Source organism: Dipteris shenzhenensis, chromosome 10 (genome assembly GCF_047967505.1).
Source record: "Dipteris shenzhenensis isolate YYH24624 ecotype China chromosome 10, Dip_SZ_1.0, whole genome shotgun sequence".
NCBI classification, from domain to species: domain Eukaryota; kingdom Viridiplantae; phylum Streptophyta; class Polypodiopsida; order Gleicheniales; family Dipteridaceae; genus Dipteris; species Dipteris shenzhenensis.
Window position 1 is genome coordinate 21207721 of NC_141605.1, and position 72089 is coordinate 21279809.

Genomic DNA, 72089 nt, shown 5'->3' on the forward strand with positions numbered 1-72089 from the left:
CCAGATTAGTCTGTCAGGGTTACCCCCTAGCCCCCTTTTTATTCCTTTTTGTGGCTGAGGCTATGAGCTATTACATTAGAGCTCAAGCTAGAATTGTAGGGCTCAGGATTCCTTTGAGGCAGGAGGATGAGCTCTTAGACAGTGAGTTGGCAAATGACACAGCTGTATTTTTGGATGCCACTCCACAAACACTGAATTCATTCAGGACAGCATTGGATTTGTTTTGCATTGCGGCAAGTGCACACATTAATTGGAACAAATCCAATGTTGTTTGGATCAGTGATGAGGACACTGATGAGGACACTATAGCCTGGGGGATTGACATATGTTCACTTAGATTCAGAGGGGAGTCTCCATCAGATATCTGGGATGCTGGGTTGGGTTGGGCATCTCTCCGGCATAGTAGTTCGCTCCCTTGTTGGAGAGTATCAGGAGGAAACTCATCTTTTGGAGTTCATCTAGACTTGACCTTGCATCCAAAGTTGTGGTTGTAAACCAGGTATTATTGGCCACTGCTTGGTTTGTTTGCTCATGTTGGTGCAGATCTCTAGAGATTGTGTCGCTCAGCTCATGAGACCTATCAAGAACTTCCTATGGAGTGGTTTGGATGGCACCTCAGATGTTGTATCCACGGTGGCTTGGGAGACCCTCATTCTCCCCACAGGAGAAGGGGGTCTCAATATTATTGACCCGAGCTTGTAGTGTATGGCCTTGCTCTGCAAGTTTGTAGTACGTGGATTGATGCCTGGATTGGAGCCCTGGATGGATGTTTTCTCACGCAGCATTCAATCTTGCACCCCTCCTCATGGGGGAGATTGGTTGGATAGCAACAGATGGATCTTTACTTCAGCCCATCTCAAATCCCCACCTTCCCCTCTCATGGTTGCTATTATGAAAGCTTGGGACTGCTTCAAAAACACTCTTCGCAAAGTTCCACCCAGTTCTCATGAAGAGATTCAAAAGCAGCCAGTCATGTGGAATGACTCGATTTTGGATCATCATGGCAAGCCACTAGGAGTGTCACATTATATGTAGTGGTCTAGATGGGAGAGGGGACCTGCCTCCACTATAGGCTCTTGGCAGGTCTTTATGAGACTTCCAGAGGATCAGAGACTTTTAGCAGTTGGCCACCTTAGAGGGAGTGCTTTCAGGATACAACAGATACAGGTAGCCATTCCACCAAAGTGGATTGACACAAATGACATGCCGCTTACAGAGTCCACTTGGTGAGGAGCATTCTTAGGGACGGGCATTCCGTTATAGGCCATTGCATTGCAGGATGCACATGAGGATACCCTTGTCTTTGATGTTTAGTCAGGAGGCAGACTTATCAGATCTTCTAATGTTTTTCTTTTGGAGGTTGCATTTCAGCCTGTTAGGATTGCAGGATTCATGGAGTGGGGCCTTGAACCTGATCCTATTCTCCTTGCATTGGGGTCTTGGAGACTCTGGCTGTATGGTGGTTCCCCTATTAGGTTCTTGCAGTGGGACCCAGGGGAGTGGGAATGGATTGATGAGGGGCACCAAGAGAAGAGATTTCCCTTATTTCACGATATAGTTAGAAATGCATGGAGATTTTGCTCAGTAGTAGAGGTTGGAGGCCCCTAGAGTGCCACACTGGGATAGTTTTAGATTTTTGCAGTTGTGCAAAGAACTATTGGCATAGCCTATGGAAATCCCTCAAAAATAGAAAGGTCACTCTTTTTTTTGGCTTTCTATTCATGGAGTAGCCTCTGCCTTGGTTTTTTACTAGCTCACCTTGAGCTGTTTTTTCCTAATGCAGCATTGCATGATGTACTCCCACATTTGAGCTTGCTCTAGCGGTTTTCATTCATAATTAATGAAGTAATTTTCTTGAAAAAAAAAAAGAAATTGCTTTCTATTGCATTTTAAAGGATTCTATTTGTGTGCATTGTGATATCATACAAATGATAACCCACTTCAAAAACAATTCAATTAGAGGACAAAATTTGCATGGCTTTGATCTCATGCAAATCGATCATGTCCTTGGCCTACTAGCAGGGGAACTAGGGCAGGTCTGATAAGGTGGTGGGAGGGGGGGCAAGGCTGAAGAAGCTACTATGGAGGGGAAGGCCAGGGTAGAGGGAGGGGGGAGGGGGGCAAGTCGTGAGGATGTTAATAGCAAGAGTGGCGAGGGGGGGAGGAGGGGGTAGGGGGAGCTCAGAAGGAGGGGAGGGCGTGGAGAGGAGAGGGGTCCGAAGGGGGAGGGGGGAGGGAGGAATAGGGTAGTCATAGGCCCGCCCTGCTTATTAGCCATGCCTGGGCTCTGAATCCCCTTCTCCTGGACCACTACCAGGCTAACCCTCCATAGCTTCAACCATCGCAACGTCAGGAGCTCTTAAGGCACACTCTTAATGCAAGAGTGACCATGGTCATTGTACCTCCACTAATGGAGGATCACCTAGCTGAACAATGGCCCTTGATGCTGGGGGGGAAGGGTCTCCAACCAAGAGCTCGTGCGGTGGCTACTCCTCCGCGGGTATCTCTCGACCTACTCTCTCTCTCTCTCTCTCTCTCTCTCTCTCTCTCTCCCTCCCTCCCTCCCTCCCTCCCTCCCTCCCTCCCTCCCCCCTGCTCTCTCTCTCTCTCTCTCTCTCTCTCTCTCTCTCTCTCTCTCTCCCCCCCCTCCCTCCCTCCCTCCCTCCCTCCCTCCCTCCCCCCTGCTCTCTCTCTCTCTCTCTCTCTCTCTCTCTCTCTCTCTCTCTCTCTCTCTCTCTCTCTCTCTCTCTCTCTCTCTCTCCCTCCCTCTCTCTCTCTCCCCCTGCGTCTAGCCCATATACCCACTCAAAATAATACAATTAGAGGGGCTAATAAAGAACATGTCATTATCATATTTGATAATGAGAATGACTTTAATCATCAATGCAATTCAATAATTGTGCATAAAAATTTGTACCCCTAGATTGCAAGGATAAAATCTGTAGATATGCCCATAAGAGGATTGTACAATAACACATTTTTTATGAAGGTACTTTCCATTGGGATTGGGGAGAATTCCAGTGAGAACATTGGGGAGAATTCCAATGGGATTGGGGAGAATTCTAGTGAGAAAATTGGTGTTTTAGAATACTATACTTTACTATTCATTTTTCCCTGTACTACACTCATGGTAAGGCATTTGTGATGCCTTTTCAATACATAAATCTTAAAGTGTAAAGTATTGCTACGTGTCCCAATTCATAGGAACTAACCGCTTGGTAGTGATGATCTCATCTTGTTCATGGATAAACATATATGGTTATACTTCATAGAGTTGAAATCTCATTGCATAACAATATTTTGCTACATTTACTCATTTGATAATTGAAAAAAATGAAGTTTCAAAATGTGTTTTTTGGGGGGTTATGCTATTTGATGGACTAAGGCAATGCTATGTACATGGGATCATTATGCTTAATAAACAAATATACTCATCCTATAAAGCAACAATAGATGGCCACAAATTATTATAGAACAAATATTGATGGATCCCTCTAAAAATTATAGTAATTATGTACCTATCTTGATGAAGGCCCATGATCATAGCAAATAATGTACATGGAATATGGGTAATTAATAGCAATGATTTCTAACATGTGGAGCTTGTTGCATAGTTTTCAAGATAACAATTCCACATATCCTCAAAGGGACTAGAATGGTGTCCTTGAAGTAAATGCTCCTTAGTTGTGTGTGAGCATATAGAATTTAAAGCACTAATCAAAAGAATCTTCATGGCAAGATTACAACCACAAATTTCACCATTCATTGTCTAGAAGTTCCATTGCTCTTGGCTACACATTAAAAGAACTCAGGCTCCCTTGCATATTTGTATTTTGCACATTTATTTCTAAATTTTCTGAAGTATGTTTGGTTTGGATATAATCCTTGAAATACATGATCAAAATTACTTCAAGGAGTGACTCCAACTGCATACTCCATCATTAAGAACATGACCTAGGTTTTGGTATGCATGCACATAAAAGAGCATAAATGGGTGTTCTTGCATGTGTATGTGTGTGTGCTCACACTCTCTCACACACACACACACACACACACGCATGCACACATGCATGCATGTGTGAATGCACTCAATGTGTATGCATGCGCATGCACGTGCACATGCACACACACACATATACACTTACACAAGAACTTTTTAAATTAATTTCTTCTTTAATTAATTTACTCCGTCTGTAAATGCAACTTTAGTCTATTGGTACATTTCCTTTCAAATGAGGTAATGCATTATTTTTTAGTGCTTTTCTTTGTGAAATCATTATACTTTTATACACTAGAATCTATAGGGATGTTCTTGTTCCTAGGTAGAGCAATAACAAGCCAAGAGAAACATGCATTACCTATCTACCCAAATTAAGCTAGACTGTTCTAACATATGGTTTATTTGGATGATGGTAGGTAAATGGACCCGGACCTTGGAGCTTGTACTACTTGATGGATTCAACACTTATTTACTCATTTTTTGAAACCCTACTAGGGTTTGGTTGTAATAATAAAATTGAAATTAAAGTTAATTTGAGTTCCTCGAGTATTTATTCTCCATCACAATTATTTCTAGTTAATGTTGTTAAGATATTCTATGATTGAATCGATTATATGGTCCTTTTTATTGATGGGGTTATTAAATCTAAACACACACATTGATCTCCCAACTAGCCCAATATACAATGTGCAAATCATACCCACTTCAAAACAATTCAATTAGAGGACAACATTTGCATGGCTTTGATCTAATGCAAATCATACCCACTCAAAATAATACAATTAGCGGGGCCAATAAAGAACATGACATTATCATATTTGATAATAATCATATTTGATAATGAGAATGACTTTAATTATCAATGAAATTCAATAATTGTGCATAAAACTTTGTATATCCAGATTGCAAGGATAAAATTTTTAGATATTTCCATAAGGTGGTGGTACAATAACACATTTTTTATGAAGGTAATTTCCATTGGGATTGGGGAGAATCCTAGTGAGAACATTGGGGTTTTAGAATGCTATACTTTACTTTACTTTTTTCCCTATATTGCACTAGTGGTAAGGCATTTGTGATGCCTTTTTACTACACAAATTTTAAAGTGTGAAATATTGTTGTGTGTCCCAATTTGTAGGAACTAATTTGTAGGAATCACTTTGTAGTGATGATCTCATCTTGTTCATGATATTTTATATAAAATAAAGACATTCAATGCTCAATTTTACTAAGTTGACACCTACAGATTAAAACCACAAGTAAAAGAATGACATTATTCCTCTATATTTCTCTATATAAGTCTAGCATCACTTTTGTGATTATAAACTTTAACAATAAGTTCTATTTGTAAATATATTGGAAAAAATATCAAAGTGAATACTATTTCATTCCTATCCTACATCACATTTAGCTTTATTTAGATCTTTAAGTGGATACATGGGTCACATTTTGTGAAACTTGTATGTAAATTTATATCTTAGGATTTTCCCTCTTGTTGTTATGCTTAAACTTTAGAGCACAAACATATTTGGTTATACTTCATAGAGTTGAAATGTCATTGCATAACAATATTTTGCTACATTTCCTCATTTGATAATTGAAAAAAGTGAAGTTTGAAAATGTGTTTTTTTGGGGGCTATGCTATTTGATGGACTAAGGCAATGTTATGTACATTTTTTTTGCACTATATGGGATCATTATGCTTAATAAACAAATATAGTCATCCTATAAAGCAACAATAGATGGCCACCAATTATTATAGAACAAATATTGATGGATCCCTCTAGAAATCATAGTATCTTATGTACCTACCTTGATGAAGGCTATGTTAGGTGAAAGCAGATTGTTTATTTGAAGCATAAATGGATATTGACATAAACATACGTATTTAGGATATTATCTTTCTGCAGAGTGTGAGCTAATCAAATCAATGTTTGTCTTTACATGGCTCCTATATCTAAAATGTGGAGTTTATTCCTATGGAAGTGTGTGAAATAAAATACTATGATATGGACAATTTTTGCTCAAAATATGGGATTGTTGATTGCCATAAGATTAGAATGTGATTGATAGTTTTACAAATCGTTGGTGTATCAATTTCATTTGCATAGAAAAGTAATATATTTTACATATCAGGCACTAATATTTCCCTATGATTGTAGCAAATAATGTACATGGAATATGGGTAATTAATAGCAATGATTTCTAGCATGTGGAGCTTGTTGCATAGTTTTCAAGATAATGATTCCACATATGCTCAAAGGGACTAGAATGGTGTCCTTGAAGCAAATGCTCCTTAGTTGTGTGTGAGCATATATTTAAAGAACTAATCAAAAGAATTGATTGTATGGTCCTTTTTATTGATGGGGTTATTAGATCTAAACACACACACTGATCTCCCAACTAGCCCAATATACGATATGCAAATCATACCCACTTCAAAACAATTCAATTAGAGGACAACATTTGCATGGCTTTGATCTCATGCAAATCATACGCACTCAAAATAATACAATTAGAGGGGCTAATACAGAACATGACATTATCATATTTGATAATAAGAATGACTTTAATCATCAATGAAATTCAATAATTGTGCATAAAAATTTGTATATCCATATTGCAAGGATAAATTTTGTAGATATTTCCATAAGGGGGTTGTACAATAACACAATTTTTATGAAGGTACTTTCCATTGGGATTGGGGAGAATTCTAGTGAGAACATTGGGGTTTTAGAATACTATACTTTAATTTACCTTTTTCCCCGTATTGCGCTCGTGATAAGGCATTTGTGATGCCTTCTTACTAAACATTTCTTAAAGTGTGAAGTATTGCTATGTGTCCCAATTCGTAGAAACTAATTTATAGGAATCACTTTGTAGTGATGATCTCATCTTGTTCATGATATTTTATATAAAATAAAGACATTCGATGCTCTATTTTACTAAGTTGATGCCTACAGATTAAAACCACGAGTAAAACAATGACATTATTCCTAGGTATTTCTCTATATAAGTCAAGCGTCACTTTTGTGACTATAAACTTCAACAATAAGTTCTATTTGTAAATATATTGGCAAAAATATCAGAGTGAATACAATTTTATTCCTTTGATGCATCAATTTAGCTTTATTGAGCTTTAAGTGGATACATGGGTCACAATTTGTGAAACTTGTATATAAATTTATGTCTTAGGATTTTCCCTCTTGTTGTTATGCTTAAACTTTAGAGCATAAACATATTTGATTATACTTCATAGAGTTGAAATCTCATTGCATAACAATATTTTGCTACATTTCCTCATTTGATAATTGAAAAAGTTGAAGTTTGAAAATGTGTTTTTTTGGGGGCTATGCTATTTGATGGACTAAGGCAATGCTATGTACATTTTTTTTGCACTATATGGGATCATTATGCTTAATAAACAAATATAGTCACCCTATAAAGCAACAATAGATGGCCACCAATTATTATAGAACAAATATTGATGGATCCCTCTAAAAATCATAGTATCTTATGTACCTACCTTGATGAAGGCTATTTTAGGTGAAAGCATATTGTTTATTTAAAGCATAAATGGATATTGACATAAACATACGTATTTGGGATATTGTCTTGCTCCAGAGTGCGAGCTAATCAAATCAATGTTTGTTTTTACATGGCTCCTATATCTAAAATGTGGAGTTTATTCCTATGGGAGTGTGTGAAATAAAATACTATGATATGGACAATTTTTGTTCAAAATATGGGATTGTTGATTGCCATAAGATTAGAATGTGATTGATAGTTTTACAGATCGGTGGTATATCGATTTCATTTGCATAGAAAAGTAAGATTTTTACATATCAGGCACTAATATTTCCCTATGATTGTAGCAAATAATGTACATGGAATATGGGTAATTAATCGTAATGATTTCTTGCATGTGGAGCTTGTTGCATAGTTTTCAAGATAACGATTCCACATATGCTCAAAGGGACTAGAATGGTGTCCTTGAAGCAAATGCTCCTTAGTTGTGTGTGAGCATATAGAATTTAAAGAACTAATCAAAAGAATTGATTGTATGGTCCTTTTTATTGATGGGGTTATTAGATCTAAACACACACACTGATCTCCCAACTAGCCCAATATACGATATGCAAATCATACCCACTTCAAAACAATTCAATTAGAGGACAACATTTGCATGGCTTTGATCTCATGCAAATCATACGCACTCAAAATAATACAATTAGAGGGGCTAATAAAGAACATGACATTATCATATATGATAATAAGAATGACTTTAATCATCAATGAAATTCAATAATTGTGCATAAAAATTTGTATATCCATATTGCAAGGATGAAATTTGTAGATATTTCCATAAGGGGGTTGTACAATAACACAATTTTTGTGAAGATACTTTCCATTGGGATTGGGACCTTTTTCCCCGTATTGCGCTCATGATAAGGCATTTGTGATGCCTTCTTACTAAACAAATCTTAAAGTGTGAAGTATTGCTGCGTGTCTCAATTCGTAGGAACTACTTTATAGGAATCACTTTGTAGTGATGATCTCATCTTGTTCATGATATTTTATATAAAATAAAGACATTTGATGCTCTATTTTACTAAGTTGATGCCTACAGATTAAATCCACGAGTAAAACATTGACATTATTCCTAGGTATTTCTCTATATAAGTCAAGCATCACTTTTGTGACTATAAACTTCAACAATAAGTTCTATTTGTAAATATATTGGCAAAAATATCAAAGTGAATACAATTTCATTCCTTTGATGCATCACATTTAGCTTTATTTAGAGCTTTAAGTGGATACATGGGTCACAATTTGTGAAACTTGTATGTAAATTTATGTCTTAGGATTTTCCCTATTGTTGTTATGCTTAAACTTTAGAGCATAAACATATTTCATTATACTTCATAGAGTTGAAATCTCATTGCATAACAATATTTTGCTACATTTCCTCATTTGATAATTGAAAAAAGTGAAGTTTGAAAATGTGTTTTTTTGGGGGTTATGCTATTTGATGGACTAAGGCAATGCTATGTACATTTTTTTTGCACTATATGGGATCATTATCTTAATAAACAAATATAGTCATCCTATAAAGCAACAATAGATGGCCACCAATTATTATAGAACAAATATTGATGGATCCCTCTAAAAATCATAGTATCTATGTACCTACCTTGATGAAGGCTATGATAGGTGAAAAAATACTATTTATTTAAAGCATAAATGGATATTGGCATAAACATAAGTATTTGGGATATTGTCTTGCCCCAAAGTGTGAGCTAATCAAATCAATGTTTGTCTTTCCATGGCTCCTATATCTAAAATGTGAAGTTTATTCCTATGGGAGTGTGTGAAATAAAATACTCTGATATGGACAATTTTTGTTCAAAATATGGGATTGTTGATTGCCATAAGATTAGAATGTGATTGACAGTTTTACAGATAGGTGGTATATCAAGTTCATTTGCATAGAAAAGTAAGATTTCTTACCTATTAGACACTAATATTTCCCCCATCATCATAGCAAATAATGTACATGGAATATGGGTAATTAATAGCAATGATTTCTAACATGTGGAGCTGGTTGCATAGTTTCAAGATAACGATTCCACATATGCTCAAAGGGACTAGAATGGTGTCCTTGAAGCAAATGTTCCTTAGTTATGTGTGAGCATATAGAATTTAAAGCACTAATCAAAAGAATCTTTATGGTAAGATTCCACCCACACATTTCACCATTCATTGTCTAGAATTTCGATTGCTAATGGCTACACATTAAGACAACTTAGCTTGCCTTGCATGTTTGTCTTTTGCAAGTTTATTTGTTAAAGTATGCTTGGTTTGGATATAATCCTTAAAATACATGATTAGAATTATTTCAAAGAGTGACTCCAACTGCATATTCCATTTCATTAAGAACATGACCTAGGTTTTGGTATGCATGCACATACAAGAGCACAAATGGGTGTTTTTGCATGTGTATGTGTGTGTGTGCACGTGTGCACACACACACATGCACGCATGCGTGGATGCACTCAATGTGTACGCATGCGCATGTGCACGCTTGTGCACACACACACGTTCACGCGCATATACACACACACGCTTACACAAAAAATTTACTCCTTCTGTAAATGCAACTTTAGTCTATAGATACATTTCCTTTCAAACTGAGTTAATGCATTATCTATTAGTGCTTTCCTTTGTGAAATCATTATACTTTTATACACTAGAATCTATAGGGATGTTCTTGTTCCTAGGTAAAGTGATAACAAGCCATTCTCTACTTGTGACAGCAAGTCCCATCCAACCATCGCAGAGAAGGGAGAATATGGACGTGAATCCATATAGGAAAGTGGATTGGTGTAGGTCACATTGTTTCCACTTGTTGATGGAAATGGCACGTTCTCTCCAATCATACAAGCATATGCATGTTGTTGGTCGCGCTGCAACTCACCTTTTATCTTGTAATCAAGACAAGAAGGAACAACCTTGATAACATCCACCTCGAATACTTCAAAATAAATTCTAACGACTTGTACAACTGATTGATCTACATGTCGATGGTGTCCTGAGTGTGAAAGAGCAGCCTCATGGCGTTCAAGTCACAGCCTTCGATCAAGGATACGATTCGGTAAAAATGCATTACCTATCTACCCAAATTAAGCTATACTATTCTAACATATGGCTTAGTTGGATGGTGGTAGGTAAATGGACCCCGACCTTGAAGCTTGGACTACCTGACAGATTCAACAATTATTTTCTCATTTTTTGTAACCCTACCAGGGTTTGGTTGTAATAATACATTTAAAATTAAACTTAATTTGAGTTCTTCAAGTATTTATTCTCCAGCTGAATTATTTCTAGTTAATGTTGTTAAGCTATTCTATGACTGAATTGATTGTATGGTCCGTTTATTGATGGGGTTCTTAGATCTAACCACACACATTGATCTCCCAACTAGCGCTTGGTCGAGCTAGTACCATACAATCGGTTTTTAGTTTAGTAATGGCTACTCTTTCCTTGATGTCTAACTATTAGTTTCTTATGCAAAAACACTGGATCCAACCTCTTGCGAATTTGGAGCATTCTATTAGGTGGCGAGTAAGTTCCACATGGTGGGCTTACTCCCCACCATGTGGTCTTAACCTTTGGGTTGGGGGTGGGCCACACACACACACACATACACAAAAACTTTGCAAGTTTATTTCTAAATTTGTTAAAGTATGCTTGGTTTGGTATATAATCCATGAAATACATGATTAAAATTATTTCAAGGAGTGACTCCAACTATATATTCCATCATTAAGAATATGACCTGGGGTTGTGGTATGCATGCACATAAAAGAGCATAAATGGGTGTGCTTGCATGTGTATATGTGTACGCACACATGCGCATGCACATAATCACACACATACACACATGTACGCGCACACGCGTGTGCACACAATCACACACACACACACATGCAAGTGTGGGCACGCGCACACACATACACTCATGCATGCATGCATGGACTCAAGCGTGTACACACATGCACGTGCATGCACACACACACGCATGTCCACACATACACATGCATCCTTGTATGCACACATGAACACATGTGCACATACATGAGCATATGCATGCACACACATGCATGCCTATAAATACATACATGCATGCACGCATATACACATGCACACATACATGCACTTGTGCATGTGCACGACACACGAGCGCATGCTTTCATGCATACACACCCAAAGGGCGCATGCACATGTGCATATCATGTATCCATGCATTCATGCGTGCACACACACACACACACACACACAGAGCATTGTTTCTTATAGTAAGCTCTCACAATCAATGATACTCATTAAGAGTATAAGTTTAAATAAATCTTTTATAAATAGGTGTGACAAGGCACCTTTAACAAATTAGGGATATTGAGCGCAATGATATATTTTATAGAAACTCACAATAGACAAGTAAATGTGAGAAAGATATCTAAATTCTCTATGCTACATATGTCCGAATTTCATATGCTTTATAGATTTTAATGAGCTAAAAAGACATGTTAAGAGTAAAAGTGCTCATAATGAAAGTGATGTCATTTCCATCTTAAAGCTTCCTTTCAAAATATTATGAGATTGACTAAAAAATTCATACATCTACAAATGTGCATACCACAATTATTGCCCAAAATCTTAAAGCAATGGTTGGATTTGGACCTAATCATTATCAATAAGGCAAATAACACCGTGTGATGCATAAAGTAAGTCAACCTTATAGTACCAAAGTGATACAAAAATAGTGGATCTTTGTGCACAACCTATATGTAAAATCTAGAGGTTCTTGTGGATTAAATTGAAATTTACCTCAAGTGTAGTTGGTCATCGAAAGCCTATCTACTCATGTTGCAGAGAGTATTATGTATTTCTTATTGACATTTTCTATTTCTTACATAATAAATGGCACACGTAGACTTGCTATACACAACTTTACGTGTTTTTATGTTACATAGACCCCGTCACTATACTTCAAATCATAGATCCAATTATGCTAGACGATTTCACATAGAGCTCTTCATGCTACTTCAAGACAACATATCTCTCTCTCTCTCTCTCACACACACACACACACACACACACACACACACATAGAGGGGGAAGAGGAGAGAGAGAGAGAGAGAGAGAGAGAGAGAGAGAGAGAGAGAGAGAGAGAGAGAGAGAGAGAATTTCATCAGTTCTAAGTAAAGAGAATAGGAACAAAAGCATGGAAAGGTAAATCATGAATGGATCAAAGGTTTTTTAAAGAGTAAGAGACATAATCAATCCATTCTAATATGACCATGCACTAGGATCAATATGCGCCTTCACGTGAAGCAACAAATTCATGTCTTTAATATAAATAAATGCTGGAATAGTTATAGCCTTGCTAGGTGTCATTAATAACAATAGAAATACAGAGGTGAAGATGTAGGGCCCACAATGGAAAAGGGTCTAAGGCGAAATAACTATTGTATGTAGTGCAAGTGTTATTCTTCAAAAGTCACGCTTGATGAACTAAAAAAATTCAGCCCAAGTCCCAAATTTGATAAGTTGCATAGTAGGGCCATAAACAGACTTGATACTATGTAGTATATTATAATTTATGATGGCTGTCATTAATATATCCACATGGGCCATCATTAAAGTTCGATGGGTAACTTTAGCACTAGAAATACAATAAACAAAAGTTACTGTACAAAATGATACGTGTTAGTTGAGGAGCACCCAAAATGCAAATACATTCTTATGTTTAGCTCCTTTACTTTCATGGCACAAGGTTTGAAAATGCATTCAATGGGTGCACATTCACATTTGTCATTATGTAAGTGGTAGAAAGCCATCATTGGGTTTTAAAATGCCATCATTGGGTCGACATTTGTGAGTGTGTAAGTAGTAGAAAGCTATTTTACTTTTAGAACTATGAAATTTATTTTACATGTCATTATGTAGTTATGTAGGTGGGTACACATTCACACTTGTCAGGTTCACTCCTAGAACTATTCCATGGTTATACTAGAATAAAACAATGACATATAATATATGTGAAGAGATCCTTGTGTTGTTGATTATACAAGAATTTGTTTTTTTCTTTTTGTGAACAGGGAAAAAAAGTTTTATTTAGAGAAAGAAAAATAATATAGCTCAAGAGATCTATAGCCGTCTATTCGGCGTGGCGTAATACCACTGTTGCAATTCTTTGTGAAAAAAAAAAACCACTGTTGCAACAGAGTATGCAGAGTCTCGATTGGCAAATCAGTCACGCACATCGAGAATTCCATCCTCACAAAAGTAGGAGCCAGTGCAAGCGGCGCAGCATGACAAGATACAATTAGATTGCGCATAGCCCACATATGGTGAAGAATTTGGTTTTAAAAGGTGGATTTGTTGAGAAAGGATGTTGAATAATGTGTGTTGTTCTTTGCTTCTTTGAGAGTCTGGTGTAATTGATATTTTTTGGAGTTTTGATGTGTTATGTGCTTGATTTCCTCATTCTGTTCATTTCTTGATCATTTGCAAAGTTAATTTATATGTGATTTCCTGATTCTGTTCATTTCTGATCACTTGCAAGCTAATTTGGGAGTTTTGATGTGTTGTGTGCTTGATTTCCTCATTCTGTTTTTGCTCATTTCTGATAATTTGCAAGAGTTTTGATGTTTTGTATGCTTGATTTCCTCATTGTATTCATTCTGATCATTTGCAATCTGCTTTGGAGTGTTGATTTTTTGTTGGAGTGTTGATGTTTTGTGCGCTTGATTTCCTCATTCTGTTCATTTCTGATCATTTGCAAGCTAAGTTAATGTCCGCTGTTGTCTGAGAATCACACTAGGTTGCTGTCTGCTTCTGCATCCTTTTGGTTTGGAGACGTCATTTTTGGCTGTTGTGGTAAGATTCTGTTTGTCTCACACCATTGTTTTTGCATCCTTGTGGTGTTCGGGTTCAAAATCTTTTGAGGTATGAATCTGGTTTTCTGTTGGGGCAAAGTTTAAAACCTGTTGAGGTACGAATCACGATGTCTGCTGCTGTGAATGCTGGATGGAGGGGGCGGAACTGAAAGAGGGACTTGTGGAGGATGATGATGTTTGCTGAAGAGCGGTCGGTGGTGGTGGAAGGGAAAACGTGGGAGGTGAAAGATTTGTGCAGGTGGAGGTGATAGATTTGTGCTGGTGGAGGTGGAAGTTGGTAAGCGAGCGACGTGTTGGAGAAGATGTGCTTGTCGTAAGAAGGAAAATTTGTGTTGTTTTCACAAAGAATCAGCAGCAGATGTTGCGGTTGCAGTTGGTGGAAGTTGGTGTTGATGTGTAGATCTACTGTTGGATCCGTGACTGAATCTAACCTCATCGGAGTCCCCGTTTGTTGGATCACCATCCCTGTCAGCGACAGAAATTGCGTTCTCAGTTGGTCTTCCGATTGCTTTCATCCTTGCCGACTGCTGGATTTCATATCGATTTTGAGTTTCGGATTGAGTTTTGTAGAGCAATCCTTTGCTTGATTTTGGGAGGCTATGGCGTGATTACAGAAGCCTTCCACTGCCAAGGAACGTCATCCCGCATTTCCACAGCTCGTTTCTCGCATTTCAACCATGCAGGACGTTAACTATTGGACCAAATGCTTGCCTTTGCCCTCTGAGCCTGTTTCCCTGCTCGGCCACACCTCCCCCGATGGCTCAGATGTTTCCCGGCAACGCATTCTGCACATGGACATCGAGGAGCCTCCCGTTTTGCACCGCAGCCTCCGCAACAAACGATGTGGCGTCCTCAAAGCCTGCTTCGGAAGCACCTTCATCGTCCTGGCGGCAATCCTCGTCGGTTTCTCGGTCTCTCTCATAAGCTTCAAGCTCACAGGCTGGTCTGAAGGACAGGAACGAGCCGAGCGACGGATAGGATATCATCGTTACTTCATCAAGAAGGGCTCCAATTCAACCATTGCGAAGCATTTGAAGGAGCTCACCAGATTACCTCACGTCGCCGGGAGTCCAGAAGATCTGGCAACGGCTGATTATGTGCAAGCAGCATTTGAAAAGTATGGGCTTTCGACCCGTTACAAAGACTACGAAGTGCTTCTCTCTTTCCCCGAAAAGAGAAAACTCTCCCTGCTGTATCAAAACGGGTCGGAAGCGAGTCTGTCTTTGACGGAAGGCCAGGCAGAAGGAGATCTGGACAGCACTATGGCGAAGGTGATTCCTCCGTTCAACGCATACGCTCCTACAGGAGATGTGGTGAGGGAAGTGGTGTATGTGAATTATGGACGCAGGGAAGACTACAAGGAACTCGAGGAATTGGGAGTAAATGTGAGTGGAGCAATAGTGATAGCCAGGTATGGAGAGATCTTCAGAGGAGACATTGTTTCCAATGCTGCAATTGCTGGTGCAAGTGCTGTAATTCTGTATTCGGATCCTAAGGATTTTGCTGGAGGTGGCAACTCAGGAGTCTATCCAACCTCCAAATGGCTCCCCCCTACTGGTGTCCAGAGGGGAACAGTTTTCCAGGGAATTGGAGACCCTCTTACTCCAGGTTGGCCTAGCACCCCTCACGGAGAACGACTCTCGGACCTCGAATTGGCTGCCTCTCTGCCTCAAATCCCATCTCTCCCCATTTCTGCAGTTGATGCCCTGTGCATTCTCAGCTCCTTACGCGGTCCTGTGGCTCCTTCTGCATGGCATGGCTCTCTTCAAATGTCTCAATATCGATTGGGCAGGGGACCTGCCAAGCTTAGTTTAAACTATGAGGTACTCATTCCTCCCTCCAGTGCCTGATTCTTTGTCGAGCATTTGAGTCACCGTAATTGATGATCGACTCAAAGGAATGGTACTTGTTGCACGGAAGGCATGCCATGCTCCTATGCACACCTGAAATATGCAAGCTGACTGAGGCTTTTCCATTGTAGAATAAGCTGCAAGAACACTGGACTTTGTATCGTGCCCATTTTTCACAAATTATCTGATAATCCAACCTGCTCGGCCCTTTAAAACTTATGATCCATGATATCTCAGGATTTCTTGTATATGGTGTTCTTTTCTTATTACACCACTTAACCTGGATGGTTTTTGCAGGCAGTCCAAAAAATTGTAACTGTGCGGAATGTCTTCGCTGTTATAGAAGGTTCCAAGGAACCTGATAGGTATATATTGACTTAAATGGATAGTTGTGATATTGCGTGTGCATTGATCATCTTTTGAGTGGATGGGAACAAATTGTTAATAGGTTGGCCTCCTCAGGTATGTCTTACTAGGAAATCATCGCGATGCATGGACATTTGGAGCAGTAGATCCCAACAGCGGAACAGCTGCTCTTTTGGAGGTAATCCTGTATCCAAGATATCTCGAAGTCTACATTTGAACAAACGTTTAAGCAATGATGCTAAGGTTTTCTTCCTTCTTAATGTGTAAGGAATTGATCATGACTAACTGCTATACAGATAGCTCGCAGATTTGGCAAACTCAGAAGACGTGGGTGGCAACCTAGAAGAACTATAATTCTTTGCAGTTGGGATGCGGAGGAATATGGGATGGTATGTGCCTTCTGGACTCTTAACGAGTTCTAAAGCCCCCCCTCTTCCAAATGTATGAGGTATCTCCAGTTATCAGAATGTGAACATTCTGGATGGCTCTGGTCAAACCAACATAAAATCTGGAATTAATGAATTAAATAGGATCCAACTCTAGCTCACTTTGTATGAATATCTAGAGGTAGGCTAGATGCTCACGGGGGCTTGGGATAATTCATGCTACCTTTGGAGCTAGTTAAGTTTTGGGGGACTTGTAGCTACGTACGGCCTTCTGTTCTCTGTTTTACCCATCCAGTACCACATCTGATAATACGAGCTGAATTAGCAGCTACTCCACTAGTGACTGAGGCTCTGTTCCAGGCAGTAACTTGCATACATAGATTGTGGGATCTACCTGGCTCCAGATATGCACGGCTGGCTATGATATCATCCAGGCAGCTAGCAGAGGAGGGTCGAACATGGTGCTGGTATGCTCAGCTACAGAGATGGTTTGTAGAGCATGAGTTGACAATGGATGCACTCCCACCCTTTCAATACAGTTTGGATTGTCCCAAGTTAGACCTGTCTCACCATGACCGAAACAAGATCATTAGAGCTGATATTGTCAAGTTGGAGACTGAGAGAACCTGGATTAGACCACATGAGCCCCTAGGGAAGAAGATGGCACACTACTAGAACCATTTTCTTCATTTATCTCAAGATGAACTTATAGCCAAGCCAGCATTCATGGACACACACCTATCTCACGGGCTACGTAGTATTATTGGCCAAATTCGAACCTCATCACATCAGTTGAGAATAGAGACAGGGAGATACACCCACACAGCCCATCAGGATCGGATATGTCAGTTATGCTAGCAGGAGGAGGAGACAGAGGAGCATTACGTATGTAGATGCATGGTATATTATGAAATCCGAGGAAGATACCACTGTCTATTCAGAAAGGGATTTGGCCCACTCGGTAGGGTGATGGAGTACGAAGATAAAAAATGCTTGGGTTTGTTTTTATCAGAGCTCAGGCGACATAGAGAGACTTTGTTGGGAGACAGACAGCCGAGACCAGCCCCACCCAGGCAAAGTACACTCAGAGACTTCTTCACTGCCAGCACCTCAGCTAGTTTTATGCCCTCCCCGCCATTAGAAACCCCTGGCGCCACCACCACCTTATCACACACAGGCAGATTGCCACACTCTAGTGGTGTGATTTTGGACCGAGCCATCGCCATATCTAGGTCACGGAGGCCCAGGACCCCAAGACCCCGTGCCCGGCACCCATTTCTTCATCGGATCCGTGCCATCATTGCCAAACACCGGAAATGTGTGGCACCGAGTTATGAGATCCTAGAGCTGCCCATGATTGGGATTTTTGACATAAGAAGAGTGCAACCTTTTTATTGATTAGCTTTCTGCCTATGCTGATCAATTGGTACTTTTAGTAAATACTTGCTTGGTATTTCATTAGTTTTGGGTCACTTGCAGTCCCTCTGACTGTAAGTACCTTTGGTAGCTCTCAACCTTCAGCTTATTTATTTTGTTGTTCTCTTTGATGAGACAACACTAGTAGATGTATCAACTGTTTTAGTCTCATAGGCCGTTTGGCCTTTTAGAGACGTTAATATCTCTCTCTCTCTCTCTCTCTCTCTCTCTCTGCCCTGCCAACCCCCTCCCTCCCCGCCCTGCCAGCGGCCCCTCCCTCCCCGCCCTGCCAGCGGCCCCTCCCCCGCCCCCTTCCCCCTCCCTCCCCCCCCCCAAAAAAAACCCTGCCCTGCCAGCCCCCTCCTTCCCCGCCCTGTCAGCCCCCTCCCTCCCTTGCTGTGTTGTCTCCTGCCGCTCCTGTCCGCAGCGGGAGCTACTATCTTGTGCGCCACCGAGGTCCCTTCCCAAAAGCTTGAGCTGCTGTTGTGTCCCCGTGGCTTGCTGCATCAAGCCCTTGGCCAGCGGGTAACCCTCCAGGCCCTCGCCCCCTTTTGCACACTGTGGGGCTGTTGTCAATCCCCGCGCTCCCATCTCAGGCCCACAGTGGGTCTGTGTGACTGTCACGGGGGCGTGAAATTCTAAGTACTTTAATGTACTACAAGACCTTGACAACTTTGGTTTTAAAAGTCCAAGTGTGGGCTTAATAATGTGTAATTAAACGTGGCATGGTGCCTAGCACATAAGTGTAATTAATCCCTAGGCCCAAAGGCATTCCAAGGAATTAAAAGAGTGGTTGTTGGGAAATGATGATGTGGCATTTTTAATGGGCCCCCTAGAGGGCAATATACCTTCAGTGGCCCCCCTAGAGTTCCAGGTGGCTCTAGTGCCTTCTACATGCTCCTTTGCCATTCATGGACCTTCGTGGGCCTTCTAAACTTCACATGTGTGGTTTTCTCTCTCATCTTCTCCCTTTGTTGAGATTTTGGACTGGTTTTTCAGCCTCCTTCAGCTGAATTCCGTTTTTCTTCATAACTCCTCACCCGTTTGGATTCCTCGACTTCTGTTTGGCCCGATGGCTTCCCCTCTGCCTCCCCTTCGTAGTGATATGCTTTTCCCTCCATGCGTTTGGTAGAACGGCGGGGAAAGAAGCAAAAAAGGCGAGCCGTGGCACCCGGTTACCGAAAAAAGGCTCCAAACACCTCAGCCTGTCACAAAACCTGCAACAAAGTATGGGACAAATCCCAAACAATCACCCTTCTGTCAAGGGGATAAAAGGCATCTGAAGTTCTCAAACAGTAACTCAAGTGCTCACAAGCAAAATCTGGGCAAAAGCCCCTTGATTTGACACCTGTACCAAGTGAAAAACACCTCAACACTGAGGTAGCATACAAAATACAGCGCTCTCTTGGCACTTTCACCTGACAAAGTAATGCATAAACTGCCTGTGTGCACAGTGGCAACACAGATCCCAACGTACAAACACCGAAAAGAAGATCTTTTGAGCACTGTCAACGATGGACAGTTAGGGACCGAGTAAACTCGATGCGCCCTGGCCAAGCGTGGCTCAACTGAGATTTTCTAAGTGCCGTACACAAAATGTGACCTGCAAAGAAATGTCACTGATACACTGCGGAAAACGAGACCAATGTGGGTACCCTGGCTCCACACTGCCTCAAGGCATACACTGCATACACTTCCAGGCAAAAGCCCTATGAAATTGTCACCCGAAAACTGAGATTTGCACTCAGTGTAAGCATAAAAGCCCTCTGCAAAATCAAGGCATCTAACCTTCCCGAAAAAATAACTGTGCAACCACCACACACTGTGGTACTAGTCACCTCAAGCACGAGGGACACGAGTGTACTTGATGTACCTCAAACACAGTTTTAAAACTGAAAATTCTGGGAATGAGCAGAGTGCTCTCCCTTTTTCCTTCTTCCCCAAAAATTTTTTTTTGTGCCTGCTGTACCTGCAAGTACCTACTGTGCCTGCACAGTGTACCTGTTGTACCTTGTACTTGCGAGGGCACGGATCCCCAAAAAAAATTGTCGAAATTCTGGCTGAGGGTACAGCCGGTACGGTTGTACCTTGTACTTGCACGCATCCGTACAGCCAGTACGGCTGCCTGTCGCGGCGTCTGTACAGCCGGTACGGTTGCCTGTCACGGCTTCCGTACAGCCGGTACGGCTGGCTGTACCTGTCGCGGCTGGTCGTGGTCGCGACTAGCTGCCTGTGCAGCCTGGTTGCGCGCGGCCGGTGCTGTGCGCTGCGCGTGTTGGCTGCGCCTGCCTGGTAGGCTGTGGCCGCCGGTAGGCTGGTAGCAGCTAGCAGCAGCTAGCTGCTGCTGCAGCTATGGGTGCTCACGCACCTGCTGCGCCCTGCTGCCCTGCTTGCTGCTGCCGCGCCCTGCTTGCTTGCTGCTGCGCCCTGCTCGCGCACTTGCTGACAGAGGGCACGAGGCCCGAGGGGAGAGGGAGCGGTAGACCGGATTGAGAGGGAGAGGGTGGCTCTGATACCACTTGTGAGGGAAAGAGAGGAGTGGAACGATGGGAGAGAGAGACACCAGGAGTGTGGCTGTGTGAAAATGTGTTGAGCCACACCACAAACTCAAAAGTTTTATTAGGATTAGGTATTCACCCTATGACTGTCTTAAGACAGTCATAGGGGTCGTAACATTTTAAAGGGTGGCAATGTGCCTTTACCCCAACAACCTGGCAGCTCAAATACCTGACAGGCACACCCCTCTGAACCCAAGTGAATCCTATGTCGCCCCCAAACTGGAGTGTCCTCATCACTGATCCAAAAACCATTGGATTTATGCCAATTTATCTGTGCCCCTGCCGCCAAGCAAAATAAATCCAATGTTGTCCTGAAAGAAGTGAGCGTCTGTGGAGTGGCATCCAAGTAAACCGCTGTGTCATCTGCCAACTCACTATCAAGTAACTCCTCTTCCCTTCTAATGGGAAGTCTCAGCCCAAAGATGTCAGCTTGAGATCTAACATAGATACTCATAGCTTCGGCCACGAACAAAAAAAGGAAAGGAGCAAGGGGGCATCCCTGACGGACTGATCTGGAAATCTGAAATCTCTCACCCCTTACCCCACCAATAAGTACGTGGCTGTGGGCTGATCTGTACAAGGAGGAAACACCTCTGATCCAAGCATCAGTAAAGCCAAAACGTAGAAGGGTGCCCTCCAAAAAACCCCAATCTACTCTGTCATAAGCTTTCTCAAAATCCAAAAGTAGAATGTCTAGATTCTGGCCGCTCTGCATGGCCCACTCTGAGGCTTCCCAGAGAAAGAAAATATTATAAAAAATGCTTCTGCCATGCACAAATCTCGTCTGAGTGTCATGAATAAGATCTGGGAGAAGGGGCTTCAATCGGAGGCTAATTGCCTTGGCCAGAATTTTGTAACAAGTCCCTAGAAGTGTGATAGGCCTCCACTGGGACACTAGATTTCTGCAACCTCCTTTCGGGATAAGGTGGATGAGACCTTCTGTAAGCGACCCGGGCATATCACCAGAGTCCCAAATACCTTGCAGGGCTGAAGTAATGTAGTCTCCAATCATACCCCAGAATGCAATGAAAAAAGAGGGGGTAAGGCCATCCGAACCTGGGCACTTGCCCTTGTGAAGGGCTGAAAGTGCAGTCCTGAACTCTGTGTTGGTGAAAGGTGCATCAAGCAAAACATGCATTTTCAGTTTCACCAACAAAGGGATGCTCTGCCAAATAACATGTCTAGCATCCTCTCTATCCAGTGTCTCAGGATCAGCAGTAAGAAGGGCGGCATAAAATTCTGAAGCTATGCGCAAGACATTATCAGGATCTGTCTATAAAACCCCGTGTGAGTCAATAAGTTGGGATACACTCTCTCTACTATGTCGAGGGCCAAGAGTAGAGAAAAAGTGTTTATTGACTCTGCCACCCATCTGAATCCAGAAGGACTCCCGTGCATGAAAGGCATACTCTGCTCTCTGATCAAGCAATACGTGCTGATGAGCCCTTACTGCAGCAAGGCGCTCCTGAATCCAAGCATCTGAAGGCCGTTTCTGCTCTTCCCTTTGCAAAGCTGCCAAAACTGCTGGCGAACACCAATCTCACGTCTGAGAATATCTCGTCTCCTGGTACGAGCAACTGAGGTAGAAGTCGCTTATATCAGAAAGGGCAGCAGCTACCTGTGATGGCAATGGTTGCCCACCTTGGACATGAGAAACCGATATCTACAGGGCTGCCTCTGTAAGGTCCTCCTGTGTGTATAAGGCATTTGGAATCCTGATGTTGGCAGATTGGCCTCTCAAGTGAGGCTCTGAGATAGCCAGCACAACAGGAAAGTGGTCTGAAGTGAAAATCCCAGCAGCAATGCATACCGATCCACCTCTGTCAAGTGCCCAATCATCTACATAGAATCTGTCAATGCGTGCATGAATAGGCATCTGCTGCCTCCTGTTCGACCAAGAGAACAGGAGGGACTGTGGCTGAATAAGAAAGGCATCGTCAAAGCAAGTATCTCTGCCACAGACACGCATATCTAGATGGTGAGCTGTCAAGGTATTGACATGGATCGACTCCCCTCCTCCTAGTATAGCTTGGATGCAGGATCGCCCATCCCAAGCTGCTCTCTCCAAAGAGTGAAGTCCTTCTTCTCTACCGCCTTTTTTGTCTGACGGTAACTCTACCATGTTAAAGCCGCCTCCAATCACCCATGAATCCGCAATGGGGGCCGAGGAGAGCAGATCCTTTTACATAATGACACGTTCCCCTCTAATGTTGGAGGCATACAGGTTAAGGAAACCAACCTTACACCCTCCAATCAAGAGAATAATCCACTGAGCTCTAGAGGGAATAATGACTCTGTGTCCACCAACCAAGGGGAGAACTGACTGCGAAAGTGAAATAGAAGTGCCCCCCCTGGTGCCCAAGGCAGGCGACCAAAAAGTATGACCAGAAAGCAGTTTGCTAGACTTAGAGCAATCACCGGCATCCAACTTGTGTTCTTGGATAAAAAGGATATCAATAGCACCTTCAGTGACACTTGGATGAGCTGATTTCGGATTAGCTGCCTACGGCGACGGTGTGGAACTCCGCCTAGGCCCTGTATGTTCCAACTGACTGTCCTCATGGACAGGAGGATGCTGGTTGGAAAGGCTTACCCGATCTAGTAGAGGAGACGAGCTTCCACTGGGTTGAAACACTCCTGTTGAGGGCAGGAAACTCAACAGGTGAAAGGATCCCTACACCTGCTGAGGGGGAGGCCCTGTCAAAAGAAATCCCAATGACCGGGACCCCTAAGGTGGAGGGCACAAACTCATCATCATCCATGAAAGTCACCGAATCAGCCAGTGTCACAAAAGAGTTCCTGAGAAGCAAGTCTGGCCGAGGAGTGCGAAGAAGACCTGCACTCGTGGAGGAAGGAGGAGAAGGACCTGCCATGTCTCTATCAGCAGATTTGGAGCCGAGGAGGCCTATGGCTGGGTTGAAGAAGGATCTGTAGTCCTCATCTGTGCAAACACTCCCTCAGCTGTGGCATGAACAGTCTGAGGGGGAGAAGCATCGGTAGCCCCCTCGTGAATGAAAATGACTGGGGCTGGTGCATCTGAAGTCCCCTCCTGATGTGGAACTGTAGTATCTGGGGCTGCAACAGTATCCCCCTCTGGAGTCTGGATGGCATCTGTCTGAACCAGATCAAGGGTCTCCTCCTGAGGTAAAGGAGCCACTCTGACCGCTCTCCAACGTGGTACTGGGAGGGCTGCAGGCTTTGGGCGCCTTGCTGCCCCTGGTGGTCCTAGGGTGCGCGAAGCAGGGTGCCTTGCTCCTCCTGGATGTCCTGGAGTGCGTGGTACAAGCCGCAGGGGAGGTGCAGACGGGGTAGTACGTGAAGGAGCCGCACCAGAAGACCTCTTGGGTCTTTTTCTCTTCCTTGGGCAATCTCTAGCAAAGTGCCCAAGGGACCTGCAAATCCTGCACTGATCCTCTCCACCGGCGAGTCCACTTCCTGCACTGATCCTCTCTACCTGCAATCTCGATTCTCTTCATCTACTTCCACCGGCGAGAGGGTAGGAGAGAGGGGGAGGGACGGAGAGGAGAAGCGGAGGGGAGCTGAGTGGAGAGGACAGAGAGGAGGGGAGTTGAGTGGAGAGGACGGAGAGGGCTGATGGGGAAGGAGAGGGTAGGCGACGGAAAGGAAAAGAGGGGGGGGGTTAGGAGGGAGGGAGGGGGCAGGTTAGGAGGGAGGAAGGGGACTGAAGGCCGGGAGGGAGAAGGTGGGCGGGGGAGAGGGAGGGGGCATGAAAGGGAGGGGGTGGGGGGGTTAGAGGAAGGGTGGGGGAAAGGGGTGGGGGAGAAAGGGGGCGGGGGAGGGGAGGGAGGAGGGTGGAGAAAGAGGGGACGGGGGGGGAGAAGGGGGGGGGGGAGCGGGGGGGGAGAGGGAGGGCGGGGGAGAGGGAAAGGGAGGGAAGGGGCGGGGGAGGAGGAGGGGCGGGGGGGCAACGGGAGAGGGAGGGTGAGGGAGGGAGGGGGCGGGGGGGGCAGTGGGTGGGGAGAGGGGGCAGGGCAGGGAGGGTAGCGGGGGAGGGAGGGCAGTGGGTGGGGAGAGGGAGGGCGAGGAGGGAGAGGGACGGGGCGGGAGGGCTGGCAGGGGGGAGAGGGAGAGCGGGGAGGAGGAAGGGAGGGAGGAGGGAGAGGGGGCTGGGAGAGAAGGAGAAGCAAGGGGAGGGAGAGGGCGGGCAGTGAGGGTGAGGGGGAGGGAGAGAGAGGGAGAGGGGGCTGGCTGAGAGAGGGAGAGGGGGGGGGGGGCAGCAGCTCACAGGGAGAGGAGCAGCTCAATTTGCTTGTGTCCCCATATTATCAAATAAAGCTCTCCAGAATAGACTGGTCATTCTGGGATCTCGATCACTAACAATGGACTTAGGCATACCATGGTGCTTAAAGATCTGTGCCATGAAAAGCTTAGCCATATGATTATGGTTTTGCGAACTGGAATGAAATGAGCTTGCTTGCTGAATCTATCAATGATAGTCCAATTCATTGTAATACTTTCCCACAGTGCCTAAGGCACGGGAAGAGGCATAAGTAGGCCAGGTGCCTTCCGTCTATCATACTTCACTTTCTGACACGTAAGGCATTCAGTAACAAACTGATGTATATCTTTTCGCATCCTTCCAAAAGAAATACCTCTGTAGTGCTAGAGTTGTTGCTGTAATTCCTCTATGTCTAGCATAGGGAGGTGCATGGCATTCCTCCAAAATCTTTTTCCTCATCTCCTGGGTGATGCATAGGCAGTCATCTTTCATTAGATACCCATCTTTCAGGGAATAGTGACTGGTGGACTGTCCCTCTTGCATTTGCTGTAAAATCTCACCAAAATCTGCATCTTTAGCATATTGCTCCCTCATGCCTTCCAGGTCCTGATGATAAGCAATGGTCACATTGTTGACCTGGGGTCTTCGGGACAAGGCATCTGCCACTCTGTTCCGAATTCCTGGAGTATGGACAATCTGAAAATGATACATTGACATCATATTTGCCCATTTCATATGCTTCTCAGAAAGTTTTGTCTGAGTTTGAAAATATCTCAAACTTTGGTGATCTGTTTTAACAGTAAAATCTGCACCCAAAAGGTAATGCTTCCATGTGTTCACAGCATGAACTATAGCCAACAATTCCTTTTCATAGATTCCCAGATATCTTTCAGCATCACGCAATCTTCGGCTTTCGTATGCTACTACATGTCCATTCTGATGTAATGCAGCCCCAACACACTCTCCATAGGCATCGCAATCAACATCAAAAGATTGATAAAGATCCGGGACTACAAGAATAGGCTCTGTAGTCAACTTCTCCTTGAGTGTATTGAATGCTTTCTTCTGTGACATTCCCCATGTGAAGGCTGCATTTTTCTTAGTAAGGTCATGTAGTGGAGCTGCGATATCAGCAAAATGCCTGATGAATCTCCTGTAATAGGAGCAAAGTCCCAAAAAACTACGGACTTCATGCACAGTTTTCAGCTCAGGCCATTCTTGGATGGCTCGGATTTTTGCAAGATCCATCTATATCCCATTCTTGGATATCATGTGCCCCAGATAATGGATCTCTTCCAAAAAGAATTCACTTTTCTTGCTATTGGCAAAAAGCTGATGATTTCGAAGTTCTTGAAATACCAAAGCAAGATGTTTCCTGTGCTCTTCTTCTGTCTTTGAAAAGACTATAGACAATGCTCAGAGACAAATATAGAAGCAACACTTTATATTTCCGTCCGTCTACAAAGTAGGACATGATTTAATACCAACAAGTTCTTCTACTAGATGCCAAGCACTTCTAGATCTCTGAGTCCGCATGCTCCAGCTCGAGCAAATATAGACTCTTTGTCTAGAGTGATCCTCTCCACCTTGCTGTCTAGAAACCAGCCTAGGTGGGCAGCCCTCTGAGTGAGCTAAGTCTGTAGGTCTTCAGCCAAGTTCAGCTCCAGGATGAGGCCCAACTGTTGCTGCTGGTGCTGCTCCTTTCTGCTCCTCAAAAGCTGCTCCAGATGATGTGGAATGAGGGCATGGAAGCCCTCCTTTTATAGCCCCCAAGGGCTGCAGACAAAAACCGACCAGCTTGGCTCAATCTGGCCGACCTGGTCTGTCACAAACTGACTTGGTTGGCTGGCCCCAACCAGCCCTATAAAAGGGCCTTTGGCAGCCCCTTTTGGGCTGCTGCCTTTGCCCATTTCTGCGCCTATTGCAGGCCTGATTTGCAGGCCTTATGCCTGCCCATTTATTGTGCCAAGCAGGCCGCCATAGCCAGAGGCTATTCCGTCCTTCTGTCAGGCCTCATGCAGGCCCCGAGCCTGCCCATATCCTCTCCCAGACAGTTCGCCACGTGGCTGCCTCCAGCCTGCTCATCTGCTGCCTCTTTTGCAGGTCCATGGCCTGCCCTTTGCCTTGACAGCTGCCCACATGGCAGCTCATGTGCTGCCCATGTGACAGCCCCAATATCTCTAGGTCTACCTCCCCCATGCTCTCCTCATGTGGGGGCTTATAGATGGGGAGGTGACCATTCCAACACTGGTCTCACGTAGGGAGACTTCTGATTCTACTCCTTGCTCGGATGATCAATAGCAATCAATTGGCCACACATTGAATCATAGTTGGGTCAGTACGCGTATGGTTGGCTGACCTATATGCGTATGAAATAAAATTTTCATATGCGTATGGTACGGCCAATCATACCTACCTTTTTTAGGGGGGGAAAACCGGGGTTCCCAGATCTTATAAAACGTTTTTTAAATCAGTTTCATGACTTTAAAATTAATACAGTTTGAAGTTTAAGCTTTGAAGTTGAAAGTTCTGTTACTCTCTTTCATTAAATGTGTACAATCTATCTTATCCTGTTGTTTTTGGTTGTAAAATTAGGTCACGTATGATTCAGCCCCAGGGGCTGAACCATATTCCAATCATACTGCCATACCCGTATGCCGTATGCATATGATAAAGTATGGAAAAAACTATGCATCAGATTGAACTAGCAGAGTCTAGGGTTACCCCTCTATAGCTTGATGTAGTCTTCTAGGTGGTCACTTATCTCCATAGAGTCAAGGATGTTGGTACCACGACATCGGAATGGTGTAGATTGCCATGGCTAGCCGTGACTTCATCTACGGCATTGGAGGCTGAGAGGGATCAGAGGAGCTGGTATGCTTGGAATGCAGATGGTTTGTAGGCTTGAGATTACAAATGGACAATTTCCACCGTTTTAGTATAGCATTGAGGTTTCATTCAGTTCACTTACCTACCAATGAGGTGAGTTGGGTCATCGGAGACGATCAATTACAGCTCCATACATACAAGACTTGGCTAGCACCTATTGAGTTGTTGAACTCAGCTTCTACAGAGATCACTCCTTATGGATCTCAAAGGAGGGGTTACCAAACCACCGGGTACACCCAGATTCATTTGTCACATGCATTGAGGATCTCGATTGGATAGTTTCGGGTATCTTGACACAAAGCTATGGGTTGAGATAGGGCAGATAGAGGGCATCCCACGTGAGAGATGGATTTGCACTTAGTGTGGTATGCACGAGACCGAGATAGAGGATCACTTTGCATTCAGATGCCCTATGAACTATGAGATCTGGGGACGGCATCACTATCTTTTCAGCAATGGTTTTGGCTCACTCAGATAGTTTTTGGTGTTGGTCAACCACACGTGGCCCTGAAAGAGGGGGGTCCCACTCCCCCTCCCTCCAAGCCTCAAGGGCCACGTTGCCTCTCTCACTCCCCCCAAAGGGCCGGCGGGATATGAGAGAGCCTTCACTACCACCTTTTATATACCTTGTACATTGATAGCATCCCATGCTTATGGGATTTGTATCCATGATCCACGTGTCATCCGTGCGCTACATAAGCCTCTTTTTTACACCCTCATTTCCACACTTTCTCCAAGGTACCATGAGGAGGTTTGGACCAAACAGGCCCCAATGGCCGTAAATTCCAACACCTCCCATGGGCCAAACATCGAGTGTTTGGAGGACGGCTCATTGGTATGCAGGGCATTGCTTGGGATGAAAAAGAGAACCTGTAGAGGCTTTATTGCACATTGTAAGGTTATGGAATGAGTTTTGTTGTCATGCGGCCTGTGAATTACATATGGAATTATAATGTCTCTTGTTCACACATTTATTTTGTGAATTTCTTTGAACTTAAATGTGCTTACAGGTAGACGTGACCTCTCATCTGTGTACTGATAACCTAGGTATTGAGTGTATTCCTTTTAAAACAAACCTTTTAAAAATGTGCCTTTCTATGCGGATTCTGCAGATTGGGTCAACTGAGTGGGTTGAAGAAAATATCGATTTGCTGGCAGTGAAAGCAGTAGCTTATATCAATGTTGACTGTGCTGTAGCTGGACCTGGATTTTATGCAGCTGCAACACCACAGCTGGACCTGTTGCTGAAAGAGGTGACAAAAGAGGTGAGTAAAATGAATTTTTGTCTACCTCATAGATTCTTCCTAGCGGCAATGTCTCATGTCTACTTTCGGTTTCGAGAAAAGAAGACATAGTAAACAAGGTGGCCAAACAACTATGGCCCTGCTTTAATGAAGCTTTTAATGAAAGGAAGAGTAGATGGATAGCAAGAGGGCTAAGCTAACTTAACATTTTAAAGTAATTTAATACACTAATGACCTCCTTCACAAAGTCAGCTTGACCAAATACAAACGAAAACATGGAAGGCCCTTTGGACCATAAAACCAACCATCTCCGCATAGTCTCTTAGCAGAGCCAAAAAGGAAGTGCCGGTAGCAAATTGTACAAGATTCTGAGGGCATTTCAAAGATGCTCAAAGGTTACGGGTTCTTAAGTTTACAAAGCCTGCCATATTGACATTTCTAAGACTCTTCTATCTATCCTTTTTATAGTTTCCTGTTCTGTGGAAGTCCAAGTGAAATATGATCACTTGTTTACTTTGCAGGTTCATGATCCGGAAATTCGTGAGGGCTCGGTATATGCTACTTGGGCAGCTTCAAATAAAGACCAGCCAATGGTGAGTATACTCAGTTTGACATCTTTTATCAATATTACTAAGTTTGCCTAGATCTCTTGACTGGTATATAATTTTATCCTAAAAATGATATCCTCGTAGGAATAGATGTTTGATATTAGTAAAGAGTATTAAAGGAATAAGGAGCTCCAAGTTAACTGGAAGATGGCAGTCCTGTTGGTATCCCTTGATTGTCTAGACTATTAAGGTAGATGTTGTAGGGCTAGCTTTGAGAATGGCTTCTTGAAGAGCAATGTTGAACTCTCGAGAATTGGCAAATGCTTGATTAGATGTTGATGAAATAAAACCTTTAAGATTGGGTCTCGTCAACGTCTACCAATTTAGGCAAGAGAAGACCAGGATTGTGTACGATGTTCAAGAATTGTAAGAAAATTTAAGTTGAGAGAAGATTCTACAAAAGGTTGTAATCCAATCTGTATACTGAGTCTTCTCTCTAACTTGTCACAGAGGAAACTCTTGAAGATAAAACTCATGTCTTCTGTAGTGGTAACTGGATCTTTGCCCTAGAGGAGGGACAATGATAGATGTGTCCACATGACAACAGGGATGCTTAATGCATGTTTGATTTTAACATTCTTGGTTATTGACCAATTTTATGCATCTTGAGGGTGTATGTGAAGAAGAATTGGTCTGATGCATAGGTGGTATTATTACCCTAAGGAGATTGGCTAAAATTTCTTGTGAATTTTGAGGTGAAGGTCCATGAGGTACTTGGGCTTCACTATTCCCTCTCCAAGGAAGACATTTGCTTCTAGACCGGCAAGAACTGCTGAGCCGGTGTGATGTCCAGGCCTACCTGGAATCCTAGGTAATGTGTCGTCTGTCCTCTGGGGATCCAGCGAAACCCCGGGAAAATACCCCACTGTGAGCTGGCTCTCGGGTCCGTAAGAAAACCAACTGACTTATGCCAGTTGATTTTCGCTCCAGCCGCAAGGCAAAACATCTCTAGGGATAGTCTCACTCGCTCCAGTGACTCGACATCATCCTGCACATATAGGGCTGTGTTGTCTGCATACTTGGAGTCCAGCAGCTCCACATCCTCTCGAATAGGGAGACGCATCCCGCGAAGACCAGTGGTGCGAGCTCGAAGGAAGTGTGTCATGGCCTCCGCAAAAAATAGGAAGAGGTAAGGCGCTAATGGACAGCCCTGACGCACCGAGCACTCGAGTGTGAATCTCTCCCCCATCCTGCCGCTAATGATAACCCGACTGGAGGCCGATCTGTAAAGGCTAGCAATACCTCTAATCCACTCGTCCGGAAAACCGAACCGAGCGAGTGTACCTTCCAAGAAAGACCAGTCTACCCTGTCGTATGCCTTCTCAAAGTCGAGGAGGAGTATGGCAAGGTGCTGGCCACTGTGCTGGGCCCATTCTGTCGCCTCTGAGAAAGTGAAGATGTTGTCCAAGATGCTGCGATCTTGGACAAAACCAGTCTGGGTGTCATGAATTAGGTCGTGTAGCAGGGGGCGGATGCGACTGCTGACCATCTTGGCGAGGATTTTGTAGGCGGTCGGGAGGAGGGTGATTGGGCGCCACTGTCTGATCTCCTGGCGGTCCCCCCCTTTTGGGGATGAGGCAAATCAGGCCTGTCGCAAGGCTCTCTGCCATCTGCCCACTGGAGAAGATGTGCTGGAAGGCTGCGAGCAAGGGCCGGTGGATCTGCTCCCAAAAGGTGGTGAAGACAGCTCTAGAGAGGCCATCCTCACCTGGGCATTTCTGCCCATCAATAGCACTCACCGCATCCTGCATCTCCGCAACAGTGAAAGGTGCGAGAAGGGTATCGCTCATGCTGGGCTGCACGAGTCTCGGTGTAGATCTCCACACCTCTTCCCTGCAAATGAGACCACGAGGGCCTGGGGGCTCCCGCTGGAATAAGGATCTGTAGTAGTCTGTCGCCAAGTCCCGGACCTCATCTGGATCTGTCCTGACACTACCATTCTGCGCCCTAAGAGAACGGAGCTGTTCCCCTGCTGCCCTCTGTCCATGAGTCCTGAAGAACTCCCTGCACATCCTGTCGCCTTTCCTAGCCCAGAAGGACTTGGAAGCATGAAATGAAAACTCTGAGCGACGCTGGGTGATCTCCTCTAGCATGGCCCGGGCCCGAACCTCCTGCTGTCTGAGCTCCTCAGAGCCTGGAGAAGACTGCTGCATCCTCTGAATCGAGGCGAGGTCACGTCTGAGACCCCTCTCCTGCGCCCAACACCGCTGTCTGACCTGAATCGCCTCCTGCTGGCAAATGCGGCTAGACTCAGCAAGTGCCTGAGCTACCTGTGCTGCCATATCCCTGGTAGGGTCCCACTCCTGCTCCCATAGGTCCACTATCCTGCTGTGAACCGCTGCTCTGGTGTAGATGGAATCTGGGATCTGGCATAAACGTGGAGGTGAGCACTGAGAGGCCGAGTCCAGGACTAGGATGACTGGGGCATGGTCTGAAAGTGTCGTCCCTGGAACCACTCCTGACTCTCCTCCTCTGCCAAGCGCCCAATCACTGACATAGAAACGGTCCAGTCGCTCCAGGAGTCTGCCTCCCTCCCTCCTGTAACCCCAAGAGAAGTCCAGACTCCCAGGCCATCTGCGAAAGGAAGGCTCCCTCCAACTGTCCCGACCTCCCACTGCAAAGAGGAAGGAGTCCCAATCTGCCTGCTCTGCCTGAGCTATACCGAGGAACTTTGGGCCCCTTCCCTGCTGATCCTCTGAGGTCTCAAGGTTGTTGAAGTCCCCTCCTACAATCCAAGAGTCCATCTCTGGCAATAGGTCTGTCAAGGATCTCCAAAAAATGGATCTACGTCTGAGATCAGTCGGGGCGTAGATATTGAGGATGCCGATGCGGGATCCCTCAATATGCAAGCCCACCCAAAGGGTACGTCCTGGGATCAAAGTGCAAGAACCAAACACATGTTGAACTAGAGAAGCGTCGATGGAGGTACAGACGCCCCCGCTTCTCCCCTGCTCGCCAATCAAAGATTCCCAGTAGGTGTGGGAGCGTCCTATGAGGACCTTCCCACAAATACTAGTCTGTGAAGCCGAAAGCTTGTGTTCCTGTAGTAGGAGCACATCTATCTTTCCCACCAAAGATGGCTGGAGCTCCTGTCTGAGCACCATCTTCCTGGGGCCACGGGTGCCTGATGAGTGGAACCCGTTGACGTTCCAAGAGATAATGCGTAAACTCATGAGGAGGGAAGGTGGGCCACAAACAGCTGTTTGCTTGCGGTCGAAGTCGAAGTGGTCGGAGGATGTCCTGTGTGGAGACGAAGGCGCTTCTATGAAGGTTTCAAAGGAGAGGCCGGATCATCGGACCCATCCTCTAAAACCTTCAGCAGAGGGGAAAGGCCCTTCGTCCCGTGGTGGTAAGCTCTCTCTAACCAGCTCGACGCCTCTGCCAAGGAAATGCTGTAGAAGCCTGCAACCTCTGAAGTCCTCCAGGGGCGAAGCCCTTCCGCGTAGGCCCACTCCAGAGGTGGTCTAATAATGACCAGGAGTCGGAAACGTTTGGCACTGTGGCGCCAACGCAGACGAACATCTCCCTCCTAGTAGGCCCACTCCAGAGGTGGTCTAATAATGACCAGGAGTTGGAAACGTTTGGCACTGTGGCGCCAACGCAGACGAACATCTCCCTCCTGCCACTGCTGCTGAAGAAGCTCCGCTGCTCTGCTACCAATCCAGTCCTGCAGCTGCTCCTGGGTCTGGTCTCGTATCGTCTCCCAAACATTTTCATTCGTCCATTGCTCATTCCCTTCACTGGAGATAGTGAAGGAATAGCTAGGACCATCGTGCGGAGCCAGGATGGACACCTTACCCTCCGCTCCCTTGCGGAGGAAGAAGATGCTGATGTCTAGGCATGCAGGAAAGGAGCCAATACCCGCTGCATCCAAGTAGTCCCAAGGACCTGCTCGGTAAAATTCCAATGGAAGAGCTCTAGGAGCAGCCCTTGGGCTTGGGGACGAAGATGAGGAGTCTCAACCGGAGGGAGGGGTGCTGGCCACCTGTGGAGAAGGGCCTATCCCCGCCGTCGGGCTCGGAGGGATAGATGAGGGTGAGGTCTGTGCAGGCTTTGGGGCTGAAGGTGGCGCAGGTGGGTGGGGGGGCTTCTGGATCATGCTCGAGGAAGAGGGTGGAGTGGGAACCACTGGTGCGGGGGGGATCCTGGAGGGGGGGGTGGGGATCGAAGAATCGAGGAGGAGGGGGGAGGTGGGGGAGGGCGGGGTGAGGGATGAGGGGGAGGCTGATTGACCTTCTCCTTTCCTTTCTCCTTCCCCTTACCGGGTTGCTGATGAGTAGGGATCATCTGAGGGGGGGGCTCTTGCTGTGGCTGGGAAGGTTTTTTGGGGCCTGCCTTGTTGCCCTTCCGTTTTCGTTTGACTTCCGTCCAGCCTTCCCTTTCGGGAGGGGATGTCGTTGACTAGAGCGGAGTATCCTGAGCTGCTTGAACGAGGGTCTTCTGAGATTCTGTACCCGTGAAGCGAGGACATGAGCGCGCCTGGTGCCCGAAGCCATGGCATCTCAGACACTGGTTGGGGCAACCAGTGACCAGAATGCGCTGCGTCACCACACCTGTGTCTGTCTCTATCTCGAACTCCGAAGGGATGCTCTGTGGGTCAAGGACTGCTACTTTGACACGTGGCACCCCTTGGGCTGCCGCCGCATCAACGTAAGTGTCCTGCATAGGCCAACCAAAGTGCGCCCCCAGGTCCTTGATGATCGGGCGAAGCTCGGTTGCAAGACCTGGGAAGATAAGGGTGACTGGGTGTCGAGAAATGCGAAAGCGGGAATCGAAGTCCGCTACACTGAATCCCCTGTACCAAGGAACCATGAGGATGATCTTCCCACCCACAGAAGTAGGAGATCACCTGACTATGTCGCTCGCAGCCTATGCTGGAGAGCTTAAGCCAGAAAATGCCACGTCCCATGAGTGCAACCTCCTCAATGTGACTGTCCTCGAGGTAGAGGGTGGACTGCAACCAGTCCCTGATGTCTGCTCGTGAAGGCGAGTAGCCAATGACCCTTCCATAAACTGAAGTCTGCGAGAAGTCCGTGGCGGCCTGCTTCACCAAGGAGACCTGGTGCTCTGTCAATGTAACGCGATAGGTTGGTGGAGGGGGGGGGGTCCGTCTGGGCCACCGGTTCCGAGCACGTAGCCGCCATATCGCTTGACTAACTGCGAACTCCCGAGGCGGGTGAAGGGAAAAGAAGAGGGAGGGGAGAGGTAAGGTACTAAGGGAGGTGAGGTGGGTCGAGGCGGGAAGGTGTGAAAAAAAAATTAATTTTTTTTAAAATAAAAAAATAAAAAAAAATTAAAAAAATTGGGTCGAGGCGGGAAGGTGAGGTGAGGTGAGGTGAGCGGAGTGGTGTAAGGCGAGGTGAGGAGAGGTGAGTGTTGTGGAGCGGGGTGCGGGGGGGGGGAGCGATGAACGGAGCGGGCGGAGTGGAGCGGAGGGTAGAGGCGAGGTGAGCGGAGCGGAGGGGGAGACGGGTGGGTGGAGTGGAGCGGGTGGGTCGAGGTGGGTGGGCGGAGTGGGGCGGGTTGGTCGAGTCGGGTGGGCGGAATGGAGCGGGGGGGTGGGTCGAGGCGGGTGGGCGGAGTGGAGCGGGGGGGTAGCGACGGCGGGAGGCGAGGCTGAGAGAGGGGGAGAGTGGCAGAGAGGGGGAGCATAGCGGAGAGGGGGATGGCTGTCTGCGCGGCAGCAGCCAACGGAGGGAGAGAGAGGGCCGCGCAGATAGCGAGGGGGGGGTAGACGGGGAGCGAAGGGGGAGGGAGCTCGCCTGAAGATCACCCCTAAGGAGTGAGTTGGGAATGAGTAGTGGGGATCATTCAGAAACAGATGGTTAGACGGAAAGAGTCAACCAAATTTTAGAGGATATGCTTAGAGCATATGTTTCATTGAGGTAACATACATGGGACAAGTGGTTGTGATTGTTAGAATTTGCCTACAATGATAGAAAACATTCCTTTACAGGATTCAGTCTGTTTGAGCTGAACTATGGTTATAGACCAGCAAATCGAACTACAGTTGGAGTACCTCAGAAAGTGCATAGTGCCACGAACTTTGTGGTTCAGATGCGGGAGATGCAGCTAACATTTGCCAAGCTATGGATAGAGCTAAGGCGTATGCAGATGAAAACAGATCCGTTAGAGAATTTAAGAAAGGAGAAAAAGTTTTTCTCAGAGTTTCTTCGCACTCTAAGTCTTTGACTGCAGGAGAGTGTGCTAAGTTATCACCCTGATATTGTGGGCCGTGGTTAATTCTAAAAGAATAGGCAAGGTGGCCTATGAATTAGAATTACCACAGGGTTGTAAGGTGCACCCAGTGTTTCATAAAGACAATACATTCAATTTGGGGCATGACCTAGGGTAGAGTACCTCTTATTGACTCCATCATTGCAGCATCTCAATGGCAGGTTGCCTCGCATCACCAACGGGTGAAAGAGATAGTGATACCATCCTCGGATCTCTTAGTAAACTGGACAGGTACATAGGAAATGCTCCTCTATCTCTACTTCTTCCAGAGTGCATAGTCTGAAAATCCACTACTCTTTTAGTGTCCCTGTGCTCTCCCCGCCGTGATCCTCAATTGATGGGATGAGACCTGCATCTGTCCAATGGCAATCCTGAGGGCATATGAGACCTCGCCTTTCCTCTAGATACTGGGGTCTGATGATCACTCCATCCTCCGACACTCTCAAGAAGTGGTTGCGCTACAACCGGGTGTTGGTGGGGAACTCCTGGTCCCTCCCCCAAGTCCGTGACGTATAACGCTGGAGTAGGTCCAATTGTATAATATGGTTGATCTCATCTTGTGGGACCGAGGGATCAGGGTCATCCAAGCTGTACTGAAAGAGAGGGAGAGGTCCATCTGAATACTTGGTTGTCAAACCATCTAAAAATATTTGTATACCAGGGCATGCAAACCCCGCTCTCATCTAGTTGTATATATGACTCCAGTGCAATCCTTGATAGCCTCCCTCTCGGTAAGGCCTATATTTTGTGAAGATAAGTAACCGTTTAGAAAATGGCATCAATTTCGAGCAGTGTCATGGCAAACTCTACCTGTATGATCTTGTGGGGGACTGAAGACTTACTCCGAATCAATTCAGGATCCCATAGTCACCTGCCGCCTCTCGAAACGTCGCCACTTGGTTGCTGTTAAGTCACCCCCTCAGAAGTGTGCTGTGTACATGGCTGTTGGCCTCACTGATGTTTCAAATAGCCATCCCTTCGTTGGGTTTCCTGAAAATGTGCCTGAAAGCACTGTCGCTTTAGTCGAGCTACGGTCCCTGCCCTCATGTAAGTCGTGCTTTGGCTGTGTGGGTCATCGTGAAGGTTGGCTCTGGAAGTCGTGATCTCATCAATATGGAGGCCAAATAGTTTGTGTGAGAGGGGGCATCCCTGCACTTCTATCATGCTCTTGACCAATCTGACAGGCCTCTAGGGACACATGCTCTCCCTATGACGGACTTATAGACTCATTACCCCCCAAATCATGACTCCTGGAATCTGCATCTTCTCAAGTCGTCTAATCATGTGAGATTGTGGGACTATGTGAAAAGCCTTCCGAAAGTTTGCAAAGCAGGCCTAGATAGCATGAGAACGTGTAAGTGCTCCACTCGAGCCCACTCTATATCTGATAGATGTGGCCCCCAACTAGGGCTGTCATACATCCTCGCTGGATGGACCAAGGAGTCAAAAAGCAAGCCCTTGGTCTGCGGGTCCTAAAAATGTGTGTGTGTGTGTGTGTGTGTGTGAGAGAGAGAGAGAGAGAGAGAGAGAGAGAGAGAGAGTTTATTAAAGTCTTCGGAAGACTGATGGGTCTATGAGACTGTGAAAAACCTAGTACAAACGAGCTGTGGTGGTGGAGCTACTAAAACGAGCATCCACACCAAAGCAAATGCAAAAAATGCAGAATGTCAGTACTAAATCCTGAGTACAACATAGCCATGTCGGTAGTCGACTATCTCATCATCATCATCATCATCATCAACATCAGGACATCAAGGTGGACGAGGCAATGGGGGCATGAAATCGGCGATAGAGTGCTGTCGGCCACTCAAAGGTGCAGCCCTGGCATGTCTCCTGGTCATAGCTCTGCGTCTAACCAGGGCTACTGTGACCCCCGTCGAGCTGGACCCGACTCTAAATAGGGAGGGGATGTCCCCAAGTGTGATCTATGCGCCAACCCTCTGTCTGAGCTGTCGGGTCATAGCCTCCAAGTCACGGTCATGTCGAGGCCTCGTCCCGTGGGTGTCCATGTGATCTGGTTGGAAAAACTCCGTGATAGAGCTCTGAGAGGGATCAGCCAAGGAAAAAGTCTGCTCCTGTCTCCGTGCTCAAAGTATCCTCTCGTGATGTCTGAGTGCCTCATGAACGAAACCTGCCAAATATCGTTGGTCTGGGTAGGAGATGAATCGGGCCAAAATCCCATAGCTGTCTCTGAAGAGGCAATAGAAATGTCCGCGGATCTCATAGTAAACAGGACATCTGAAGATGAAGTGCTCCTCTGTCTCAACCTCCTGCATGTCACACAAAGTGCATATGCGCCTCTCCCTGTGTAGTCGCTCTGCTCTGTCACTTTCGATACGAAGTCTATGTGAAGAGACTCGGAACTGCCCAAGAGAGATCCTCAGTGAGGGGTAATTAAATCATAATGGTCCTGTAGTTCTCCGGGCTCATGGGATCCCCTACCTTGTGAATGGGTGAGATAGTGTTAATGGTCCAGTGTGCGTGGAAACCCCAAACAAACAGCTTCATTAAATAGCTTTGCTAAGATTGGGGCTAGGAGGTTAATCCCATATGCAATGAACTCAGTGCATAGTCCCTCATGATCCTTCACTTGGCCATTATGAAGTTTCATTACGGATTCCTTTACCCCCCCTCCTAGTGAAGAGGATGCAGGATTTGGGGCGTGGCATATGTGAGAGGTTAGGGACTGGCTGATTTGGGATATCATAGAGTGTGCGTGCATAATCAAACCACACCTGAGTGTCCTCCTCGTTCTGACGAACAAAGTCTAGTTTCTTTCTGCGTATCAGTCGATGGTACTCGTGTAGCGTCTCTGGTTGGCTTGGAAGACTGTTTTTGGTTTCAAAGCTGTGCTGACGGCATAAAGCCTTACACTCATCATCGTACCAGCTATTACAGAGTACGGTCACAGGAGGTGGTGGATAGGCGGAGCGGGTGGTGTGGGAAAAAGCCTCGTGTAGTGAGCAGGTGACTAGGGCAGCACGATCCTCTAATAGGGATATGAAGTCAATGTAGGCGAGAAGTATGTACAGATGGCCATAGTAAGTAGGTGAGTGGTCGCGATCGAAGCGTATATCATGGTAGGTGGAGTAAGAACTCAGCGAGGTGGAAAGTCTTATGCGACGGGGAGTGGAAATGCTAAAGAAAAGATAGGTATGATCAGCCATTGGAGGGAGAAGGAGAGAGATCCTTGTTGGATGGACCAAGGAGTCAAAAAGCAAGCCCTTGGTCCACGGGTCCAAAAAGAGAGAGAGAGAGAGAGAGAGAGAGAGAGACGTCCGTGGAAGGCCTCGTGGGCCTATGGGATAGAGTGCGAAGTACACCAAAAGGAAAAATCATACAAGCCTCAAAGGGCTGGAGAAAAGGGCGCGCTAGCCCCTTGCTGAAATAAAGAGCTCAATAGCTCAAGCAAAATCTAAGTACCAAACGTATGCTGAAAGCTGGAACTCAGACACCGAAACCCGGTACTGTGGTGGCTCGTCTATGAACGGTTAAAATGTCTTGGATCTGCATCTATTGGGTTGTCTCACACGTTGAGGGGGATGTGGTCTCCTCGATCTCTGAACCCGCTGAGCTATGTTCAGAGTGGCCCCTCATCTTAGGTGGTTGCCTCTGAGGAAAGCTGTGATAGGTTGGACCTCAATAGACTGTGCTCTAGTCGCTCTCCATGTCGCGGGTGGCCTCTGCATCCCTCTCTCAGTAATCTAAATTGCTTGCATATCAACTAGCTTTCCTCCACCCCACAATGTCCAGAAGCTTACTCAAAAGTGTATAAATCTGTGACATGCTGATGTGTTTGGTCAACCTCTGTGTCTTATGGTCTGGTCGCCACCTGCTGCTCTCTGATGTCTTGTAGCAGAATCTCCCTGTGTCGATGCATCTCGAGCAGATAGAGCCCAATGCAGACATGATCATGGAAGTGGATCAATCTTGATAGTGGGTTGAAGCCGTTCCCATCCTTATAGAGACTGTGGTATCGTCCCCTGATCTCATAGTAGGCTAGGTAGGCACATAGAAAATGCTCCTTTGTCTCAAGCAATCCCAATGTGCACAACATGTAGATCCGCTACTCTGTTGTATGCGTGCTGCTCTCCCTGTCTCAATCCTAAGCTAATGGGATGAAACCCGCATCTGTCCAATGGGAGTGCTCTAATGACCGAGATTAGAGAAACTCAAAAGGTGGACGAGTTCGTCCAGAGTCTTTGGCCTAAGGCTCATGTGTTGAAACCCGGGGAAAAGGGTGACTTGGCATCCAGAAAAGGCCAAACTTATGCAAGATATACCATAAGAGATGGTATGCTGAAAAGAAATGGCAAGGTAGTAGTATCTAATTAGAATGATCTTAGGCAGAAGTCATTCAACAATGCCATGATAGCCCAAGTGCGGGACATCCAGGAGTCGAGAAAACATATGATCTCGTGAAGCGAGATTTCTTTTGGCCTAAAATGAAAAAACATATTCATGAATATGTGACACATTGTTTTCGTATCAAGTAAGGAAGGCAAAGCGAGTGAAGCCACCCAGATTTTTACAGCCGTTGGAAATATTACTAGGTAGGTGGGAGAGTATTTTCATGGACTTCATTGCAGGTCTACCTACGACACAAGGTGGATATGATTCTATCCTTCTGGTAGTTGATCGTCTTACCAAGATGGCTCACTTCATTCCAACTAGAGAGTCTGTTAGTGCCCCACAAGTGGCAGATTTGTTTATTAAACATATATTTTGTCTGCATGGATTACCCAAATCCATAGTGTTAGATAGGGATGTTAAATTTACCAGTCATTTTTGGACTGCGGTGTTTGAGACCCTAAGGACTGAGTTGGGAATGAGTAGTGGGGATCATTCAGAAACGGATGGTTAGACGGAAAGAGTCAACCAAATTTTAGAGGATATGCTTAGAGCATATGTTTCATTGAGGTAACATACATGGGACAAGTGGTTGTGATTGTTAGAATTTGCCTACAATGATAGAAAACATTCCTTTATAGGATTCAGTCCGTTTGAGCTGAACTATGGTTATAGACCAGCAAATCCAACTACAGTTGGAGTACCTCAGAAAGTGCATAGTGCCGCGAACTTTATGGTTCAGATGCGGGAGATGCAGCTAACATCTGCCAAGCTATGGATAGAGCTAAGGCGTATGCAGATGAAAACAGATCCGTTAGAGAATTTAAGAAAGGAGAAAAAGTTTTTCTCAGAGTTTCTTCGCACTCTAAGTCTTTGACTGCAGGAGAGTGTGCTAAGTTATCACCCTGATATTGTGGGCCGTGGTTAATTCTAAAAGAATAGGCAAGGTGGCCTATAAATTAGAATTACCACAGGGTTGTAAGGTGCACCCAGTGTTTCATAAAGACAATACATTCAATTTTGGGGGATGACCTAGGGTAGAGTACCTCTTATTGACTCCAAATACATTCAGTTTAGAGGGACAACTCATGGCTGAGAACCTTTATTTGACTCAACACAAACACACATAGCATAGGGGCCTAGAAAGCCCAACCCTGGTCAAATGGATCCTTGTCGTCAAGAGAGAGGTCATGAACCTCTACTGTAGCAGCATGTATCTCCTCCGGGGGCTCTTCAGGTTCAGCTTCATCTTCAGCCAGAAGATTGGCATGATGCTTCTCTTGTTCCTGTGCAAAGCAATGGGCTTCAATGTGTCCTTTCCTCTTGCAAAATTGGCAAATAATGTTCTTGTTGGTCTTCCATTTGCTTGTGGAAGCAAATGCATGATCAATAGGAGAGGCAAGAGCGGCTTCCATATTGCGACGATCCTTCTCAATGAGAAGGGCCACCATATCATCAATTCATCTTCATGTTCTTATAAAGTTTGAGTCCCATCTCACATCCAATGTGGGCACTAGGAGGTGAAATGGCCCATTTTCATCCTATCCACCTCGTTACATATGTGAAGGTGTAAAATATGAAATGGGTCAATAAGATATGCATGTCCACGTGTTGGATTGGAGTCAAACTTTCCACAGGTCTTAAACCATATGGTCTCCATATTCTTGCAAAGTTTGAGTCCCATCTAACATCAAATGTGGGAACTGGGAGGTAAAACCGCCCATTTTCATCGTATGCACCTCATTACATATGTGAAGGTAGTGGCGAGACGAAGGATCTTGAGCGTGTGCTCGAAGCGAGAAATGCCATGCATACTCTTCATAAGGATAGCCATCTTATCTTCATGATCAGGGACACTTTTCAAACGTGAGAGTTGTTGAACAACAGATTGAAACCGGGCTAGATGATCACTCAACTCATCACTCTCTTCCATTTTCAGATCAGAAAATTTGAGCTTCAAAAAGACTTTAGAGTTGGTGATTTTATTACCAAAGAAGGTCTTGAGGCGACTCCAAATCTGCTTAGCTATTGACTTGAAATCCACATGATGGATGAGAGAGTCAGCTAAGCAAAGACCGATGAGGGCAATAGCCTTAGCACTCTGCTGCTTCCAAATCTTTTGATGTTGTTGAGCAAGTAACTCAACCTGGTCATCCTCTATAACATCCCAAACTCCTTCACGCATAAGTAGCAATTGCATCTTGGTTTGCCACGTGGGAAAGCCTTCCCCCTAGCAACTTGTGAATGACCTCGGAGGCTCCAAAGTGTAAACCTTGATCAATACGCAGCAAGATTACACCTCGAAATAAAGTAGGAAAGCTCCAAAAATACTTCGAAGTGCAACAACAGCCTTCAAATAACCAAGTTGGCTGGAATATGGTCCAAACAGCAACAAAGATACTCTGAAATAGTGAGGTGGCTGCAGCAGATGCTCCAAAATGCAGTGAAACTCCCACGTGTGAAAGCGGCTGCAACAAATGGGCGATAACAGCTCCGAACCAGCTTGTGAAGGCTGTATAAAGCCAAAAAAACAGCAGCAGATGGTCTCCAAGGAGTCGCCAATGGAGAAGGAGCCCAAGAGAATGGATATCTGGCGAGGGAATGGTTTCAAAATGCCTCGGGTACCTGCAACTAGGGCTGGAGCCTTGGGATGTGAGCGGACCAACAAGCAGGGGGGCTGCCAAGAGCCTAGTTACAGCTCCAAGAGGGCTTAGATGAAGGCGGATTATGAAGACAGCAAGGAATGAAGAGGCAGCTGGCTATGGAGGAGGTAAAAACAGAAGCTAATGGCTGCAAGAGGAGGCAGAATAGAGGCGGAAATGAGGCGGCTGCAAGAAGGAGGAAGCTGAGCAGAGTTAGGGGTAGGTTAGGGCAAGGAGATGATGTGGCAGGGCGCCTAGGGCAGGATTGGCCTGCTCTGATACCATGTTAGAAACATGGTGGAGAGAGAAGTAGAAGTAGAAGTAGAACTTATTATCGTCCTCGGGGGGCCAAAAATGACCCATGGGACCTAATCCTCAGTACAAAAAAATCTCCGATGATGTGGAGGGGTCAAGAGTTTTCAAGTTCTTGACGGGACAAAAAAAGACGAGTGACAAAAGACCCCAACGCTGCCGGAGAGGCAGTGGAGAGAACTGATGAAAGCTGTGTGGTGTCTACCAGTATTTGCTGGTAATCATCCCTGATATGTGCATATCTGCGGCAATATAGGGCTACATGTGCCTCTGTCTCGACTGTCTATGAATCACAGAGAGAGAGAGAGAGAGAGAGAGAGAGAGAGAGAAGGTTAGGGCATGAGGAAATGATGCACAAATGAAGACATAATGAAAGGCTCTCATTCATTCATCAAGTATGACAAGACAAGTGAAGTGCAAGCCTTATATAGGCTATTCACTCACACACTAGTACCTAGTGCATATGGGATAAGTCCCGTGATGAGACGTGGCACTCACACAGGACTCACACACATAGACTAGTACTAGATCACCTAGTACTTCAACTAACACATCAACATCACCACACTCTTTGGCTATGATATCTCCAACAGAAAGTAGATTCCTTGAGGTATACAATAACTTTAATTTTGCATGTTATAGTGATTGTTTGGTTCCAGATTTAATATTTCCTTCAAATGAAAGGCTCTTCTTTTGTGATGGCTCCAGTTTTGTAAAAGTCTTTTATGTACACATTGAAGGGTGATGCAACACATATCTACTTTTTTCAAATGATATATGTAAGTGGGTGTGGATGCATACTTAAGTTTTGCTATCGTTGGCTGTTTTGTCTTAGTTTAGACAACTTAGATCTTAGGAGCTTTCACGCACAGGTGTCTTGTGAATGCATTTGTTATGAGATTTGAACATTTAATGATTTTTTCTGAAATGTTGCGGTCATGCAAGTTTATGAGTTTGACTCGAGTAATATCACTTCTGCTTGATTGATTTAGTCCATATAGTGCCATGGAATTTACTTGTCTCAAACTTTTGCCAAGATTATTATATGTATATACATTTCAGGTCACTCGGCTTGGTGGAGGTGGGTCTGATTTTACAGCATTTCTTGAGCATGCTGGGATTCCTAGTGCAGACATTTATTTTGGCAAAGGTTAGGCCATGTAGTATCAACGTTTTCCATGTCAGTTTTGTTACAAGGTGCTATAGATTTTGAATGGAGTTATTTTATAGTCTTTATCCCTTTCTTCTTACAGATTATCCTGTTTACCATTCTTTATATGATAACTTTCGTTGGATGGAAAAGTTTGGTGATCCCACATTTCAGCGTCATACCGCAGGTAAGCACTTTGAAAAGTTGTTGCAAAACGTATATTATGCACATAGGTTTGAATTGAACTGTTTTAACGTGGCATTTGGAGAATTTATATTTTGACAAAATCCTTTTTCGAAAGGGTTATTTCTTTTGGTATCTTGCAACATTTCCATTTTAAGCACACAAGTATCGTTGCAGGTGATACAAAAACCACAAATGTCATGGAAATTAAAGGCATAATGTATGTGTAAGAACACGATATTATTGCAAACTCATGCTCAAAGTTTTTCCATGTTTTGATGCCTTTATGTTTTGAACAAAGATGGTGAGATGACAAGCTCTTGGAGTAAGTGTAGGTGTTTTATCCCGCAGCGCTGCCCCCCCCCCCCCCCCCCCCCCCCCCCCCCTCTTCTCATCTCAGACTACGGCCTCCTCGGTGTAGCCCCAGTCCTCCACCCACTTGCAGGATACGGCTTTATCACAAAAGGCCTCTTCAAGTGACTCATCTCAGCTTCTAGGCCCAAGGCCTCACCTTGGGAAGTCCTTGCCTAGGGACTTTTGGAGGATCGGCCCCTGGAACTACCTGGAGATACCCGATGCCTAACCCTTGCTCTGGAGATGACGATTATGATTTTGCAGCCCTACAAAGGGGGCTCGATTGGAGTGGTCCATTCCCGCACTCGTCCCTTTTGGGGGTTCAACTTTGCCTCCACGCGAAAGGAAAGGTGGACCCCTTTCCTGCTCGATCGAATGATGCAGAATCATATTCTCAGCATGATGGAGGTGTGAATGGACCCGCAAGGAGTGGATATCTAACTCAACCATGGTAACTCGGCGCTTTCAGCTAGGTTTTCCCCCCTAAGAGACCCAGCATAGGTCATGCCACGGGCGTCATTCGCTTGGGGCCAGAGATTCATTACTTACAAGCCACACATTGGTCTCTATACCAGTGTGCGGTGTCCTTCATGATTCAGTGGGACCTCAAGATTCTCATGGAATCAGTTATGCCCTTGATATGGACTCCGGAGACGCACAGATGCGAATTACTCCCCATTTAAAGCCCCCTCGAAGGCTTAGAAATTAGATTCAGCAATGTAGCTCCTTCTCACAAGAGACCTCTGTTTCCTCAAGATCCTTCTCCATGAGCTGGACACTAGTAATTCGGAACGTGCATGGACTCCATGACCACACACACCAGCAACCACAGTACCTGATTCTTCGCTAGGAGCTTCAGAGGGCATTGGTTGGGAGATCGGTTGATTTCCTTTTGATTTAGGAGCATATGTTTTCAGCACCTTACATTTGCAAACGCCACCATCTTTTGCTAGGGAGAAGCGCATAATTCTAGTCTTCGGCAATAGGCAAGAGCAGGGGAGTTTGCATGTCGGCTTCTCAAGATCCTTCTCCATGAGCTGGACACTTGTAAGTTGGAACGTGCATGGACTCCATGACCACACACGGCAGCAACCACAGTACCTGATTCTTCGCCAGGAGCTTCAGAGGGCATTGGTTGGGAGATCGGTTGATTTCGTTTTGATTTAGGAGCACATGTTTTCAGCACCTTACATTTGCAGACGCCACCATCTTTTGCTAGGGAGAGGTGCATAATTCTGGTCTTCGGCAATAGGCAAGAGCAGGGGAGTTTGCATGTCGGCTTCTCAGGCAGTGTCCGCGGATGCATTTGGCCTAGAACAGTTGATCACAGGTAGGGAAGTGTGGATGGGAATCATGGCTGGGGACTCCAGGATAGGCATCCTGAACATCAACAACGTCTCGCTTTTTGGAGATAGCTGATGGAGTGTCTTCCCGATGTAGATTTCTGGATTGTTGGAGTGTCTTCAATAATTTGGAGCATGGGGAGGACAAGCAGGAGTAGTTTATCTTTACGATATGCGGCAGAGATCCCTGGAGAGAGGCAGAGTTTAATAGGCTTCCAGGAAGCCTAAGTTTAATTTCGACCAACGCATGCACGATGGACTCCAAAAGATCCCTTTCAGAGCTCATGCTCTAGATCCGTGGGGATGCAACTTGGACAGCATTATGCACTCGGATCCCTAGGAGATCGTCGAGATGACCACGGAGTCTTACCACAGACTATTCTATTCGGAGGAGTTGTCCCTTCTGGGTGATCGCTATTAGGGAGACCATTTGACATTCCATTTGTGGTGTCGCAGAGCATGAGCAGGCAGTTAAAGAGGCCTTTTACAGACCAGGAGCTCTCAGAGGTTTTGCAGGCACTTCCATTGCAGAAGTGCCGAAGAGAAGATGGCTCGGATTCACGGCCAGACAGTGACCAAGATCGAGGCACATGAGGTAGTTCCTCCCAGGTGGGCGTGTCATGCACCTTGGCCAGAGGATAGTGTGTGGGAGATAGTTGCTAGCATCACCGCATGGCACATCTCGGTTGCCCAGTGCAATTGGGTGATGGGAGGCCAGCCAATCACTCTGGCGGCCACTTTAGTCACCAACTAGCAAGATATCATCTACACTCCGAGAGCTATATGGGAGCTTTGGACTCTTGGGTCTAGAGTGATCGCCGAAAGGCGGCAGCACTTTTGCAAGGCATGGCCAAGGCATGGCCTACAGGCTTCTTCTATGTTTTCACTGAGAGAGGTATTCGTTGGTTGTATAGCCTGCCACTGTGGTTGTTAGCCCTTGTTCCGGAGACTCCCTAAGCAATAAGCTGGGAACTCAGGAAATAGGTTGGTCCTATTTGGGCGGCAATTAGTTGCCCCTTTTTCTTTTTCCCATGATCAGCACCTTCATGGTTTTTTGCTGATGTGTATGGTGGATATTTTCAAGCATTAATAGTTGTTATTTTTTTTGGAAAAAAAATGTGTAGGCGTTTTATTATAATATTCAAGCATTCTAGGTTTTCATGTAGATTTTGATCCAAGGAGCCTAAAAGAGCTTTTGCATGCTATCAAAATGTTCTCCAATGTAGAAAAGATTAAGGATGCTACAATGTGCATGATACATGGAAAATCTAGTAACTTTTGTAAACATGAGTTGCTTGTATGTAGTAAACTCATAACATAAATACTGGTTTGTTAGGAAGAGGGGAAGGTGGAATGAAAGTTGAAGAATGAATCTAGAGTTGAATTTTATGAATAGATGAAGTGCCTTTTTGAGGGGTGTGAACCAACTTCCAAGAGAGCAAGTGTTAGTAGTGCGTACGTTTTTGTACGCCTCCCTTCTGCCTAGCATACACATAAGCAATCATGATATTTACGTCTCAATATTAGTCTTGGCGCCAATCATATTGCAATCATGCAACCTTGTAAATTGTGCTGCAGATCTTGAATCCAAGAGATTACATCAAATAGAAGTAATGCATTGATGATGGGATTTTAATATTAGAATCTGTATAGTAAAAGACTAATAAAAAATTGCAGATTAGGAATCCAATTATTGAATTCTTATCGTAATGACGGTTACTTGATCTCACTCAGTCACATGTGTAGGCAGTAGTGCAGTAGTTCGACCATTGTCCATAAATTGGTCTCATGTTTGGTGACCTAGATTTTCTTCAACTCACGGCCCACGGGTCCTTCATTCTCACACTTTGCCAGAGCAGAGGTTAAACCATTTCTTTTAAAAATAACAAAATGTTGGGAGGACTCCCACAATAATTGGGATAATGTTAGAAAACAGGGATGAAGGTTGCTTGCTGTATGAGGCACATGCGTTGGATTCACCATTTACCGATCAAGAGTTGAAAGTGACATTGTCTAGGTTGGGACGCTCCGAATCCCTGGGCTGGGATGGCGTCACTGTTGAGTTTTTTGTTAAACTTTAGGATGAGTTGAGCCTTGTTCTGCTGTACATGATTGATGATGCTTGGCTCTTTGGTAGTATGCCTTCATTGTGGAGCAAGGGATTGCTGCGTTTAATTCCCACAAGCCACTCTGCAAATATTTGTTAGACTCCAATTGCGCTAATGCCCATGCTGTATACACTGATTTCTAAAATGTCGAAATTGCGCTTATCGCATCTCTTTTCATATTTATTTTATTTTTGGACATGCTTTCGTTACATAATATGGCTATCATTCATGTCATGATCCTTAGCTTGTGCCATTGTTAATGGTGCAAGTATTGACCTCATTGAGTTTGTTTTTGCTCAAAGGACATGCATCCAAGTTTTGCATTTGTAGATAGAGAAACCTTTGCCTTTCCACCTCACTAGTTTTATAGGACTTTTCAAGTTTTAAGACTTGGGTAATTGATGTGCCATGGCATTTGTACAGTCCTCTTGTGAAAGAAAGAAATCAATGGCATACTAAGTATGTTGGACTTTCCTAAAGCATGCGTTCTTCTCCATCACATGGGGTATGTTGGGCTTTCCCAAAGGATGCGTTCGTCTCCACCACTGCATGATTGCATTGCAATGTAGCTAGATCATGTTATTGTGAGAAGTGCAGCAGATCTGAACAGAGATGGAGAGAGCAAACCACACACAAACAGAACTGGAAAGGAGAGAAAAAGACGAGAGATTGCAAGGGATCTCAGGGCAAACACTGCACAAAAGGTGCTCCAAGGGATGATGAACAAGTTTGGGGAAAGGGCCTATATATAGGCAGCCATTCCGCCCCTAGTCGGCTGGTACATGTGGCTGATCAGTAGGCCTTGGGTGGGCTGACACACCACCTCCTAGGGCCGACCCCTTTTGCTGCTATGCAGCCCTACAAGGGCCTAGCTCTAGAGCCGACTGGGCTGCTCCCAATGGCCGATCCTCTCCTTCCCTATAAGAGGTCTGCTGCACAACCTATAGGGGCTGACCACCATGCCCTACACTGCCCGACCAGCAGGCCTAAGTGGCTGACCCACAAGTCTGCAACAACTCCTGGATCAAGGTCGTGCCTGAAAGCCTGCCTTAATCGAAGACTCTTTCGCCACTGCACTTGTTCGGCAGGTCCCGCTGCCACATACAAGCAAGCAATCCTCCATTTGGAACCAAAAAGCCTACTAGCGGTGCATCTCACCTCGTGCTACTAGAAGGCTGGAGCAATCGACGTGACAACCGCATAACCTTCCTTCTCCTCACTGGTCTCCTCTCACTGATCCTCTGAAGACACTGTCACCAATCAACGTGACGACCGCATAACCTTCCTTCTCCTCACTGGTCTCCTCACTGATCCTCTGAAGACACTGCCGCCAATAATGACCTTTTTGGTAACAACGGTTACAAGTACGTGAGGCCTTAAATGCTTCCCATTTTTTAGCTGTCAACTTCTTCTTACCCTTCTGCTCAGCTGACAAAGCCTCTGAGTGAATCTCATTAGTGCGATCGACAAATGTATCCTCCCAGCTGAGCACCATTGGAACCAATTCCTGCCCCCAAGTCAATATATTCACATCCCTCCATTGGTTATTAAGGACGAATAGAATGCAACGTATTGAGAAGATAGCTTGGACAGCAATGTGATGGCCATGTCCTTGGATGATATCTGCTTCCCTACCTGGGGAATCTCTTGCTGAAGTTCTTGTGACTTGTTGATGTGCTCCCACATCGATGAAGACTTCATGGGATCCAAACGATCTCATCTAGACTTCCAAAGAGACCCTCTTCATGGGAGAGGTTCGATTGTACAAGGACGCTAATTGCTCCTAGATACTTTTGGCCACCATCATATGCTTCACGTGATTAATCACCTGAGGAGTACAGTGTAGGAATATGAATGAGCTTACCCTCACATTGACACAGTCCCACAATTGAGACATGGTCTTGACCTCCTCCTGTTGCAGGATCCCTAGGTTTGACACAAGGGGTCAGGCCTATCAGCTCCTACCAATATGAAGTCTGCTAAATCATACGATTGTAGCACGGATTCCATCATGGCCGGCCCAACATCGTGATTGAGGCCATCCAATTGACGTTCGATTGGGAAGGTGGGAAAAACCAGAATTTTTGCCTTGCTCTCCACCATCTCAGCCACGGTAGACATGTCGGAGTGACGAGAGAATTGAACTAGAAGAGAAAGTGGATGGGAAAGAAGGTAGACAAGGGGATGGACAGAGAAAGGAGAGGAGAGAGCTGAAGAAGATGATGAAGAGGCTTGGGGCCTAAGTACCTCCACACCTTCGCTGTCCCGACCCTCAGGATCATAAGGGAATTTTAATAGAGAAGTCTGGTTTCTTCAAAAGCCATCCTATTATGTTACTCACGATTTCCAAAGATTCATGTAAAGATTTGTGTATAAAATAGGCATTGCTATAATACTTTGCATATTTCTAAGTGAAACTATGTTTTGTTCCAATCTATTTTTGCCATATTTTTACATAGTTGGAAGCTTTTTTTTAACTTCGTTCGGATGCTCGGAAGATTTCGCTCGATAAATGCTCGTCCCCTGGGGGGGCAGGCACCCCACAACAAGGCCCTCACTCATGACCTAACCTATCCATGTGACATTAGGAGATGCTGACCTCCAATAGTTATCAGATCCACATGTTAGCACCTCCTCCCTATTTGGATGGACATCACTGCTCTGTGTGTCTACTTAGGTACTTGCTAAAGCAATATTAGTATCCTTCAACAAAGAAACTGGCCATGTATGCTAGGTTTACATGATAACAACGCCACAATTTGCTGGATGCCTATCTCCCATGACTCCAAAGTGGTATGCTGCAAGTAAGTTTCTATAATGTCTCCCAGTAAAAGGAGAATGTTTTGGGCCTTTATAACTCCTGTGGGTCTGTGAGAGAGAGAGATAGATATATTATCATCTTCGGAAGACCTTGCGGGCCTATGAGACAAAGTACAATCCAAGGGTACCTCATACAAACCACTGTGGGTTGAGGCAAAGGGCTCGGCAGGGCCCTTGCTGTGTGCTATGCTAAAAAGTTAGAAAACTCCAAACTCCAAACTAGTACTCAAAATACATAGCCAGGTGCCATGGTGGCTCTGCTGTGAGCTGCGAAGATATCTCATATCTTTGTCTGTTGAATCGTGTGTCACTATGGCAGGGGGCATGGTCTCGGTGATCTCTGTGGGTGGCCCATATCAAAAGTGATGCCTCGGCTCGGACGATCCCCTCTGAGTAGAGCTGGGATGGGCTGAACCTCCATTGTGGGTGCTTTGGTCAACCTTTGCATTGTGTGTGGTCTCTATGTCCTTGGCTCCACTGCTCCGTGCCGTCTCTTCCCGCTGATCCATGCTGTCCTCATGTTGGCTATCTCCTCTACTTCACCATGTCCCAAGGCTGTGCACGATCAGCTTCTGTCTCTTGTTGCATTGTCACCTCATGCTGTCTGATCTGCTGCAATAAAGTCTCTCTCTGTTGCCGCATCTCCATCAAATAGAGTCATGAGAGAGAGAATGAGAGAGAGATTAAATCTTGTGTTTATTTTCTTACAGCTTCAACGATCTGGGGTCTTACTGGTCTGCGTTTAGCTGATGATCTGATTGTTCCCTTTGACTACACTACATATGCAAAGGAGTTAGAGGTAATCGGGATACCTTTACAGAAACACTATATGGAATTCTAAGATTTAAGACATATACTACTATATGAAGCTTGGTGCGTGTTTTACGGTTTTGTTTCTGACAAGCTCATGATGTGTTTCAGGTTTATACAAGGGCAGTCCAACAGAAACTAGCCGATCATGGTTCTGTTAATGTGACTGTTGCACCTCTTTGGTCTGCTATTAAGTCTTTCAGTGATGCAGTGACTCGATCAGTTCAAGAAGCTGGGGTAGTTTCTCATTTACCTGAGTCCTTTGTGAGAAAAATAACAGTCTATATTTCATTTCCCTCTTTGGAATATAAATCCAATTTGTTTCCTAGTTTACATGAATTTACTTCTCAATTATTGAAGGATGTGTGCTCACAATAGACGAATAAAAATTTCGACTTGGACTTCTGTTGTTAGTGGCTGGATAAAAAGCATTCCTTAGATAGTCTCTGAAAACGTTTAGTGAGCCTTAAATAGCTAAGTCCAGATAATAGTAAATCCCATTGATTGGATTTAAGAAACTCCATTAGATGGCCTTTTACAAATGATGAAAGGATGCTTTGATTTCTTGACAAATTGAGCATCATGGGGTTCTGGTGTGGGGCTGACTACTTTATACTGTCCAGATTTTTTCAAGTCTAAAACTGGATATGGAGAAATCAGTTCAACTGGTTACAAGAGCTCGCATCTTGAATGATCGTCTGTGTCTGTCAGAGAGAGCTTTTTTGGACAACGATGGTTTGAAAGGCAGGACTTGGCACAAACATTTAGTGAGTCATCTCTAGAAGCCCCGTAGTTGAAGTGCTGGAATTGAGAATTTGTGAGTACATCATTTTTTCCCTGTTAGCTTGATGTTCATGCAATCTAAATGTGACGTTGCAGGTGTATGGCCCTTCAAAGAACAATGAGTATGGTAGCTCTTTTTTTCCTGGAGTGAATGATGCAATATCAACTGCCATTGACAGCAATGGCCCAGAAAAGTGGACAGCTGTCCAGCATGAGATCTGGAGGGTATCCCGTGTGATTGATAGAGCAGCTCTTGTAATTGGTGGACAGCTCACATGATTATGGATCACGTGTGATTGATCTATCTGCTCTTACAAGAATGTGGACACTCAGAGCTGGCATCTGTTTTACAAAGGCTGCTCAGCTTTAGTGCCTGATTTCCTGATAAAAACAGAAAGTAGAAAGATGAACATTTGGGGATGGATAAGTGACTCAAAAGCTGAGGTCTGGGTATATGAATTCCATATTTGATGGAAGATTGAAGACAATCTTGACCATGACTCGCCAACAATTGGAATTTTACATGTGTAGGGATCTCTAAGGTCTGTTTACTGATGAGCAAGAGCAGCTGAGAATGGGAGTTGTTGGAGTTACTGGGCTTGTAATTTTAAGCATCACTGCTGAGGTACTTGTGGTACAGTCAGAGAACTGACTTTACAAAGTTTACAGGAATGTATATTATAGCAATATGATCTTGCAGCCAAAGATTTTTCCAGGCTGTCATAAGTTATACCTCGTAAGGCGCGGAAGGAGATTACATGGCCAAGAAATATTTCCTGCATTATGTGAACAAGTGGAGATGCATGTGTGGAAGAGGTGCTGCAATGAAGAGGTTTGCATGTTTACCTTTCCATAGTTTTTGATCGAATGCGCAAAGTTCTGGGTCTTCTTTGGGCTCATCCTCTGTAATTTTTATGGACTGGAAGGCAGAAAGGGGTTGGAGCTTAAATCTAGAAAGGAGATTGTCATCTGTTCAGATATGTGATGGCACCGTGTCTTTCATCCTATTATGTGGACATTTTTTCACTTGATAATGGAGTCTGATGCTTTGAAAGCATCTTTGTTAGTTTGGATGACGGGTATAGTCTTTTTGTGTCAAGATGACATCCCCAACCCTACACCTACATGCAGAACTGCACACTTCATTCAAGATAAATAATCTTGAAACTTCGGCTTTTAACAGTATTCAAATCTGGGGTCTTACAATGTATGAACAACTTATTGTTGTTGCTGTATCAATGGAGTCTTGCACTGAAATTTGTGCACGTGCACGACTCACACATTCAAATATGTAGGAATGTATGGTCTACTATATTCACATCTTGCAAGGTTATGATATAGTCCAATTTTGGAGGGGATAAGTAGAATCCTTGTTTTTGAGACAAGCAATCAAATTCCACCCCTTTTAGGGTTTGAAATTTAATTACATGACAATCAATGATAGCCTTGATGATGAAAGGCCCAAGTTTCATGTACTTGAACTTTCTTTGCGCTTTGTGTGCATTATATAGTAGCACCAAGTATTGCCATTCCTTGAAGGCCTTATGCATTGACTTCGTGTCAAACCTCTGTTTTGGCTTTTTTAAACTCATTGCATGAACTCTTAGTAGATGTGATTGCTAGTTGTTCTTGTATTGCTATTTGGAGGCTTACAAGAGTGGATTCAGTTGGCGAGACTACACTGGTTTTAATGATGCTCACTATTGAATGCCTAGTAAGCCCACAATGTTGCATGCCATTTATGTTCCCAATTGTTCGTGCTCTATCCAATGGTCTCTTGTGATGATTTGCTTGCTCTTTATTTTGATAATTCATTTCATAATATTAGATTAGACTTTCTATGAACCAACATCTGATCTTGGCCATCTCTGTAACCCATTGTACATGAGAATCTCATGGGTGGTGAATAATCTTCTATATATCTCCCACATTGTGTGATAGTGGAATCGGCATGTACATTCTTAGATCTACACTTGAATCTCCTCGTGTAGGTGGAATCATAATGGCATCCGCTTGGGAATCTAGGATTGTTGTTGCATGTCTGCGGTCTATCTCAGCCATAGCACTTGACAAGAGAAGAAATCTTAAAGGTGGGACAAAATCAAGAGCTCTAAATAGAAATTCAAGAAGAAAACAAAATGGTGAGTTTAAAGTAATCCTATATCTTTCATGACTTGGAACATATAAGGACTCACTGATCTAGACAAATCTAATGAGTTGGCTTATTGGCTAGATTTTCTCCCACTTTCCTTGCTCTCCAAGAAGTCAAGGTATGTGGAGGAACCCTTGAGAACAAAATGTGGACAAAAGAAGATGTTTATATTCTTTAGATCATCATGAAGGTAGAGGTGTCACATCAATAGGGGTTCTTATCTCATACATCTCTAGAAGCATAAGCTATACTCTAGGAAAATGGGCAGCCTTGGAAGTCAACATCAAGTAAATACATTTTATTCTACTCTGTCGCATTGTGATGGGTTACTTTGACATGATTGAAAACAAGAAAGACAGGTGGTTAGAAAAGGGCATAGTAACTAGATGCTTAGAAATGCAAGCCTGAGATGACCATAAGGAGAACCTAGCACAGGGTGCAAAAAAGAGGCAAATGCCCATGCATGATGACACAACATTGTTTGATTTGAAAGCAGAGCTTGAGAAGCCGACTGCAATACACCAACAGAACCTGTCAATAGAATTGGATGTAAAGCACACCACATTCATGGATGCCACATATGAGGACAAAGAAAACGTAGCAACCTTGAGCCATGCCTTAGCCCCCGGTGCAGATATTGCTTTGTAGAAGAACAGACAACATTTGAGGTGGAACCAAAATTGAACGAAACCAAGCGGACCAATTGCTGCTAAGAGAGTAGTCATAGATCTGAACTCCATCCACACAATCAAAGTTTAGCTGATGGATTACTTCCAGTGAAGGGTTCGAGTACTCCACTTTTTGCAAAAAGGTTTTACCACCAGGTATGCCAGGTGTTGGGGGGTGACTCCTCTACCCACGTGGACATCAACCAAGGAGGGTTAGTAGACCTCTAGTTAAGGAGGGTTACAATAGCAAATAGTGGATACTTTTGTAACTGTAGGGACAATTATCCACCACATCATTTTTGGGACAATGTCTGTTTTTTCTGATTGTTATCCGCGGAATACCATCGGATATTGTTATAAGTAGGTCATCACCTCTTGCATGGTGGTTGTTGTTGCTATCTACTGTAATACAAACTATATGCAATATTTATACTCTACAAATGATTGTCTCAACTATTTGTATGCTTTGAACTGTCTCTTTCTTTTTTAGACGTTAGTCAGATGGTATTCCCATTGCTAGGAGTGGATATGTGTAGGTGTTTTTCAGTCTTTTGGAGACACCATCAACAACCGTCCAAATAAGCAACTACAAAAATTAAAAACTAAAGATATGTCTCTAAATTCATTCTTAATCTTGACATGACTTCATTAAATACATGTTACCAGTTGCTTTTTCTCCTTACCCATTAAGAAGATTGCCCATTCCTTAAGAAAAACCTTATGAGGTCCTTTTGAGACCAAAACTGCCCTAATATATAAGCTAGATTACACTTGTTTAGCTAAGCACTGGCTTATATCAGCATTGAGACCAAAACTCTCTTAATATATTAGCTAGATTGCACCTGTTTAGCTAAGCATTGGTTTATTGGGTTAGTGCATTTATTTGGTGCAAAAACCATTCACAGTAAGTGAATTTTGTAGCTTTTGCATTGTTGCTAAGTGTGAAGAATACAAGCTTGCACGAAGCAATTACTCATTATGAAGTTTCTTGGTGAACTTGTTGGCTACCAAAGGTTTATGGGGACTCGTAATTAGGGGTGGCCCCACCCATAGCTACTGCTCCCTTAAAAATCCAAGGTGTAATGGGCTTGGATGTACATTTGCAACAAATATAGCTGCTATAGTTGAATAGAGAAGATTGTATTACTATGATACCCAAGCTCTTGTTATCTTTATTTTCAAATCAAGAGGTTTAGTATCACTCACACTATTTCTTATAGGGCTTCTTTGTGTGCCTACCATGCCTTGTAAAAACGATGATTTCAAAGACATCATAATCAGTTGCCAGCATCCTACCTGAGCTTCAATATTCCTCTCACTTTGTCTATGAGGGGAGTGCAAAGCCTCTATAGTTGTGTGTTGTATGGAGGAGAAGACAAGGAAAGGTCTTAAATCTGTTCTCATAGTAGTGATTAAGAACTTATAGTCTGTGAGCGAAGGTAAGGCAAGTCTAGAGATGATGCCCATTTAATAATACTTCTAGATAGCCATCTAACAAGTAAAAGGATGATATAAGAAAAGCAAAGAAGAATGGAATATGCCATTATACTAAGAAGCCAAGCCATCATGTCCAATGAATACAAGAAGAAATTAGACAGTGAGAAGAATAAGGTAGTTGGAATGCATATCTTAGTTTCCAATGCTTCAAATGTTGACAAAGATAATGTTTCAACAAATCTATGTGGCTGAAGAGTGGTCTTTTCTTGTGTGAAAGATTTGGTCCCAATCTAGAGGACAATTCACTTCACAGTCAAATTGGTATTTCAGCAATGGTGCATCAAGGCACATAGCTTCCAAAAACCTCTTGCATTGTTAGAGATAGGGAACATGACTACCAAATAGTCATTCAAATTCTCTAAATCATGATTTATATCAATTGGACACGTGATATTACCATACAAGATGCATAAAAGTAGCTTTTTTGAATGGGAAGTTCCATGAGGAAGTCTATGTAAGTTTGCTCATTGGATCTGTGATGCTTAGATAGAAAAGTAAATTGTGTAAGCTACATAAACCATTCTATGATCTCAAAGAAGCTCCATGGGTTTGATATGAAAAAATACACACTTGTTTGACCAATAAGTTTTCAACAACACTCCTCTTGACAATTCGTATATGTTCAGAAAGACGGAGTGTATTTGTTGTTGGTATCATCCTTTATATAGATAGCATGCTACTGTTATGGATAAATTTGTCTAAGGAAAAAGGCATTAATATGTGTGTGTGTTTGTATGTGTGGCAATAGTATAATAAAATATGGTGTGCATAGGGCCCAGGGTTGAGGTGGCAGGGCATGACCATGTGCCACCCTTCCATGTAAGAGGACCCATAATGTGTGATCCATGGTAGTAATATTATAAAATGTAAGGTAGCATGGCTCCTCCATGTGCCACCCCTACACCTAGGCTGCATTTAGTGAGATATGGCTCAAAGTCCATGGGAGAAGTAATATAAAATAGGTGGAGAGGGATATTATATTGGGTTATTCCCTCCATATAGGATAGGCCCATGTGGGGGAGGTATAGATAGTCCAAGGATGCAAGTTAAATATAGGATGAGGTGGCAAGATTCCTTGTGCCAACCCTCCACTTGTCCTCCTAGATGTTTGAATGTATTATAAAATTGGGAAGAGACCAAGGGAGTATCATAGACTTGGGATATGGGAGTTGATATATGTGGAAAAATGTGGCCAAGCATTATCGCACACAATTGAGAGTGTGTAACTGCCTAGCCCACATGGGAGACTCTTTCACACACACCATGCATGTGGGAGGATGCATTTATTGGGAGAGACCCTCTCTCTTGGCTATAAAAGGAGGGGGCTATTCCTTGATGAGACACGCTTATTCTTGTAAAGCCACCTAGCTAGTACTTTGATTTCTCCCTTCCCTTCCTTTCAAAATAAAGCATGGTCCTCTTCCCTTGATGTCTCCATCTTTACATTCCTCCTCCCATCATGTACATGCTTCTCTTCCCCCTCTCCCTTTCCCCTTGTGTCATAGTCTCCCTCTTCATTCCCTCCCCTTCTAATTCCTTTTCCCCTCCCATGATAATGTTTCGCCCTCACGTTCTCCTTTCCTCTATGGCCCTCGAGCGTCGCCATGCTTAGCCTCTAGCCTCTAGTCCTGATTTCTTTTCTGGCTAATAGAAATGGTGTGGCTGCTGGGATCAAAATCTCCACGGCTAGTGGTATAAAATCTGTTACTCCTACGACTGGGTGCGGTACTGCGACCTCTTTCGTGCGCAGTTCTCTTCTTTTGCGCCTCCAAATTGTGTGCCTTCCCTGTCTCTACGGCTGTAAAACCGCCCTGCTTCTGCGCTTCCAGTCGGCCTGCTTTTTGCTTGCGGTTCCCATGTGTATTCTGGCTGGCGAATCTTCTGCTCGTACCGATCGCAGTTGTAGAACTGCAACATCTATGCTCCCGTGCGTGCATCCACTGTGTACACCCGTGTGCATCGCGGACAGATCGTGACGTTTTTCTGGGCTCCTGCGTCTTTTGGTCGTGGACTGTTTTTCTGAGTTTCTGCAAAACTGTAACAGATCCCGTGCCCCCCTCTTTTCTCTTCTCTTTCTCTTTCTCTTCTCCTTCTCCTCTCCTCTCCTCTCTTTTTATTAAAGAGTGGGATTTGAACCCAAGACCTCCCCCTTCACAAAAGGGAGACTTACCATTGGGCCAGCAGATAAGAAGTGATGAAACTGTAATGATTTTTGCTTATATATTGAAATCTCGGAAACTATAACTCTCTAACCATAGGGAGTTTTCACATGCTGTAAAAAGCAAAAGTACTTCACTTTATGAGCTCTACTCATATCTCCTACTAGATCGCAGATTCTGAACCTTTTCAAGTTCACTTCACGGACGCACACCACACGAAGAGGGTGGATATTTATGTCACTTCTCGACAAGTTCAAGGATTTGGTGCCTGTCCTCCGTGCCTTACGGCTACCAATGTGTGAAGCTCACTTCATCGGGTGGTGAGGATTATTGTTATAGCAAGTCTGCATCTGCAAGTACATGCAACCAAGCTGAGTACTCGGCACTCATTTTTGGGCTACAAAAGGCACAAGAGCATCGCATCAAGCAACTTGAGATGCAAGGAGATTCTCAACTAGTGTGTGAACAAGTTAGTGGAAGGTGGAAGGTGCGGAGCAAAGGCTTGGTTCCACGACATCAACAAGCATTGGAACTATGCCAACAATTTGAAGAGGTAAAAATTGAGCATATCTCTCGAGCTAATAATATAGTTGCCGATTTCTTAGCACGTGAAGCTTGTACTTCAATCACGTATGACGCGAGTGGAAGCACCACCCCAACAAAGCTACAAGCCACGAAGGAGGGTGATCATTTGTAAGGAATGCGAAGGTTGTGGTCATCATGAAACTAAGTGTTGGGCATACTTGATACGAGTTTACCGACTTCGAAAGATCATCAGAAAGGTCCTCAAAGAGACATTGCTCAAAAGAAGGATGCCAGACCGCACACCCCTTGAAGAAATAGCATGGCGACTACAAGAACTGAAAGAAGCTGAAGGTGATATGCAAGCTCTCCAAATGTTGACATTTGTCATGGCATTCTTGTTTGCCTTGATGAACAACCTCATGCACACCGCGTCTCTAACCCTCGCTTGTAAAGATGGCTATGATATCATGAGGGTTGGTCCTTTTAAGATTGTCTATGAGCTATTCTATGTTCAAAATTCTTCCCGTGTAGTATTTCACAATACACCAGTCACACCCTACCCTACTTATGTGTGCTTTGTGGATGTATCTTCACCTGATTTTCAGTTTAAGCTACCTCTTTCCATTGTTTGACCATAGATAAGCCTCATTTCATCTCTCTCTTTTCTATTTTCCAAGCATGGCTGACATTCTCGTGTTTTGTGGATGGGTTGAAGAAAATCCAAATGAGTATCTTGTGGCCTTCAAGCGCTGTTGTGTTTCTCTCAACTTTCTTACTGAAGACAGATGGCTGTTGGTTCTTCCCACATTTCTAGAGGGTTTGGCTCAAGTGTGGTATGAGAAGCAGGCCGAAGACATTTGCCAAAGCTGGCCAAGGTTGACAGCAGCGATGATTGAGTATTTCGATAAAGAAGAGGAGCCGGAGAATGTGTACTTGCAGGTGGCAAACTTGAAGTAGTCAGAAGGTGAGATGGCGCGTCGATATGTGGATCGAGCGGCCGTGCTCCTGGACCGTTTAATTGCCACATAGGAGGACAATGCCGGATTTCGAGCTGGAATGTGCCAAAGATCATTCAGGGCCTTGGCTAGGTCATTGACTTCGGATTCTTTTGCAGGAGGGGCCTCTATAGCTGGAGGGGCGGAGGGAGTAGAAAGGAGGGTGGCTCATGGGCAAGGCTAGGGAAATCTTCGAGGCGGAGGGTGAGAATATATACCTTGTTAAGGGTAAGCATCTAAAGGAGGACCATACATTTGAGGTGGAGGTGGAGGATACGTCCCTGATGAGGGGTGGGGGTATGCCCCTGAGTTAGACCCCCCAAGTTGTTGTTGCAAGAATTGAGGGGGTTGCGGAGGGACAATCGTCTTTTTTGAAGTGGGATCAGACTGAACTTTATCAAACTTTTGAGCAATCTCATTTGCTAGCACCATAGTTTTTGGATTCTCCCATTTAAGCTTGAGGCGAAATTCGTCACTTGCTCCTGCTACAAGGTAACCCAGCACATGCTGAGTTAGCTACCACCACCTTCGCCATGTGACTGCCATAGAGCACAAGATAGAGCTGAAGCCTGATGCGAAGCCTGTGGCTCAGAAATATCAGAGATTAGGGCCCCTACAGACCGATGCTTTGTGTTCGGAGTTGCAAAAGCTTGTAGAAGCTGGGTTTATTGTCCCAGTTCACAATACTGAATGGGTTGTTGAGAGTTGTGGTGCCATGAGCGCATAATTAAAGGCTAAGGTATGGTATAGGAAAGAATTAAAGTAGCCACCCTAAGATGTGGACTACAAGATGTGGAGATGTGGATTGAGGATATCCATAAGGAGAGATGTGGATGAGAGGATCCCACATGGTTTGACTATTCTAAAGGCTCTCTCTATACAAGAAGCCTATCATGTATTATTGAATACACATTGCAAGAGATATAGGTTTGCTATCTCCCTCTCATGTCTTATTCAGTGTGCTTTGATCCTCCTTAGTTCTTTCACTAATCTTGTTTGCACTAGGCTTAGTGGCGATCATATGTTGGATCTTTCACATGGTATCAGAGCATAGGTTGCCCACAAGCCTAGGTAGTTTAGAGTGAGTGGCACACTCTTATCTTGATGTTAGGGAGAGTCTGTGAGATTATGTCCATGAGATTTTAAGGTTCATTAAAAGAGAGAGACTCGCGAGACTAAACCTTAGCTAGCAACTAACTCCTGGCTGTAACTGTCGAGCCGTCGAGTAAGTGCTTGGCTGCAATGAAGGACTAGAGATGGAGAGGGAAGTCTGTGGATAGCATGGAGGTAGCGCAACTACTTGGCTGTAACTTTTGACTCTTTTGCTACAATAGCAACCAGCAACTATGCCCACAACAGAGCGCCTCACGAAGGCTTTTCTACTCTATGACTCCTTATCCTCCAACAATGCCTCATAACCAACAGGCAACTTTATCTCCCACAACAACGAGAAACACCCATGAGGACCTTCATCCTCTATACCAGCAGTATCGACACCTCCTTAGCTCCTCGCATCTACCTCCAACAGCGGCCTCTTTAGTGCCATCTTTGAAATGGCACATGCTCCATGGGTAGATCTACTACTTGGCTCATGAGAGGCTCTCCAAATGACGAGATGCCCTGCAACACCAAAGTAAGCTCCCAAGTGGCAACTCGGTCTGCAAACGGCAACTTATGCATCGCCCTCAGGTTACACAACATGATTACATTTTACACATTATCTATTATTGGGGGGTAGAATTATATGATTTAATGGTCTTTAAATTGCTAATACGAGGAGGTGGAGGGGGAGGGGGAGATGAAGGGGGAGGGGGGAGGTGGTGGTGGAGGGGGGGGGAAGAGGGGGAGGGGGGAGGAGGTGGAGGGGGAGGGGGAGATGAAGGGGGAGGGGGGAGGTGGTGGTGGAGGGGGGGGGAAATGAAGGGGGAGGGGGGGGGTGGTAGTGGAGGGGGAGGGGGAGAGGGGGGTGGTGGTGGAGGGGGAGAGGGGGGTGGTGGTGGAGGGGGAGGGGGAGGGTGGAGGTGGAGATAGAGGGGGAGGGGGAGAGGGGGGTGGTGGTGGAGGGGGAGGGGTAAAAGAGCAACAAAAAAAACTAAAAGACGGAAATTGAAAAGCAAGGAGAAGTGGTTACCTGACGCTCTCCAAGTCTTTCTCGATGTAACGGGATTGTCGCGGAACAATGGACGGTGGGTGGAAGGCTAGGTCATCGCTGCGAGAAGGGCTCGATGTCACTTACATGGCGAGGATAGGAGTAAGGGGGCGGTCGATGGAGAGGGAGGAGTGTCTTGCATGGGGCTCGGAAGGAGGAAGAGAATGGAGGCAAAAAGTGAAAGATGAAGAATGAGGGGGGGTGGAGTAGGTTTTTATAGGTTTGGATTTTAGGTTTAGGGTTTAGGTTTAGGGTTTAACCCTAAACTCTTCCCGAGCCATAACTCTTTATGGAGAGCTCGGTTTGCCTTTCTGTAAAAAGGTAAAATGATCGTAATTGAAAGCTCTACACAACCGTGTCCATTACCTAGCCTAATTGTACATCATGTGGCTTTTATTTAAGAAATTAAGAAAATCTCTTAAGGTAGTAACCCAAAGTGGATGTTTGGGGTTGATATGTTTGGCTAGATTTGGAAAAAAATTTTTACTCTCCTTGCCCTTGAGTGGTATGTGCATGAAAGTTTAAAGTAGTGACTTGTTTTACACCTACCTACGCATGTTTACTCGCTACTTGAGATGCTAGTCTCCCCGGCAACGATGCCAAATGTAGGCTCTTTCCTACTGTTTTCGTAGGAAGAGCTGGGTTTTCTATGTTGCAGGGTTCCGAGGCTTTTTGTCACCTACAGATATATTGGTATTGTCGTTGTAGTATATATGTAGCTTAGGACCTCGAGTCGTGTTCCGGTGAGAGACGTAGGCTTAAGTGTGGTAAGCAAACAAAGTGTAAGCATGTGTAAAAGGCACGTAAACCATTGTTGTAGGGGTATTGAAGGCTTTCGCCTTCATTGGGGGTTGTAGGGTTTAGGAGGAGTTTAAGGGTTCAGAAGGAGGATTCAGGGTTTAGAAAGAGTTCAGGGTTAGAAAGAGTTCCAGGGTTCAGAAGGAGGTTCCAAGGTTTAGAAGGAGTCCAGGGTTAGGAGGAGGATCCAAGGTTCAGAGTAGGGTACATGGTGGAGAACTCATCTCCCTCGCAGATCATTGAGTTTAAGGGTTTAGGAAAGCATAGGAGTGGGAGAGGAAGAAGGTGTAAGAGCATGGGTGAAGTAAGAGAGAGAGGAGGAAGGAGGAGGAGGGAAGAGGAGGAGGGGGAGGGAGGAGAGAGAAGGAGGAGGAGGAGGGAGGAGGAGGAGGAGGAGGAGGAGGGAGGAGGAGGAGGAGGAGGAGGGAGAAGGAGGGAGGAGGAGAGGGAGAAGGTGGGTTGCAGGGTTGGAGGAGAGGGGAGAAGGGTTGCAAGGTTAGGACATGCTTTTGGACGTGCAGTGCAAGGAAGCATGGACACTTGAGACAAATGCTTGGAATACCAATGTAGACTCAACACAATGCCCCAAGAGTGTGGGCTTCATTCCATTATGGGGTATTTATACAAGTTGGAGAGCTTCTCTCTTTGCATGTAACACAAAGTCGTATCACAAAGTTGAAACACAAAGTTGTATCACAAAGTTGTAACACAAAGTTGTGTCATAAAGTCGTAACACATTCTCTCTCTTCATGTAGAAGATGTAACACAAAGTTGTTACACAAAGTTGTTACTAACACAAAGTCGTAACATAAACTTGTAACACAAACTTGCAACACAAAGTTGTTACACAAAGTCGTAACATAAAGTTGTGTCTAGAAGTTGTAACACAAGGTTGTAACACCTTCTCTTTCTTCATAAGTTCATGTTGGCACAGAGTCAATAGTGCTTATTCAAAAGAAGCAGATTAAACCCTTGGTATTGAAGCTAAGCCTGCGGATATGTCTGAGGATGATTGGAATGAGTTGGATGCATTAGCAAAGTCTACTATTAGACTTCATCTTGCAGAGTCAGTTTATTTCACAGTAGTAAATGAGCAGACTACGGAAGATTTGTGGAAGAAACTGTGTGCCACTTATGAGAAGGAAACTGCCTCTAATAAAGTTTACCTCATGAAGAGGTTGTTTGAGCTGTAGATGAAGGAAGGGGTCTCCATTGCTTCTCACTTGAATGAATTCAATATTATTTTCAGCCAGCTTCAGGCTCAGAAAATGAATTTTGATGCAGAGACTAAGGCAATATTTCTCTTATGTTCATTGCCATCCTCATGGGATACCTTCCGTACAGCTGTCAGTAACTCTACACCTGGTGGAGTACTGAAATTTGATGATGTTGTGGGTAGCTTGTTGGCCGAGGAGATTAGACGGAAGTCTATGGATGGCAACAAGCAGGATGCAGCCTTAAATGTGCAAAGGGGTAGATCACAGTTCAGGGGGAAGTCCCAAGAAAGAGGGAAGTCTCGTAGCAAATCCAGGGCACGGAACATTGAGTGTTACCATTGTGGCAAGAAGGGCCATATGAAAAAGGATCGCTACAAGCTGAAAAGAGAGCAAAAGGATAAGAAAAAGAATGCAAATTGGGGTGCAAATCAAAAGGAAGAGAGTCCAAGGGAGGACAAAGGAAAAGTGAAGATCGAGGAGATCAATCCAGTCACACATGATAGTGACAATGATGTTCTCTTCATGTCTACTTTATCTGCAGAGTTGCTTACCACTTCAGATGATGCATATTCCCAGGATTGGATTTTGGATTCTGGTGCTTCATTCCATGCTACTCCCCATAGGGAATGGTTCTCCACTTATGATAGTGGAAAGACAGGTTGTGTGCATCTTGGAAATGACTATGCATGTGACATAGTGGGAGCAGGTGACATAAAGTTTTCTTTTGCAAATGGGTCTGCATTTGTTTTGAAACATGTGAGACATGTGCCTAAGCTGACCAAGAGTCTTATTTCAGTGGGTCAGCTAGATGATGCTGGTTTTCACACCACTTTTGGCTTTCAGAATTAGAAAATTCAGAAGGGCTCTATGCTTTTGGCCAGGGGTGCCAAGTGTGGGACTTTGTATCCCTTACATGTATCAGCGGTATTTGATCATGTTGTTGCAATAACCGAGCAGCCAAGCACTTCTTTGTGGCATTGCAGGTTGGGGCACATGAGCTAGAATGGAATGAAACTCTTATGCCGTTTGGGTTATGTACCGCATTTGAGTTTCTCTGATTTTGAATTTTGTGAGCATTGTCTCTATGGGAAGCAGACTAAATCAGCCCATAAAAGAAGGGGAAAGAAAGAGTTTGAAATGCTTGATTTGGTGCATTCAGATGTATGTGGTCCCATGCCTACACAGTCATTAGGCGGGGCTGAATACTATGTGACATTCATTGATGATGCAACTAGGAAAGTGTGGGCTTATGCTATAGCTCGGAAGAGTGATGTGTTCCAGGTATTTCAGAAGGTAGTCAAGTGTGGCTTTTACATGTCAATACCTCCCCTGGGTGCTCTCATAGCTACTATCAAGTGGTCAGGTTTGATTTACAAAACATAGGAAAGGTTGGCAAGGTTTTTGCTTTTCAATGCTTCATGTCGATGGCGTTTGCTTCTTTGCTTGACGTAGCTTCATGCATGATGCTTTGTTCTTCCATGTGCCTTAATGCTTTATGTGTGGATGCCATGCTTTGTGCGTGCAAGATGTCATGTTAGGATAGCTCAATACCCCGTCCAGACATCAAAAGAAGCATGGGATATGTTCGCAGCTCTCTACGAGTCCAAGAACACTTATAGGATTCTCACACTGAGAAACCAAATCAACCAGAGTTTCTGCAACAGCAGTGAAACCGATCATGCTTATGCACTCCACATCAAAGACTACAACAATCAACTTGCAGCAGTAGGAGAGACCATGAATCCAGTAGAAATGGTTCAAGTCATCCTAAATGGACTAGGAGAGTGATACAAGAATCTAGTCTAGAGTATTGCCATCCAACGGTAAATTTCGACACTGGAAGAACTTCAATCAGTCTTACTTGGTAAAGAACTCAGGACTCAAGCCATTCATGCACACAAAGGTCATTCTAATGATCAGGCATTCATAGCTTCAGACAGAAGTAGAGGCAGAGGCAGATCGTTCCAGAGAAGTGGTCATCATCAACAAAGTCAGATTCAGCATCAGCATCATCCTCAGCAACATCAGAATTAGCACAAAGAGGAAATCATTCCAACTGAGGAAGATTCCAAGGATGAGGGAATGCATCTACCAATGTGTCAAACATCTAGTGCAACTACTGTCATAAGTTTGGACATTATGAAAGAGATTGCCACAAGAAGCAGTACAACCAAGATGGTCAATCCAGTAGCAATCGAGGGAATTTTTGCAGCAGAGGAAATCATCGTGGTGGACATTCTAGTCACAGTCATTTTGCAAATGAACATGCAAATATGTTTCTTGCAAACGAGGAAATGCAGCAAACTGATACAGTGTACCTAGACACTGATTGCACTGATTGCAATCCACAAGAGGATTTCAGCTACCAAGTCGACCAAGTAGAATAGGATCCTTGGTATATCAACAGCGGTGCATCATCTCACATGACAAATCATCAACGAATGGTTCACATAGTTGAAACAATTAGAAGGTCAAAAGAATGTCATCTACACAACAGATAATACACCGAACCCAGTTCAGGGACAGGCATTATCCCTATGAACAATTTCACTGGTACGAAAGAATAGGTTAAAGATGTATGTACTCTATGTTCCGAAGCTCAGCAAGAACCTCTTGTCAGTAGATCAAATGACGGAACACAACTACCGAGTCATCTTCGACGGAGATGAATGCACTATTGAAGACAAATCCAAAAGATTTCAACTATTAGGAAAAGGTGTCAAGGAAGGACGCTTGTACAAAATGCTAGCTACAGTACCAAATTCGCATGCCATGTCAACTCAACCTCAACAGATGCCACTGTCTGCAAAATGGCACAAGAGATATGGTCATGTTAATTTCAAGAGCTTACCAGATCTCAGGAATCCGAATATGGCAATAGGGATTCCAAAGCTGCAGTTTCTTGGAAAAGTTTGAAAAGCATGCTACTTCGACATACAAAAGTGAACCAACTTTAGCAGAAGTACTTCTCGAGCATGAGGTATTCTTGATTTGATACATACAGATGTATGGAAGCATCCATGAACTTTTGTAGAAGTCACGGCATTCGAAGACAATTCACTTGTGTAAATACTCCTCAGCAAAATGCAAGAGCTAAAAGGAAGATGATACTTTAGCAGATAGTGCTAGAGCAATGCTTAAAGAGAAGCATCTTCCGAATCAGTATTGGGCAGAAGCAATAGCCACTGCAAACTACTTGCTTAATTGGCTTCTTACCGAACCGATACAGGGTATGACACCTTATGAAGCATTCATTGGACACAAGTCACACATTGGGCATCTCCGCATATTTGGTTACATAGCATATGTCCACATACAAGATCATCATCACAGGAAATTGGATGCGAAGTCATGCAAATACATCATGGTTGGCTACAGTGAAGAAAGCAAAGCATACAAGTTGTATGATCCCATCAACCGAAAGGTCATTATCCCCAGAGATGTAATCTTTGATGAGGAATCAGAATGGAAAACCTCACACACACAGAAGATAGACGCACCAATTTCACAGTCATCCCCACTAAGCCTAGTGCAAACAAGATTAGCGAAAGAACTAAGGAGGATCAAAGCACATTGAATAAGACATGAGAGGGAGATAGTGAATCTATATCTCTTGCAATGTGTATTCAACAATACATGATAGGCTTCTTATATAGAGAGAGCCTTTAGAATAGTCAAACCATGTGGGATCCTCTCATCCACATCTCTCCTTATGGATATCCTCAATCCACATCTCCACATCTTGTAGTCCACATCTTAGGGTGGCTACTTTAATTCTTTCCTATACCATACCTTAGCCTTTAGTTATGTGCTTATGGCACCACAACTCTCAACACCTCCCCTTGATGCCATGATCCTTTGGCTACTGCAAGGTGGTTAGATGTGAGTTACATTCCATCACAACTCCCAGTCTCTAAGCTCCTTCAACGAGCAAAGGCCTCCAGTAAGTAGTGCGCCACAGCTCATATCAACGAGCTACTCCTGCAAATAGGCTACTAACAGCCGACTGAATGACTGCACCAAGTCGCTTATGGATCATTGACGGCCCCAATAGTTATGCAGTCTACCTGCAAGCACGGCGATCGCTCCCATAAACTACAGAGCAGACGTGTGGAGTGGCTATCTACCACGTGTTGGAATGCCTCTACCGGAATCCCTACAAGAATTCGAATGATTTCATCGATAGAGTAGTGTAGCCACGGCAAGCTGCAAGAGCTGTGATGGAGTAGCATTGGAGCGTATGCAGGCTCTGGATCTGCTGGCGATGAGCAAAGAAGCATGAGCGTCAATGGCTATTGGAGAAGGCTATAGAGGCAAAGTTTGCTACAGTATTTTTTATCGTGACTGTGTAGGAGCTGTCGTTGTAGAGCTATATAGATGGCGTAGCTTCACGGGTTGCTTTGTAAGTTGGAGGTCTGTTGGTTGTCAGGCTTGGTGGGTGTTGCGCCTCAAGAGCCATTTTGCTGCATCCAGTAGCTGCTTGGAGGTCTTGCATTGGAGCAAAGCTGTGGCCACCTAGGCTGTCAAGATTTGGAAGCCGTAGTTGGTTGGTGAGAGCTCATTGGAGAGCCGTTTGAAGCTTATAGGCTATAGGAGTCGTGCAAAGCTTTGGAGCCAAAGGCTTAGAGCCTTAGAAGGGCTGGGGGCTCACTGGAGAGCCTTGGCAGCTACAGCCCCTATGTTGTCGATGCTAGAGCTACCGTTGCATGGACCTCATAGCACAGGCTTTCGCAAATCTGCCCAAAACATACAGACAATCGTCCACAGATCATTGAAGGGCTATGCAATGAGGCTACTGTAGAAGTCGCTTGTTCATCGGGAGTTTGTGCACAAGTCGTTTGAGGGTCATTGAGAAAGCTCTGTTGGCACTGCAACGAGTCTCTAGTCCCATGAGGCATTGCAGTCGATTGAAGGAGCTTGGCTTTGTTGGAGGCATCAACACAGTCGCTTGCCAATGAAGAAGGTAGGTGGCTAAAGATGGCGGTCGTTCAAGCTCTATGGAGCCTTGTTTGGAGCTAGGTCGTTGAAGATGGAGGAGCTGTCGTTTGGAGTCACATAGGAGCCTACTATGTTGTTTGCTCAAGTTGAAGGAGCCTTTGAACTTGAAGTATAATTCCTCCTCTCACAATTGGATTCCTATCTCTCTCCCTCTCTCAAGTGAAGGTATCTCTCTCAAAATGAAAACAGATCCATATCTCTCTCTCAATGAAATCGCTCTTTCTCTCAAATCTGTTTCTCACAAAATCTCTCAAGAATGAAGATGTACGAAAAAACTTTTCTCGCCACTGGAAGAGAACGGAATGGACAACTCTCACTCTCAATGATTGGAAATGGACAGAATTTCTTTCAAAAATGAACATAATTTTTCTCTCTAAGGAATTATGAAAATATCTCACCAAATGGACGAAAATTCTCTCAACGGAAGTGAATGGAAGGAACTCACGATCACTTGAGAGAACTCTCAATCTCTCAATCTCTCTCGCACTCTCAAGGATCGCAATGCCTCAGCGAAAGGCAAGGGAGCTCTAATACCATGACAAAACATGAAGAGGGGAGACGAGAAGAGTGGAGATAAGGAGAGAGGGAATAGCTAGAGAGAACACCAAACACTAAATTTAGTTAAAAATGTAGAATATATACAAACCCATTTAGGCTTAGGGTTAGGGCATCTAACCCTTTCCTTTATAGCACTCTATTGAGTTAGTGCTATGCACATATGATCACATGATGGTGCTATGCACACATGATCACATGATGTTGAGCGTGAACTCTCAACAAGGATAGTAAGAGATATAGTAAAAAATGCAGAATTGAAGAAGTAAGATGAGTGATGAAGGTAAAGGATGTAGGAGCACCAAGAACATGTAAAAAGATGAGCAATTGGATGAAGAGCGAAGGATGGGGACAGGAGGAACAGGGTGCCAATAGAAGAGGGTGGATAATCTCGCAGCAGTGACATAGTCGAGTAGTAGGAGGAATAGGGTGCCCACGAGAAGTGAGTTGCCAGGAGTTGGAGGTCATGATTAGTAGAAACTAAGAAAAAAAATAAAAGCTAAAGACTAATTTTGGGCGAAAAGCAATAAAAGTCGCAAGCAAGAAAAGATGAAAAAGTCTTGAAATACAGCAAAAAGCTAAAAAACGAATTTTAAAAGCTGTTGGGCTAAATAAATGCATTTTAATTCCAAAACCACTTTACCCTTGCACAGCATTTAATTGATAGGCCTAGCACAAATGCACATTTAGAGTTACTCCGATCATATAGTTGGACCTATATAACTCTGAATTTATTCAAATTGGGCCTATTCTTTAGCTTTGAGCCTAACACAATGGTGAACATATGTAATGGGGTGCTAGATCTTGCACTCAAAGATTTTCTAATTCTGAATATCACATCTGCCTTTCGGTTCAATACACGTAATCTTTGATTTGTCCTCATTGAGCTAAGCATCATTGCCTAACACACCAAGGCTCACCCCCAAATCCAGAGTGGAGGTGCTACATATAAATTCTGAGCACTAAAGACCTAATGGGTGTTAGGAAGCTTTAGTGAATCCGTGGAACATCATCATACTTGTATGCTATGTTGCTAACTTGATATCACCATAAAAGTTTCAAATCCTAGCGAATGTTTCAAACATTTATTTTCATTAGGGAATAGAAACTTTCGACAACAATATAAAAGTTTCGCTTCTAAATGAAAGCAACATGAAAAAATCATCCTTGGTATGAGATGAGGATATTCAGACAAGCAATGGTGATCCAACCAATTTGCATTAGTGGTGGGACTTGAGTAGATACTTGCGCTCATACATGTGCG

At 44.5% G+C, this 72089-nt stretch overlaps 1 protein-coding gene and 1 pseudogene across 1 annotated transcript; both read left to right on the forward strand.

Moving 5' to 3' along the window:
* The first annotated feature begins 14176 nt into the window (after nucleotides 1–14176).
* Nucleotides 14177–54554, forward strand: LOC147897547 (putative glutamate carboxypeptidase LAMP1). Its single transcript, XM_087380210.1, has 12 exons — nucleotides 14177–16286; nucleotides 16611–16678; nucleotides 16776–16857; nucleotides 16976–17068; nucleotides 29281–29433; nucleotides 29934–30005; nucleotides 44624–44711; nucleotides 44815–44898; nucleotides 52230–52318; nucleotides 52441–52566; nucleotides 52953–53096; nucleotides 53209–54554. Exons 1-12 carry the CDS (start codon nucleotides 15141–15143, stop codon nucleotides 53389–53391), a joined length of 2328 nt encoding a protein of 775 aa, XP_087236336.1. The 5' UTR covers nucleotides 14177–15140; the 3' UTR covers nucleotides 53392–54554.
* On the forward strand, nucleotides 17282–29207 carry LOC147897548 (uncharacterized; annotated as a pseudogene).
* Nucleotides 54555–72089: the final 17535 nt, after the last annotated feature.

Bases quoted from the DNA above. Each gene is read 5' to 3' on its own strand.
- LOC147897547 (XM_087380210.1), top strand. From the start codon at position 15,141: ATGCAGGACGTTAACTATTGGACCAAATGCTTGCCTTTGCCCTCTGAG. The intron at 30,006-44,623 runs GTGAGTATACTC...TATACATTTCAG, and splicing joins CAAATAAAGACCAGCCAATG to GTCACTCGGCTTGGTGGAGG. The intron at 53,097-53,208 runs GTGAGTCATCTC...GTGACGTTGCAG, and splicing joins GGACTTGGCACAAACATTTA to GTGTATGGCCCTTCAAAGAA.